Raw genomic sequence first — 72,089 nt, forward strand, 5'->3', positions numbered from 1 at the left:
GTTTTTCTAAATGCCAAGGTCAGTTACTTCCATCAAAATCAAAAGCTTCTGGGCATCCCCTACCTCTCTATTCAAATGCTTTTAACTCTCCTAAGCAGCTCCCCAGCACTGCTGCCAAGTTTGTGATGCCTCCACTCTCAGTGCTCGGGGTACAATGGGTAGATCGTCCAACTGAGCTGATTGTTAGATGCTTATATTTATTTATTTGCACTAAGTAATTGGCACAGTTACCTGTGGAGCAGAATACAGCTGTGACGCTACAGCAGCCTAGCACATGACACTTAAATTAGCTACCTACCGTGCTCATCCCCTTTTGCTGTGACTACCTCCCTGCCACACTCACAACTAATCAAATTAACGGTTACGTCCATCTGTTCTGAACCAAAATCCATGGCACGGCGTTAGGGTGGAATCAAGCCCGAGACCTGCCTCTTGCTCAGGCCTGGCATCTGCCTGTGATGTACCATGCTGACCTCCCCTCAGCCTTCTATTACGGTGACATCATGTGAGAGAGGCTGGTGAGATGAACTTTAATTGAGAAATTAATATACAGCAGGGGCGCAAGAAAGAGAAAAGAAAATATGTGAAAGTGGGAGTCATACAGCTGTTTGTCATACAGAGATGTGAAATTGGTAGTCATTATGCCCTCCTGCGTCTGGACAAATAGTTGCTAAATTAAACAGTCCTTAAAGAGACAAAGAGAGGCAGAAAAGGAGCTATCCTCCTCTTCCCCCAGCCTCTGGCAGCCTGCTCCTAAAGAACACTTTTCATTTTTTCTACAAAAACAAATGCAAAAGTATAGGGAACTATACGACAGAACTAGGTGACTGTTATCAATATCTCCAGTGATGTACCATTGTAAATAGAAAATTAAACAGCTCACTACTGTAAAAAATTACAGGGCTGTAAATCCACCAGGGGATTGTGGTGATATCATAAACTATAAGAGCAAAGCTCAAGTGGCCTTATACAGTCACCACAATCCAGCAATGGAATTATAGCCCTATAACTCAAAATTTACTTAGTTCTTACACTTCACAGAGCAAGGAACTGAGCTTTGGATTGATGCCCTGCACAGACTGTCCAGGTTTGCTCTTCTCCTTCTGCTCTTTCTGTTTCTCACTCTCTTCCTTCACAGGCACAGCACACAGCTCTCATTGCTCCTAGCACTTCCCTTACAATGCAGCAACTGCCACCAGAGCTCCTTTGCTACCGGGACTAAAACTCCCTGATTTTGTCTCTAAGAAAATCTGTGCAAGGTTCAGGGAACTGAGTAGCAAACACACTGACTTGGCATCTGATAAGGGTTTTGAGAAACAGTGTCATATTAAAACTTCCTCCAGTACATGTTTATCTGATGTCCAAGCCTATACATCAAGAATTAAAATGTGACTCTTCCAGGCCATTGCCAGCCTATCCCAGAAATGTTGGGCACTACTGGTAACTCCTAGCAGGATCAATAAATATTCTTTACTCATAAATTAGGGACACACTGTGCAACATTTTTGAAATGTTCTCTTTCAAAACAAAGTGAGGTTGCACACAGCTGTTTCAGTATAAATGGGCCCCAAATCAGCACAGCAATTAAACTTGAGTAATCCTGTTTTCTTCCTCTAGATCCTTTCAGTTGAAAAAGGCATGTCCCGTCCTGGGTTCAGGTGACAGATTTGTTCTCTCAGTGCTTTTTTTTTTTTTATTTCTTCATGGGCTTTTCCCATTCAACTGCCCTGACATATCACAGAGGAGCTGCAGAACAGCCGTGCATGGGCTTCAGTACTCACTTGCACCTTACCATTCCCATTAGAAACCTTCTTATCTCATGGTCACACCATAGGGATCAGATCTTCACAAGAATCTGTCCTCTATATTTCAGATGAACAGGGATGCACAGACAATTTAAAAAAACATAATAAAATTGAGAGGGAGGGAAAGTAGTGGAGAAGAGTGACTCTTTTTTTTCACAAGACCATAAAAATTGCCATGCTAAAGCAGCCAAGCTGTCCAGCTAGCTTAGCATGCTATCTCAAGCAATATCCAGTACTATGTTTCAAAGAAAGCTGCACAAAATCTGCAGTAATTGGACAACTGTCCACATTGTTAATCTTGCCTGTTTTCAGTCAAGTTGGTACCTCTCTTCCCAAGCCCTACTTCAACCAGCTGAGAAGCCCTTGACCCTCTCCCTGGGAGATGGCCCTGGCAGGAGGCTTGCTCAGTGGCTTCCTGGCTCCTGCCAGGTCCTCATTTCTTTCCCAGGTGTGATGACGGCAGAGAAGTCTGTCAAGCCTTTTTCTGGCTCCAGCTTATTTGGTCAGCAGCAACGGGAGCTGGCGGGAGCTGGCGGGAGCTGGCAGGCCTCTGGAGCTGGCAAGGAGCGGCAGGCTGCCTCTTGGTGGCCTGGTTTGTCGGAGGTGAACGCAGCCCTGACCCTGACGCAGGGAGATGCATGCCTTAAAGGTGGCAGAAGTCCACCCCACCTCTCCCCATGCTCGTGGTGGTGCAATGGGGACCTTCTGAGCCAGGATTGTGAATTATTATTTCTATGCAAGCATCGAAAATAACTCCCGCTCATGGACCATGGCCCCAGGGTGGTGGCTGTGCTGCTTCACGTTCCCTGTCACTTTTCCACAAGGTAAAGAGATGTTACAGGCCTCGTGGCTAACACTCAGCTCAAGGTTAAGCGATGGCACCGTCAGTTCCTTCCCCACCACATGCAAAGTTCAGTACTTCCCAGTGAAATGCAACTTCCCATTCCAGGATACTGTCTAACGTCACTGTCGTAAAACAGCAAGGATGAAAGAACAGATTTTTATCTCCCTTTTTCCCTTTAAAAAGCTACATTAAGGAAAAAAAGGAGAGAGAGAGAGAGAAGCTTTATTTCAAATAAGCTGGACCTGCTTCTCCAGCTTTGTCAGTAAAATGCTTGCAGCCTCTTTCTCCCTCCAAGAAACGTAGGTGTTTTCCTTTAATTTTTTTCCTCTCCTAAATTGCTTCTTACATTTTTTCCTAAAGTGAAAATCAGACCCTGCAACTCACAATTCAGCTAATAAATAGTGTAATTTTCACGCTTCTCAGTGTTTATATACAACGCATAGGGGAACTATTAAACGAGCACAATATTTCTAGAAAAAAATCATTCTGAAAAAGGGGAGAACAAGGAATGAAGGCATCTGTATCTATAACTAACACAGGTTCCAAACTGAAAAAGGGAAGGGGGATCATGGAATAATGAATCTATTAAGAGTCCCTTGGTTAATAGTTAACTTGAAAAAAAGCTGCTAATGATTTTTTAAAGTCCTGAAGGAGTTTTAAAGACATAATTTAATGTTGTATTTTTTTTCTCATGCACTTTCCATTGCTGCCTGTGGACCCTAGATTTAATCAGATTTCTCGTTCTTCTAAGACTTTATGAAGTCTTTCTTGATTTGCAGCCAACCAAAGCACTTTTAATAATGTATGGTAAAAGAGTTTAATTTTTAATAGACAAGAATAGGCTAGAGCTGCTACACACTGTAGTAGATTGGTAAGTACAGTATTACACTCTGCAGAGTAGTTAGTAAAAAAGAAGAATGTATTTATATCCCAAATGTTATTGAAAACATGTTTATTTTATTACTAACACGAATGTATAATTGAAGAACCTGTCTAATCTGGAATTATTGTTCACACCTTATTTACCAAGAAGATAAAGTCATTTTCAGCTTGTTACCATAATAACTCAACCCTCTCATTGCTTTCTGTCTCTCGTGCTGTTCTGCTGCTCCAAAAGCTCAAGAAAAAAATTAAAAAAAACTATTAAAATGTGAAGTTACACATTCATATCCTGGATTTAGCTAATCAAGGGGGAAAATATCTTTTAACACTGGAGACCGATTGATAGGGGTTAACCTTAAAATAAGATTATTTGTACCTTGATATTTGCATGCATTTGTCCTTTGTTTACTACTACCCAGCTAACAGGAAAGCTCAGAGATACATGTAGATGAAAATCTGCTTTAAAACTGAAGGTCTGATTCTGCAAATCAGAGAGGGCTGTTTCATAAAGGTTGTATTTCCTTACCAAGCTATAGTACGCAAAGAAGGGGGCTTTCATAGTAAATTCCCCTATTCTTCTGCAAAATCCCAAAAGCTGAGCTAATGCCTCATTAATAAAGATAGAAATTATCACTGTGCCCACAGTAACTGTACAGATGTTGAGGCTTTATACCTGTGGTGCTTCAGCAGAGTCATTCCTGATTTAGTATTGGTTTCCTAATGAAATGAGACAAATCTGTTTCTCTGTGCATAAGTGTGTGCCTGTCAGTCACCCTTGATAACTTTCAAGTCTAGAAGCCAAGTTCAGTTGAATTTGGCAGGGAGAAGTCACGCTGAAATTCCACTTCATGATAACAAGCATGGCAAGAGAGGATAGGCACGCTGCTCATGCAGGGATCCTACAGTAAGGTTAATCCTTACTGGACCTCAGAGAATATACACTGTCATTTACTCTTCAATCACAAAGTCATGGGAAACCAAGCTTCACTGGTTCCCCTGATCACTGAAATATGTATTGTCAGTACGAGAGGGACACCAGGCCTTCATCCATATACAATGTCAGGATACTGAGTGCAGTGAAGGTATGACTATGTGCTTAGAGCCGTATATATTCCGGGCAAATACACCTTGGATTGTGCACCATAACTGAAGCACAACACAGCGAAGCCAGCACAACCCACTGCATGCCATAGGAATGGGTGAAAAATTAACAGAATTGCTTGCCAATGAAAAAAATTATACATTTTTAAATCTTCTTACTTCAAAATGAGCCATAGAATAGGTCATATAATACATAATGGCAAAATGAATATAGTATGAATGATTTATCATTATGGAAATGCGCAGATGCTTATTGGTGGCATGAGTCATATAACATGCAATTTTCACACAATATGTTGTTAATAATGGATAAGGATTTATCAGTATATTCTTATATAAAGAAAGAGCAATATTAAAACTTGTTCTTTCACTGGAATCAAATAACTTACTGTGCATTGAGTTGCTTATGAAATTGAGCTACTCTTGCCATTACTACTAATTACATTTTAATGTCAAATTTTTGAAGTAGATATACATCAAGTCACTGCAGTAACTCACCACAGATCAGATCCACCTTACTGTTGTACCACTAAGCCAAAATAAATGCTCTTTCCTGTGCCTACCTATGTTAAATGAAGAGAAAAAAAGAAGCAAGCACTACCTTGTCCTAGTTTGTAGCATGCACCTGTAGGAAAACTTTCAAAATTGGCCCTGCCTGTGAGGCTTGTTTCACAGGTAGATGGGAGGGCTCACTCCTATTTAACTCGGGAATTTTCAACACAGAAGTTCAGTCATGGTCAAGTCCTCTGAATAGCTTGGCTGATGAGTGATTGTAAGATAGAAAGACAAAACAAGTGTGGGACAAGAGCCTAGGAACTCAAAAGTTGTTTTCAACAATACTCAGAGCCTGCTCCCCTCCATATGCCTGAATCAGACCCTTTGTGGATCAAGCTGGAGCAATTCAAGAATAGACAGCCTTCTTATCCAACACTGTTTGTTGCCACCAACAAATGTGTCTTCCCTCCACAAATAAATAATTTAATAGATCATGCCAGGATGCCTCAGCTGCCTCAGTTTGAAGTCAGCTGGGCCAGCTTATGCTGCTACTGAAGATGGTCTAAACACAGCAGAATTTGCAGTCACATTGAGGAAGAGTACTCACATTATCCATTCTGGTACTTGAGCACTAGGGTCTGACACGTCCTTCCACAGGAAAGATAATGAACAATCATCGTAACTGCTTGACTTGAAATTTCCAAAGAGTTCCTGCTGCAGAGCCGTCAAAGGCAAATTAATCCATAAGAAAGTACAGGGACATGCAACTCTGACTGCCTGGCATGCAAAACACCTGAAAACTTCACTTTATGTTGATTAGGAATCAACATACATAGGAGACAAACTGAATGTCAAGAAAGTCTGATGCGGCTTAGACAACAGCAATACATTTTCCTATTCTGTCTAGGGAAAACAGAACTTGTATTTGTGCCAAACAATGCAGGAGAGTTTTTGGATCTTGCCAATTCCATTTAATTTAGAAAGCAAATATCTTCACACAGTTAATTGAAAGACCATTGATCAAGAGACGTTCATACACCAACAGCTAGATAAAAGGAAAGCCCAATGGTAAATGACCACTTTAGATAGATATTAGCACAACTTGCATTCATTATTGTCTTTATTGTTATCATAAAGAAAAGGAACTTGGAAAATCCATCTGTTCCCACAGATGGAAGCCTGACATGAGGCTCCAGAGAGTCAGGAACCCACACTCAGCCCTCAGTGAAAAGAGACAATTGCTGCCCCTGACCTGCCAGAGCACTAAGAGGACATGGCTCCTTTTAGAGGTCTTCTCCATTGACATCTTCCTTTTATTCCCTCTGTTTTCCAAAGAATTTGGCCCACATTTGCAAATACCAAAATTTGGTATCCCCAAAACTCCATTTCCCTGCCAAGTATATTTATTATTTTCAAAAAAAAAGAGAAGTCACCTACTCTGAGAGGACGGCTAATACCAAGGCACTCTGAGGACAGATGATGCTTTCTTACTTCCTATATACATTTGTTTATGTATGCACATACAACCACTCTTCATGAATCATTACTGGTCCAGTATCTTTTCCCTCCCCATCTACCACATCTCACTCTAAAACAACATCTTGTAGAACAGTCTCAGAGAATGCAAAGGGTAAGCATTGCCCCTTGGGACTATGCAGAACTGTGCTTATTCCTATCATATGTCACTTTTTCCAGCCCCTTTCCAAAGGAAGAGCCAGATCTTTGAACCCAACCTTTTCTGCTGTCAGCCAAGGCCAGAAGGATTACACACAGCAAAGAAACAAAGAGGAAATGAATGTAAATAGTGTATACAACAACAAGGGAAAGCGGCACACAAAAGCCAGTGACTGATTAAAATGAATTTTCTCACAGGGGCTCCTAATTAGCTTACTAATACCATTCTCATCTATTTTAAAAATTTAATGGTCTCCTGTCTCATAAAAAACGAGCAGAATCTTTCACACCCTCTCCACCTGGGGAAGTTCACCTGAGAGAAACTGTTCCCTTCTCACTTCCAGCCCTGTCAATGGGATTTCCCTCTCCCCTGGGAAGGGAGGCGCTTCCCCACACAAACTGTGCCAGGCAGGTTCACCTCAGGTACCAGCAGCAAGCCATCTGGGTAGACAACACCACCACCCCCGCCCAGCTCTCCCCACATAGCTGTGCTTCCAGATGTTACCTCTACATCTGGCTGCCAGGTCAGCACTCTCATCTGGTTGACCCCTTAGTCTGAGCCCCACCGGAGGATAGGCTAGCATGGCAAACCAATCCTTTGGTGTCCAAAAGTGTAGTGGTCCTTATCTCGGGGAAGGGATTACTCCTGATCCCTGAACTCATCACCCATGGTTCAGAGAGCTCATGGAAGAGCACCTCTCTGATGCAGGTACACCATTTATGTGGAACAAACATGGGGAATGATGGCAGGTGGGCTGGCACTGAAGTTGGGCTAAAAGAGCGGTATTTCACAGGAATTACCAGGCAAGATCATACACACCGCCTGTCTAGTCCACTGTTTGCCACTCTCTCACAGCAACATGCCAGAAGGTTCACTAGAAAGTATGAGAGTCTGGTAGTAGGTATTGTGCAACATCTCCCCAGCCCCCTCATGTCATCCTCTCCCCAAGAAGGTTCAAATTCCCTCTAAAATTGCTTACCTTTGTCACCTTCAAGGAGACACCCCCAACACACTGTCCTCCTATCCTAGATGATCCCCAGTAATTGTAGGAGTTGGGGGAGACAGGAACCATGTATCTATAGGGAATGGGGACAAGATGGTCCAAGCTTGGAGAACAGGGGCTTGCTGCTCCTCCTGCTATTGGATAACTATTAAAGTGTGGGAGAGGGAAGAAGGAGAAGTTGTTATTTCTCCTAAGGAGATAATTCATTGGAATTTATTTTTCTTCTTTTTTCACTTTAAGTGGCTCTAGTAAACTATTTAGGTGATAGGTTTAGTGTTTCCTGTTATCCTGGTCAAGTTAGAGTAGCAGTCATGTCAGAGCAGTTTCCAACACACAACCTGTGATTCTCACGAGTCCGAAAGGAGGTTTGAGTATCTTGTTAGCTCTAATACAAAGCTGCTTAAGGCCTTCAGGATCTCAGTTCTGGAGAATGTAAGCAGAAATGACTCCATGCATGCCACATAGCTTTATACCCATAAAAACAGCCAACTTAATTCTAAAATGAGGTTACTTGAAAATCCTTCAGCTTCACAGTAACATACTGTCAACAGATAAACAGTCCGCACTATCAATGCTGCCCACAGCATAAAACATGTTCTCTCAGGACAACTTTGCCAGTGCTGTGATGGAACAGACATTTTACTACCCTGGTGCTGAACTGCAAAATAACTTGTCTAGAGTCCATTTTTCCAGTGTGAGTATTTACCATGATCAATCAGATTTTCTCCTTATGTGGCTGAGTTTAAGTATTAACGTATGAGATTTAGGCAATCATTTCAAGAATTTAAGAATAACAAATGGAAGAACACCACAATATGCTTTTTTTATGGCAGCCTGGCTCACCAGTCTGTCTAGCAACCAATTCAATGTGCACTTTAAGGGCACATTAAGTGTGCAGCCTGAATCCCCTTCTGGGACAGAACACACACGGGTAGTCCAGTGCTTTTACCACGTGCAGCAAAGTGGCAGATGCCTTTTTAAAAACTGCTGTTGGAAATCTGGCCTTAAGCATACAGATGTAACATAACCTTTGAAATTTCTAAAAACTTAACTGATGGGCAGGGTTTTAAAAGCATGCTCCTAATTCAGTCTGAATGCAAATTAACATGTTCAATTTAGAGCATAGACACTATGTACGTCAATAGATCTCATTGATGCATAACATCTCTTATGACCTGATCAACAACTTCAACAGACAGCACTTGATTTCAATGGGCCAAGTGTCCCTAGTTGTACATAACTATAAACAAGCATTATATGGTCCAAAAGGATCATTTAAGCAGAAGAATACCTACATGGAGAAAGCTTCCTTTCACAGTCCTTCTGAGAACACTGATACAAAAGAAAGAAACAAGGTGGTTTTGTCTACTGGTGATGGAACATTGTGGCTGATGTAAGTCCCTACTGTTATGGCTCTCAAATTTAGCTAATTAAGACATATTTCACCAGAAGAAAATATTTTTAAAGTCAGCGTGTCCCTAACAAGAAGCTATGTTGGTTAAAAAGGTTCACAAAAGAAATTCCCAACATTCTTCAAATATATCCAAATTACTTCCCTAATTAATATTAAGAATTGAAGCTTTTGAGACTGATGTCATAGAGAACAAAATCTTTTTGTTTTCTGATCATATAAAATGATGGCAGTTTTCTTTTCTGTACAGATTCTGAGCTCTCTAAGTAAGCTTAATTTGAGAAAAATGAAAGTAATTTCAATCAAGAAGTTTATTCTATTTGCTTTAGCTACAGTGGTCCTTCTAACATCAAATAGTATGTGCCTAGATGAACAGATGAAGTCCAGTCTGCAGAGCAGAGAAGATGATGATGATAACTATTATGAGGTAAGATCTGTATTACTATGACATTATTTGGGGGAACCGTGGGTCAGATTCTGAGCACTTTGAATTTTTTGGCGAAGGCTCTCCTAACCTCATTGCACAGTATTCAGCATTATAGCACTAGCAGTATGAAAAAAGCTTGTTGAAAGAATTTTCAGGAAATTAATTTGCTCGGACACACATACTGTGTAAATCAATTCATGTTTCAATTTTCTTGCAATGCAGCCTTGCGATTAGGTGGAGACTTTTTCTGAACTGTTTCTTACTTACACAGTGGGGCCTCAACATTCCTGTCAGGCATTTTATGCACATAATATAACAGATACATTATTAATCCAAAATTAATAAAGGCATGCTTGTAATACTCAAGGAATAATGATAAACATACAACATTTTAAATCTAATATAGTTAATGGTCTTAAAATTCTACTCTGGAAATTGACTATAAAAATATCTTTGCAGGGTTGCACATTTATTATGTCTCAATAGATGCCAAATGAAATTTGCACAGTTCATCTGTATTATTTTTCTTGTCTGCCCTGCAAATACTCCCTGGGAAATGAGAGCCAACCTCTGGTTTTGACTCATCATCATTGGTGTAATAAAGATCCTTCAAACCAAAATACAACTTTAATTATGCTAGTGAAATCCTCTGGTCTTCAGCTCACTGTCTTTTATATACTTCAGAAGGGGTGTGCAGGTGCAATCAGAGGGACAGTTTATTTAATGTTTTAATCATAGAGTATGAACTAGAATGGTTCTTTCCCCTTCTCTCTCAGTGGCTGGAGAAGCTCCTGGGGAAGTCACCAAACAGGGACAAGGAACTGAAATTAGGATTAGTAGCATTTGTGTCCTTAACCGAAATTAAAAAACATATTTGTACATATTTACTGTTAAGGCTTGGAAACTTATTTTTGTCACAGAAATAAGTGATTTTCAACACACTCAGGAAAGGAACACTGCTATATAAGAAAGGGTCATGTTGATATAGCTACTTTTCAGGCTACAGCTGCCCTTTATATCATGAGACAGGTAATATACTAGGCTCAGTTCTTCATTGTATGCCAGCATAGACACAGAAAGTAGATTTTGTGCTGGTTGCACAAAAATTAGGAGCCCAGGAGCTCCTAATGCATCTTGTGTATTAGTGGAGGACTAAAACAACTTAAAGCTCAGGGCAATCTCTATGCTGCAAGGCCAGAACAGGCATGATGTGGACTTGACCCAAACACTTTCCGTTCATTTCCCTGCCTGTTAGCCCAGCAGGATACTGGGTCAAAAGCATCCACCCAATGCTTAGGAAGAAATGAGCCACCCCTTCAGGTAGCTTGGCCCATCCTCCTGTTCATCCAGACCAGATGAGTAAGACGCTGGGTCTGTGTCAAGTCACTAAATATAGTCAGCATCTTCTCCTCCAGACAATTTCAGTTGGTGATATTAGCAAATGTGGACTTGACAATGACTCCTGTCCACACTTAACTGATGGCACATGTACTGACACCTATGCCCAGAAATATTTCTGACTGGCACCATTTGAACAGTTGTGGATACTGATACGGAGATGTGCTCTTGTGGTCAGTGTACTGAAAAGGTAAGCAGGACAATGTCTGCATATGAAGTAATCCATATGAAGTAGCTCACATTACAATGGAGTTTAGCAAATACAGCTAAAAAGCATTAGATATTCAAAAAAGAGTGTTACCCAGCAGCTTTCTAAGGAGATATGAAAATGAATTCTTCATGTGATTGGTAGCTGAAGTAATGCCCTATAAAATGATAGTATCCTTTTTTTAATTATTTTTCTTTAGATTAAAGATGATATCTTGGAAGAAAAGCAGAGGAGTCTCAATTTTGAAGAAATGAAGGACTGGGGATCAAAAAATATCATTAAAATGAACCCTCCTACAGTAAACAAGATGCCAAATTCAGTTGCTAATTTACCTCTTAGGTTTGGAAGAAATTATCCAGAAGAAAGAAGCATTAAACCAATTGCTAATTTGCCTCTGAGATTTGGGAGGGCTTTTGGAGAGAACATACCTAGGCATGCTCCAAAGGTATCACACAGGCTTGGGAGATCTCCACGTGTTAAAAGTTCCAGTCAATCACTTCTAAATTTGCCACAGAGATTTGGGAAGTCACTGTCTGTCAATCTGTCTCAAGACATTCAGGAATCTGAACCAGGTAATACTACACAAGTGTTCAAGCCATATATTAAAATGCATATTAAATCATAGGTTAGCAATAAACAAATACAACCAGACTTCCTCAAGGGATATTCCCTAAGCATTTCAATATGATTCCAATTTGCCAACAGAAAGATTTAGAGTTTAAAAAAAAAGACAAAATTCCAAGCTGAATTGCAGCATTTTGAAAATGCTGGGTTTTTTTCATCCAAATCTATTTTTTTTTTTTCAGATTGTCTTACTGAGACAATGTTTGAGATTTTGGTTTTTCATTCCAAGTTAAGATGAAAAATTTTTTTTGACATCTCAATAATTTTTTCAGGATAGGAAAAATATTTCCTGCCCATTACTAAGAATAATTTAAACCAGCTCTTCAATAACAGTCCTTCTTATCATATCTGCTGCTTTATCTGAACTGTCCATTTGTCTTGGAACGAAGTTTCAGTTGGCTACCCCTGACTTGCATCTGACACATGCGTAAAGTAGAAGTTCAGGCCAGGAAAGATAACTGATATATCAGAAGCCAAGATTCTTTCTTATTTAATTTGATTCCTTTCATTCCTTTCTCACTGTCTCACCTGATTATAACAGATTTTGTTTTATTTGTCTGATATTTTTAGGGATATGAATTCTAACAGTTACGTTAATACTGGAATGAAATCATGAAGACAGAATCTGAAAGATTTGGAAAAGCTGCAATTTGTTTTCAAATAAGGGTCATGAAAAGGAAACATATGAGAACTGAAACGCAAACCTGTCTTCATGTTATGAATAATGTATTTATTCTGTACAAACCCTTGATGTATAAAGCAATGATAATTGTAGTGACTGTTGTAGTAGCGTACTTCAGTGGCAGTGTAGTGTAAATTCTATTTACTTCTGTGTGACTTTTACATCCTATTGGTTGTAAAACCTAATTTCAGAACAATGGCTGTATAATTGAAAGCATTTTAAGCAAAATTAAAAGAAGCATAGTATGAATAAAGACGCATGGCACAAATAAAAAGAAGCCTATGATGCGAATAACAAACAGAAGCAGGATCAAAACCACCGGTACCCTTGGTGTCATATGCAGCTAAAGAAAATCAAGTAAAATGTAGAGAAAGTACTTTTCCTGTTGTTTATGAGTCAAGTTAGATATAAATCTGAAAGGTGACTTGTCAAGAATTTGCCACAAATAAAACCTAGCTTCTTGGACCCCCACAGAGGAATAACATCTAAGCAAAGTCATATTGTAATGCAATTATCTTGGGTTTTATGTCTCAGACAATGCCCTCCCTAATGTCCTACAAGATCTGCCCTGTGGGTGTCCCGATTCTTCTGTTAATGTGAATGACATTACAGCTACCAAATACGCATGCAGAAGGGGCTACTCCATTATAAGCCCATATCTCCATTTCATATTTCTTAGGAAAACCATTCCCTTCTAAGTGGAATATTGTGTGTTTAGGCTTCCTCCAAAACTGAGTTTTCAGTAAGCTTTGAAGAGAAGCTGAATTTGCACCTGTTACAGGGAAGCCAAATCTGGTGGACTACGGGATCTAAGGGATTCTTTCTTCTGGCCCTCAGATGCTGCATTACCTTGACACCACGTCTGGCCAATGGTGGGGCTAGGCATCCCCAAAAAACCACACCACACGTACATACACACACTATACAGCCACAGCTGACTACCAACAGACAAGAGAGCAGCACCTTTACAGTCTCCACATACACACCAACAAGACTGACATAAACATACAAATGGGCTGATCCTTTTCTCACTCACAGCCTAATCAAACTGAAAGCTTGCCAGCAGATCTCCCACCCAACCACATGCAAACAGGTCCCTCCAGTAGCTGTTCCAGACCTGCGGTCTCTCCAGCAGCTGGCTCTCAGACCCTTGGTCTCTCCTCTGTCCCAATCTATGGTCTCTCTGGTAGCTGGCTCCCACACCTCTTCTCCTGCTCACCAGCTAGTCCAGCTTTAAATTCATATTAGAATCACACACACAAATGGGTCCCTTCATTGGCAGCCGTTAGATGCTCAGTCTGTTCAATAGTTGGTATCCAAACAATCCGTCTCTCCAGTTGCTAGCACTCAGACCTGCAGGTCCCTTCGACCCTCGGTCTCTATCTCCAGTTGCTGGCACTCAGACCACTCACTCTACTCACCAGCTAGCCAGGCTTGAAATTTGCTAGCAGATCACACACACACATGCCCACAGAATAGAGAGCACACTCACATAGGAAAACATTCAATTATTGAGTTTAAGAAGAAGATACGATACACTGTGATGATCAGGCACAGGGCATAGCCTGACAAAAAATACTGACAGCAGCTTGACTGCATGCAGCTGACTGCTTTTATCCTCCCTCTTCTCCATTTTCCCATGCTTATTCTTCCCCTATCTATCTTGACCCCTCCTTTTGACTGTCTTTGGCTCTCCCCTAAACATCCCAAAATAAGTTTAGCACTTTCCCACATCCCTTAAAACATCCCATAATAAGTTTTATGTGATCCTACAAGCCCTCTCAAATATCCCATTGTAAGTTTGCTCTTTCCCATGAGATCCATGATAACCAGTTACAGAACTCAGGCTGAACCTCCTCAAGGCGTTGAGTGGTTCCTTTAAGGTCCCATCAATCAGTGATCTAAGCATTCTGCTCTTACTGTCTTGTTATCTCCTCTTCCTCGGGGTTTGGGTATCTGAGAGTTTAATTTATTACTTCTCCTGTCTCTTGTCTTAGTCTTTTACGCTGAATAACCAGTAACCAGATATCCTTACATTCCGCATATCTTTAGACAGGAAAAAACCCTAATCAAATTGATCCTTTTTGTCAGATAAATTCATAGTTGGGACAGAGCCTGAGTTGCTGTTCCTCTACAAAGTTAATGAGGCTACTTGAAACACAACACTATTCCACCTGTGGCTGGTGAATCTAATTCAATCCAAAGTAGTGAGACCACAGCCCTGAGAATATCTAGTCTCTCTACTCACTCAGACTTGAAATATCAAAGAGATAGAGACATCTAAACAGATTATAAACAATGAGATTGTACCTTTTGAAAGTAAGAGTCCCAAACCAATCTTTGGGCATCTCTCTGAGTCTCAGAAAACACTTTACCTAACAAGTGCTGGCGAAAGATCAGTTTTGCAGCATAACACTTGGATACTGCAGCCAAGTTCATGCTGAAGGACATTGGTCAACAAATTGAATGGGGACAAGTCCAAGACCCAGCCTATGAAGTAGATGTCTTGTCATTGCCTGCCACCAGAACAGGATGTCATTCTTTCTTTAGTCAGGAAAACTGGGATCTTTAAGTGATTTACAGTCAAATGAACAGCAGAAGGAAATGCCCTGGACTTTGAGTTGTGTTCTGGTCCTGCAAACCTCACTGCACATCATGTGAACCACGAGCAAATAAGATTTGTGAGAATCCCTGAGCAGCAATAGGAGCTGCTTTTTTAAGGCACACATCACCTAGCAACAGGGAAAGGGTACACATCAATTGGCATTAATGATGGGTGCTATGGGAGGAAAGCAGAAGCCCAAACATTGGCCCAGCAGCAAGTACAATTAGGTTGCCCACTTATTGCAAGCTCCACAGCATGGATACAGGAGATGGCTGTTGATTTATTTTCCCTCAGCAGAGGAAGAGCTAGGTGAAAAGTACATAAAGGAGGAATTATGCTATGCTGTGCAAAATTTCTGTTTGGCTTGAGAGCATGTGAGCCAAGAAAACAATCACTGGGTAGTGCAATGGGAGGAAAAGGGGCACAACAGGCAACATACATTGCTATAGCTATTACTCACCAGATTATTTATTATCCATATACAGATATTATTCATGAATTGGGAAAAAGCAAGGAAAGGACTCAAGTAAATCAAGTGACAGACTATTGAGGCTTACCAGCATGAATTCTAGTTGGGTTCAGGAGCTCCCAGCCTTCCTTGCCGTACATGTAATATTTATGTCTGTTATTAAAGACTCCATGCAAAAACAACACCAGGCTTATTTTAGATTCTGACTTAAGCTTATACAGAGGACAGCTGACAATCTACTGATTAATTTATAAGTTCGAGGGCTCATCATGTTGTTGATTTCAATATATCATTTGGACAGATTTAGTGGAATGTAAAGAGACACTCTTGTTTTACCCTCAGAAGGAGCCAAAGACTTGGGCATCTGTCATTTGAAATCTGTCAGTCTTAGATTCACTTCAGCTGCTTTTGCAACTGCCTTTGCATTTTCTTGATGACAACTGGGCTAGCCTTGGTCATCACAGATGACTAAAAATTTCCAAACCCTAAACAAGACATTTTAAAAATTGTCCCCTTGTTGTGGTTTAACCCCAGCCAGCAACTAAGCACCACGCAGCCGCTTGCTTACTCCTCTCCCCTCCCAGTGGGATGGGAGGAGAATAAAAAAAAAAAAGTAAAACTCATGGATTGAGATAAGAACAGTTTAATAACTAAAGTAAAATAAAATATAATATTATCAATAATAATAATTATAAAATGTTATAATAATAATAGTAATGAAAAGGAATATAACAAAAAAAAAGAAAAAAAAGGAAAAAAAGAAATAAAACCCAAGAAAAGACAAGTGATGCACAATGCAATTGCTCACCACCCACTGACCGATACCAGAGCAGCGATCCGCCCCTCCCGGCCAACTCCCCCCTGTTTATATACTGAGCATGACGTTCTATAGTATGGAATACCCCTTTGGCTAGTTCGGGCCACCTGTCCTGGCTCTGCTCCCTCCCAGCTTCTTGTACATCTGCTTGCTGGCAGAGCATGAGAAACTGAAAAATCCTTGACTCAAGATAAGCGCTGCTTAGCAACAACTAAACATCAGCGTGTTATCATTATTCTCACACTAAATCCAAAATACAGCACTGTACACAGCTACTAAGAAGAAAAATAACTCTATCCCAGCTGACACCAGGACACCCCTCTTGAAGAGTACCCACTAGCAGAAATTGGATATGTTTTCATTAGTGACACCCACTAAAGTACATCTAGCATAGATGCATGGACACCCATAGATATCCAATTCGCACTTGTGCTGCTCTCCTGATGACATAAGATGTAGAAGGGCCTCAGCTAGTGCCACTCAGATCTTTTGTAGCACAGAATATGGATAAGAAAAATCTGTGCTATTAGGAAGGGAAAAAGAGGCTTAAGGTATCCTTACGTGTATTTTATCTCAAAGAATGATGGATAGTGTAAAATACATTTTTTCTTCTTTTCATACCTATGTATGTGGATCCTATGAAGTGATTAGCCAGAAGTTCGGTCCTATGGCCTTACCTGGAACCATATCCAATTAAAATTTTGGTGAAAACCAGAAAAAAATGGGTTTCTCTTACAGATGTCATCCCAATCATCCACTTAGAGCCCTAGAGTTAACTGGTGGAAGAAATATTCTAGATAGATAGGCTTTCAGAAAACTCAGATGTATTTGTAGGCTACCATTGTACTTGTATTATAAGAAAAGTACATGGTTATAATAGTTTTCTAAAAACAGAAGGTATTAAATGCTATTCAAGTTCATTCCATCCCTTTATGACCATCCTCCAACCTGCTGATAGTGCATAAAGTAAAAGGAAAACCAGAAGGTTGTTTCTATTGTTTGCAAGTCTTAAAAAAGGAGTCAGGTGATTAAGGCAGACATAGATCAGAAAACCCTTGCACAGGAAATTTCATTTTGCTACATCCCAGATTTTCAGAGGCACTCAAGTACTGCTTTGTCTCACACAGCAGCACCTCAGCAGATAATTATTTCTTTTAAGGCCCTGCTTTCAATAGGAGGTTGGACCAGATGATCTCCAGAGGACCCTTCCAACCCAGACTTTTTTGTGATTCTACGATTCTTCAAGCTTGGGAGATGCGAAGCTAAGACAAAACTGTTACTTCACAAGGGAATCTTTATTTCTGTTTCCTTATATACCTTTACAACTTTGACCCCAAGTCCCTCACCACGTGTAGGTCACTTGCCACAGTAGAAAGTTTCCTAGTCAATAGCAGTAATGGTACTGGTAGGTAGGAGCCTTTAACTGTTCCCATCTTCTGGAACTTGCTGACCACTTAGCTCTTTCCCCCTATTTTGTCATATTTAGGACACCTGTTCTGGTTCTGAAGCTTTTGCACTTAATATATTTATCTCGTCTCTGATGCTCATAACAATTGACTTCTACCACACTTATCAATTACCATGTTCTTCATCCTTAGTATGACGTTCAGCTACTTTGTCTCTTGCAACAACTTGAAAACTATAGGCACAAGCCAGAAAACAAATAGAAGTCAGTTTATGGTTCAACAAACAGAGTTGAAAGCAAAGCATGTATCAGAAACTTCCCTCTTTCACTTCTTTCAGGATTCCTGAAATTCAGATGGACCCAGAGGGATGATCCTACATATATAGCTAGAGGCAGCCAATAACCAAATAAGGAATATTTTCAATCCTTTCATTTACAGCTTCACATTCTACCTATTGCAAAATATTTATTCTCCTTTCTCCTGACAGATATTTGATACCTCAGCCATAATGAAAGAAATGGTTAAATATTAGAAACAGGAGCTAAACTTCACATGCTGCATACTGTAGCACAGATGCACAGACATGCACAATGCAATACATACATTGTAGGGCACATTAAGTCATCGTATCTGTCTTTGCAAATACAACATTTGTGCATATACTGGTAACAAGTGATAGATGAGCAGTGGTTCAAAAACAGAGGCAACTATTAGGCATATCATAACTCAAAACTCTACTTGGGTTTTGACCCTTAGTTCCTAAAGCCACCCTGCCTCACATCAAAGAAAACATATTAAGTTACTTTGCATCACCAAGATTCAAAGTATACAATAGGTCATCTTATACCTCTGAGGAGCTTTATACTAAATTTTTCAGTTGAAAACAAATAGATTTACAATTTGGGGAGATGCCTGTGGTGGGTTGACCCTGGCTGGATGCCACGTGCCACCAAAGCTGCTCTATCACTCCCCCTCCTCAGCTGGACACGGGAGAGAAAATATAACGAAAGGCTCGTGGGTCGAGATAAGGACAGGGAGATCACTCAGCAATTACCATCACGAGCAAAACAGACTCGACTTGGGAAAAATTAATTTAATTTATTACCAATCAAATCAGAGCAGGATAATGAGAATTAAAACCAAATCTTAAAAACACCTTCCCCCCACCCCTCCCTTCTTCCCGGGCTCAACTTCACTCCCGAATTCACTACCTCCTCCCCGAAGCAGCGCAGGGGATGGGGAATGGGGGTTGCAGTCAGTTCATCACTCATTGTCTCTGCCGCTCCTTCCTCCTCAGGGGGAGGACTCCTCACATTCTTCGCCTGCTCCACCGTGGGGTCCCTCCCATGGGAGACAGTCCTCCATAAACTTCTCCAACGTGAGTCCTTCCCACACGCTACAGTTCTTCATGAACTGCTCCAGTGTGGGTCCCTTCCACGGGGTGCAGTCCTTCAGGAACAGACTGCTCCAGCGTGGGTCCCCCGTGGGGTCACAAGTCCTGCCAGCAAACCTGCTCCAGCGTGGGCTCCTCTCTCTCCACGGGTCCACAGGTCCTGCCAGGAGACTGCTCCAGCATGGGCTTCCCACAGGGTCACAGCCTCCTTCGGACATCCACCTGCTCTGGCATGGGGTCCTCCATGGGCTGCAGGTGGATATCTGCTCCACAGTTAACCTCTATGGGCTGCAGGGGGACAGCCTGCCTCACCATGGTCTTCACCACAGGCTGGAGGGGAATCTCTGCTGCGGCGCCTGCAGCACCTCCTCCCCCTCCTTCTTCACTGACCTTGGTGTCTGCAGAGTTCTTTCTCTCACATATTCTCACTCCTCTCTCCGGCTGCAATTGCGCATGCTTTTTCCCCCCCCTTCTTAAATATGTTATCCCAGAGGCGCTACCACCGTCGCTGATGGGCTCGGCCTTGGCCAGCAGCGGGTCTGTCTTGGAGCCGGCTGGCATTGGCTTTATCGGACATAGGGGAAGCTTCTAGCAGCTTCTCACAGAAGCCACCCCTGTAGCCCCCCTGCTACCAAAACCTTGCCACACAAACCCAATACAATGCTGAACAGAGCCAGTAAGGTCTGATAAGCCCCATGTGCTGTTCATTCCCTGCAGGGCTTAGCCGGCCCGTTTGCATGAATTAGTGAAGGAGAACAGACAGGAACTTTTTAAAATCAGCTGCTTCTCTTAGCTGCTCAACTCCGTGGGTACAGAAAATACATCTGCATCTTGGGGTAATAAAAGTGTTTAGAATTAACTATATTATACGTGAAATATGGAGAATTTTATTTGTAAAAGAATGGAAACAAACTTTCTTTGAACCCTGCTGTTGAAGAAAGAGGCTCAAGGAAAAAATAAAAGCCTATGTTGGGTGCTGAGCTTGTCTTTGAGTGTGGTTACCTTTTTGACTAAGTACCTACTTGCCTTTAGAGACCATCATCAATTCTGAGAGCTGCAAGTTTGCCTCTCCCTCAAGAGGCATTTCAAATGAAATGGTACAGCCTAATTCAGCAGCTGATTTCTTTTGGCAGCTATGAAAGACAAGTCAGAAGTTTAATTTAGAGGCCTGTGAAGAAATTAAATACCAGTGAAGGTACACCAGGGTACCTATAGTGTAGTTATACCGGGATCACATATGGCTTATGGAATCTTGAAAGAAGTGTGAACGCAGATGATTCTCAATTGCTCTTGAACTAGAAGTGTCAGTCTTGTGTGGAAAGAGCAGGGGAGGGGAAAAGAGCAGACCGTCTCCAGAAGGTACTTCCTGTGACGGCTCAGCCACCACCGTATGCTTCTCAAAGTTCCATATTTCAAGACATTTCCTAACAAATGTATTCTTGCACATATTTGTATCACATATGAGTTTATGAGTCCCCAGGGGTGGCCTGGAGGATTGCAGAGCCCACCCACATCTCAAATGTATAACTAGTGATTAGTTATTATCAGTTAATTCTTTCTGGGTCTTATTTCCCTCTCGTGCTAAGTGCAGATGGTGCACAGTTTGGCACTGGCACAACAGCGGCGCAGGCTGTGCCTGTGCAGTCGTGATTTTCCTAGTTACCCCAGAAACCACACAGATGAGGGTATGGTAACTTGGGCAGACTGTGAAAAGGGGCACATAGGAGAAAGTTTGCAGGTAATATATAAAGTAATGGCTTTTTTCCCCCGTTTTCCAACATATAACAGCAAAATATTCTCATTCATTAGTATTATCTTGACAGTGAATAATCTATTCTTGTTTTATATAATACTGTTCCCTTCAATCACTATTGCATTATATGCTCTCACACATCTGCTACAAAATTTCTTGTTCAGATCCTCACCAGCTAACAAGCACTAGAGACGTCACTGTGCCTGCATGTATACCTATTCTGTCTCTGTATACTTGATTGTCAGAAAATGTGAGGAGCAGCAGCCTTAACTGAAACAATACAACCCTCTATAAGCCTGTATTCGATAGCATTATCCATACAAGGGATACATGGTAACCCTTAAACTGTATAGGATCTTTGTAAAATATAAATTGGCATTGTGGCCTGATCCTGCCCTCAGTCTGGGATAAATCTAAAGTAACTTCACTGGAATCAATGTATTTATTGATTGATTGACATGACATGGAAACTCAGTGCAATTTAACTTGTAAATAAGTTAAAGAATCACTGAAGGCGTGAAGAAGCTGTCACATGCAATTATGCAACATTTTTCATGTGAATCAGCCAAAAGTGAGGCACAGACCCTTGAACTAAAATTACCTTAGTGGCTAGAAAAGAAATGATCCTTACTTGTTTCTTCTGACATGCAAGTCACATCTTCATATTCTGGGTTATGAGGTAAAACTAAGAAAATTGTATGTAATTAATTTCACAATCTAAATAGTCAACTGCTGTACTCAAATGAAAGATATACATAAATATATTGTATATAGAAAAACTGGCTCGGAGATACAAAATTTTATGTTTGTTCTCGAAAGTAAAAGCAAGACATTTGGGATTATCAAAACTCAATGCAAGTCTTTGAAATTCCCGTCGTTGCAAAACTGCAAAACTGGCCTGTGGCCACGAGAGGGCAGAAAGAACATTTTTGTAAAGCTTGATTTGGGGGAGAATCAGGTATTCCCTTACAGAACCTGGGCTACAAATTGCCATAAGAGGCTGCTGGAGGAGTTAGGAAAATGCAAACTACGCAGATAGCTGTACAAAAGCTATCTCATGAACTTTCAACGTTAACAAAGTCTGGTCATACTCAACTTCCCATCTTTAAATAACTATTCCCAGAACAAGTAAATTAAAAAAAAAATATATATCACAATGGCATTTGACATAAAGCCTGAAAAGAGCATTTCTTGAAGTGTGTATTAAGCTGTCTATCAACGCTTTCTAACTTTTGCCTTTTAGCACTGGCTTAAGGATAAGTATATGTGTCATTTCTCACTTCAAGAAACAGCTTGCTTTGGCTCTTTTTGGATCCGAACGCATCACAGCATCATGGTTATGAAAATCAGTAAGAAGTCCAGAGAATGCCATCTCAGTCCTCTTCACTGAAATGCTCACATCCCTCTATTCCCTCCACCACAATTAGGGGGAAAATATGAATTAGAGAAATTACTTTTCTCCCTATTTAGCTGAGCTGGCCTCACTTTTTCTCAGCCCGTCACCATGTAGGTAACAGAAACACAGCTTTAATCAGTTAGAAATGATCTTTCTATTTTCTGTTTCCACTGGCTATGTCACATTACACCACCTGAAGCATATTCAGTTTCAGCATGGAGGGGGTACAGGTTTAATAACTGCCTCTGCAAATCTGCATCTTTTCTGCATTAGTCAACGGAAAGATTAAAAGAGCTCTGACCTGAGACCATACATCTACCAGAGTCAAACATAAATAACTATTTTATCTGTCTGTCAGAGCCATCAAGTGACTTTATTCCCTGGGAGCTGAATATTTTGCTTAAGGCGGCAGATTATGCTTCCAATTCAAGAGGTGGCTTGTTGCAAGGCTCCTTCCTCTCTTTGCCCCAGCAAAAAGGATAGTTTTCTTTATCCCACTTTCCACATAACTGCCACAGCATGGGGACACCATCAACAGCCCTTGATTGTGGGATTGTAGGAGCAAGCAGTCAATAGGGCCCACCAAAGCCGCTCTATCACTCCGCTCCTAAGTTGGACAGGGGAGAGAAAATATAACGAAAGGCTCTGGGAGATAAGGACAGGGAGATCACTCAGCAATTACCATCACGAGCAAAACAGACTTGACTTGGGGGAAAAAAAAAAATTAATTTATTACGAGTCAAATCAGAGTACGATAATGAGAATTAAAACCAAATCTTAAAAACACCTTCCCCCCACCCCTCCCTTCTTCCCGGGCTCAACTTCACTCCTGATTTGCTCTACCTCCTCCCCCTGAGCAGCGCAGGGGGACAGGGAATGGGGGTTGCAGTCAGCTCATCACACATTGCCTCTGCCACTCCTTCCTCCTCAGGGGGAGGACCCCTCACACTCTTCGCCTGCTCCACCGTGGGGTCCCTCCCATGGGAGACAGTCCTCCACAAACTTCTCCAACGTGAGTCCTTCCCACACGCTACAGTTCTTCATGAACTGCTCCAGTGTGGGTCCCTTCCATGGGGTGCAGTCCTTCAGGAACAGACTGCTCCAGCGTGGGTCCCCTGCGGGGTCACAAGTCCTGCCAGCAAACCTGCTCCAGCGTGGGCTCCTCTCTCTCCACGGGTCCACAGGTCCTGCCAGGAGTCTGCTCCAGCATGGGCTTCCCATGGGGTCACAGCCTCCTTTGGACATCCACCTGCTCTGGCATGGGGTCCTCCATGGGCTGCAGGTGGATATCTGCTCCACCATTAACCACCACGGGCTGGAGGGGAATCTCTGCTCCAGCGCCTGGAGCACCTCCTCCCCCTCCTTCTTCATTGCCCTTAGTGTCTGCGGAGTTCTTTCTCTCACATATTCTCACTCCTCTCTCCGGCTGCAACTGCACTTGCCCAGTTTTTTTCCCCCCCTTCTTAAATATGTTATCCCAGAGGCGCTACCACCATCACTGATGGGCTCAGCCTTGGCCAGCAGCGGGTCTGTCTTGGAGCCGGCTGGCATTGGCTTTATCAGACATAGGAGAAGCTTCTAGCAACTTCTCACAGAAGCCACCCCTGTAGCCCCCCTGCTACCAAAACCTAGCCACAAACCCAATACAGACCTCCAGAGGTCCCTTCCAACGTCAACCATTCTGTGATTCCGTGATTTTGTGATACCCATCTTTCCCTGACCCCTTTGTCAAATCAGCACAGAACAGCCACTATAGCCTGGTAAGGGAGCTATACAGAGAGGTATCAGGGACCCTAGTCCTCCCAATTAGTTGTTTCCCAAAGAAACTCACTAACCTGGAGATACAGGTGGCAGAGATACATCCAACTTAGGTACTGATAGATTTACATGCACGGTGACCTCTTCTGTGTGAAGATTTAGAGGGTAGAAGTGATGTCCTAAGCCTTTTTCCTCCAGTCAGCACACTCTCAATAATAACAACTAAGGCAGGTCATTCCCATAGTATCTTAAAACCACAGCTCTAAATCTTCCATAGTATTTTTTTGGAAGGAAGTAACAGAGTTTTTCAACAGCTGAGTAATTAATGAAATGAAGGAAAAGATTCTGCTGAGCCTTTCCATACATTCAGCTCTAGATTAAGATGAAGCATGAAAAAGAAACACTGAAAATATTTTTTTTCAGAATGTATTAAACTTGTGAACTCTGGGAAGCTATATCACTTGTACATGGAACAAACACTAAAGTGTAGTTCACTTTAATGTGATGGCCAAGCCATCCATGTTAAAAACAAACCAGTGGTCCAGAATCATAATAAACCAATTACCGGCTCTACTGGATAATAATAACACGACAGTGCATTTAATAGGTATTCAGAAAAGCTATTTATGTATTATCACTTGCCAAAAGACTTGCTTCCAGCTTTATTCACACTGCTTTTCCAAGAAAAGCAGGACCTCCAGCTAATTTTGCCCTGTCTGGTGAAAGAAACAACAGAACAAAAACACTCTTTTCAAACGCATCCATTTATTTTGATGCCAATTCAACTCAAACAAAAACCACATTGAGAGAAAAGTAAAACAGATCAAAATCTATCACCATGTCTGCCAAACACAGGAAGGCAGAAACATCCAGCAAGCCAACTAACCAGAATCCAAACTACACCAGTGGACAGGTCCAACTGTTTTGAAGGATGGTGTGAAAATCCCACACAAGACCTAGGCAAAGAATATTAATATCTACAAGAATGGGAATAAGAAGTGGCAATTCACAGAAGTCCTGCTGCTGTGCTGCCTGCCTTATTTGAAATGTTCTAGGCTCAGCCAATTTGTCAAGGATTGAACTAACACCCACATGACTTCACTCAATTCTTCGTAATCAAATTTTCTGTAACGAACTGGCTTTTGGCTTGGCTTGTGGCTAGAGTTACTACTTTATTCAGGAGAGGTAAGACAGCACATCACCTACTTGTGTCTTGGATCCCAGCTCCCAAGTGTGCTCTAACATCCTCCCCCCTCACGCACTAGGTAACCATCTGCTGACATCACCAGCTGCCTCATTCTGTGTATCACCCCAAAAGATCCCCAGCACCCTCTCTCTGTGATGTCAAGTACTACCAGAACACAGGCCAAAGCATAATCACAGTGCACTGCACTGAACAAGAAGGTAGGCCTCATTCATAGTTCTGCCCTATAGTTTCCTATTAACCTTTTCTTCTAAAGACGGAGCCAGTAGTACTTGAATCTGAGTCATCAGTAGAAGATTCCCATAGTGCTCATGTAGATACCACAGCAGACCACCCAACACTTTAGAAACTGCCAGCATGACAGAATTCATTTGAATTTTTTCGCTTGAACATGCTACATCAGCTTCTTTTCTTACAATACATATGGCCCAAACCCCCAAACGTCCTAGAAGAATAACATATTTCAAATATTTTCAAATTAGTTTCCTATTTTAATAAGGCAAAGCAAAATCTTTTGCATTTCACTGACACATGCCTGAGAAGAAGAGGGCTTGATCAGAATATCCTTTTTGTCAAAGCTTTGCCAAAGTCAGGATAGCAAACATATACCAGTGAGATGAATATATATTGCTCCTTTCTCCTTGAGACTCTCCTCAGACTCCTCTTGCCATTGTAAGATCCATAGCCAAAAGCTAGCAGACCATTAAGTGCACAGCAATGCAGAAGTGGCTTAAAGGTACAACTCAAAATATAATAAGGTAAAAAAAAGGCCTCTCAGCCTTCTCCATGTGATGAGCCATTGGTTTTTAGTCAAAGGGAGCCTTGTCACAGCTTGTGGAGAGCAGAGTGAATTCAGTGCTTCCCTTTGTACCTGGGAACTTCTACTAAACGTTATTACACACTCCTACTGGGCTTGTCATGGAGCAAACAGGCTCCTGAGCGCTTCCTCAGGAAAAATGAGGATTCTCCCAGAAGCAGGAGGGCACAGATACAAGGGAATGCTCTGCTGGCTCCTGCTGGACGGGGGAGGAAGCAGTAGTGATTCTTCATATACTTCATCTAAGAAGTTGCTCGTATTTTTTGAGAGAAGACTCTCAATGCTGTGAACCAGAGCTTCACTGGGTAGAAAGTACAAGTCCTGGTGCTTTTCTCTGGCACAACAGAGCAGCTTGGAACAAAGGCAACTTGTTCAGATATAAATGCCTGCATGGCGTTCTAGAGAGCAGAGGGGTTTATATTGACCTAACATAGCACCTCCCCTCACAAAGAGTTAATCAACCAGTGTTGACACACAACTTCACTCAAGTGAAAGGAGGACTAAAGCATTTCCCCTCAGCACAGAGGTAGAAAGACAAAAATCATGGCAATTAAGGAAAAAATTATTTTCTATGAAAAGTATCATGGGTTTAATATCATCCTTTTCAGAGTGGGACTGGAACTTTACAGTGAATCAAAATTCACCAAGTGAGACTTTCACAAGTGAGGCTCTCTGAGTCCAAGTCCAAACTTTCTCCTCCCATTACTTGAAAGTTTATTTCTAGCTTCTGTTCATCAGTAACACAAAGCAACAGTATCACACCTCTTCAATCATCTGCCTCTTTTTTTTGTTTTATTTTGTAACCTGGTACAAATAACCAGTAGCAGTAGTAAAACCAACCATTATTTCCTGTCAACACTTGCCAGAATTAGGCAGAACTCATCTATCTTTCCTCCTTAGCATCCTGATGCACTAACAAAACCTTTGATATTTGGTATTTTATCCCTGTATCTTCCCCTAGAAGCTCAAATACAAAACATGCTGCTGCTGCATGACCTGCCCCACTACTATAGAGAAATCGAGGGAACTGAAATCCTATCATCAAGAACCTTTGAGTCCAGTGAGGTACTAACACCACTTCAAATTCCTTCTCGTCCAACTGTCTCACAAGACACGTAAGAACAGAACTTGTAAAGGTAAATGATTCCGTTAAAAGTATTTGATATCCATTTACTGTTACCAAAAGTATTTTCTAATGGTTATGTTTTTCTGGCAAGACACATTTTTTTCTTTTTGTTTTAATGAAACAAAATGTTTTCTAATTTGTGCAATAGTCTGTCAGTTCCCTGGGAAGTATGTTGATTACAGCTGAAAAGAGGACTGCTAAAATACGTTATACTGTGGCTTTAGGGCTTAAAATCTCCTGAAATAATGTTCATTAAGAATAAAAACAACATGTATATTGTATTTCTAATTTGGAAAAAATGAGCATATTTCACAAACCAATCACCAACATTTATCATGTTATTCTTTGACCTACTCCTGTTTTGAACCTTTTTTTTTTTTTTCTAGATTACAGGTTGACCTAGAATTACTGAGATAAACTTTTAAAATTAAAATTTAAAATTACAGGAAGCCTGCATTTTGCTTTTGTAGTCATCAGTGTGTAATCAGGAAGTTTCAGGAATCAATGCATTTTTACTGTATTTTACAGGCCCAATTATACTGTTAGCTAGGGGGCAGGATATGGCAGAATTCCTGCAGTTTTTAAAGTTCTGGAAAGCTGACCCTCCATGCTGCTTAGTACTCATGACAAATTTTTTTTAATCTAAATTTCTATTTTTTACATACATAACAGAATATGTATGTATGTATTTTTACATACATCCAGAGTTAGCCTCAAGTCCTCCAGTGTTCTTTCACATGAGATTTTATCTCTTTTGTTAGCAAAATAAATTCTTAGTTTCCATCTTAATGACAGCCTTCTGGTTTACTACTACTGCTAACTTCTTCCGTTATTTGTAATGTCTCATATCCAACATCTGAATTCCAGTCAGAGTATTTTGATATTATTGGATTATCACATTTGTCAAACTGTGTCTTGATGCCTCCCACTTACATATCTTCCCTGAGGCAAGTTTTTGTTGTATTCCTTGCATTACAGGAATTTGGGTGAATTTCCATCTGAACTGTTTTAACTATTGACAGACTTGAAAGTTTACTGAATTATAGGCGTGATCTAAATTTTAGTGAATGTACAGGAAAGATTCACGTTGGCTACACAGGATACCCAGCAAAAGGAAAAATTAAGCTCAGAATGGGCTGTGATGTCAGGATCTGAACGCACCAGCAAAGCATCTTTCAGATGACAACTATGTTAGACCCAACTCTGAAACACAAACAAGAAATAAGCATGGCCAGGTCATAACATTTCTTTTCTCTGTGAATAGGAAAATCTGTATTGTAGCACAGGCAGTAAGCTACATTTTTCTACTAATGTAAACACACACTCACATGAACTCACCAATTTATACCTGAAAAGAAGGTGGCTGCATGTTTTACAATATCATACACATTTTTAAAATGGTACATTTTTTTCTAGTCACATAATTACAAGCAAATAAATAAATAGAACACAGTTGTTCTCAGCTTTTAAAAATAATGCATCCATGAATTTTATTACATTATCATCTTAGACTAAAGTATTTGTTACCAATATTTGCATTGATAAACAGCCCCCTGAATAACCAGAGGCATGTATGTGTATTTGTATAATGCTATGTTATATATATACATAAAGAAGGTACCCTAAGGATTTTACCCTATGATCAGATAGTCAGATTCAGCGTTGATATACTAAGATGATGTATATAGTTATTTATATGTTTATTGGGCAAGAGTTAATTAAAAAAAAGTTCAGTCATTCCCACCCCCCAAAAAAATTCACTGAATTCCCAATCAGTACGTTGCTCAGTGACTATGTCTACGTTGGCAAGTATTGTGGACTACAGGAGAAGATGTGTAGAGTGAAACAGTTGGTGCTGAGGATCTGAGGTCCAGAAAAAATGCATTTCAGGTGCTCTTTACTTTGGATTACCTCTAGTGTGATTCCAGGGACTGAGGGTCCATTTGTGGCTGTGGTGCCCTCCTGGTGCATTCCTGGAGCACATCTTCCAGTTAATTTCATCCAGAAGGAACCCAGTTCATGTACTCCAAGACGAAGGCACTGCAAAATAGAGACCACTGGGAGATTCATGTCAGAAGTGCACTCCTGATCCAAATTAAAATGCCAGTGTGAATGCACCCTATGTGAACTCATACAGAGGCAGGTCCTAATCCTATCCCTTTAAGAACTCTCTTTCCACAGACCTTCTGGAAGCTGTTGGCAACACACCCTCTCAGATGTGTTGGCTTCATGCACTGATCAAATCGGTTACTGGAGCCCTTCACAAGCTCACAATCTAAGACACTGTATTCATACACTCTGGTTTGAGCTCCCCACAACAAAACAAATTCGAAGGGAAAAATGTAACCTTTTAAAAATAAAGGAGGCGCTAGCGAACTGATGTTCTAATCCCAGAATGTTAGCTTTTTTTTTTTTTGTCAGAACAAAACAGCCAGAAAGCTGGAAGTTGGCTGTCAGAATTCAGAATAAATCTACAATTGTGGAAGTTAGAAATGGTAATAGTCTCTATTAAAGCATTGACTCTATTGCTGAGACTCTTAAGGATTGTTCATGATACACTCTTTAAAACTTTGTTCGCCCTAGCCCTCTTTTTATATTCTTTGGGCAGAGACTTTTCTTTTTCTGTCCTTGAGATCTTCAATATCACTGGATCAATATCAGCTATAAATGTTTCTTTGTGAGAAGGAGACTTGGAAACATTTTAAGCTTAACAAAGTCCTGTTTGGGGTGAATGGATCATCAGACCTTTCTGTGCAATGCTTCTCTTTTCTGTCTAAGATACAGTGGTGGTTCTGCAACTTAGTAACCTACAGATAGCAGTCAACAGGAATGATTTATGAATGTTTCCAGTCAGAGCTGGCTTAATGAATACAAACACCACAGCCATGCAGGTGACTTGGCATCCGCCTGCCTACTTTCAGAAAGGGGAAACAAGCCTGTAGACAGAACTTAAGAAATGGATGCTTCATTTCCTTCAGAAACTTAAAAACAGAAAAGCTTTCTGATAATCTGCAGCACATCAGATTCTTATTTTGGTTTATCGTACAATACAAACATATTACCCTTTGCACCCTGGCATAATGGATAAAGGAACAGCATCAGGCAGCAGCAGAGTGGTGCTGAACCACATGGAAGGAACTACATGATAGGAGGGCACTGTGCTACCAAGAGACCAGAGAGAACAAAACAACACAGCAGCACTGTCTGTGTCTTGTAGATCATGATCTCTCCCATAGATTTCCCTGAGATCTGTTTAGATATCTAGGACTCTGCCACAGTTTGAGTCTAAATGTGATCTGAGAAGAAGTTTTTGTAGCCATTATTTTTTCTTCCTTAAAAGCCTATACTCATAACGAAGGTCAGGATTGTAATGCTTATTGAAATGCTCATAGTCACATAATAACAAGACTATTTCCCCTCACATTTTAGGAGATGTGGGCTCAGGGATGTTATTCTACCTTTGAATCAATGTAAGATGAAGTCAGAATTAGGGGAACCTTACACCTGAAAAACACCATAAGCCTGAATCCAGATAGTACCTGCAGAGTGGCACTTTTTCCCAGTATAGCTTAATAAAAACCACCCTCTCCCTCCATCTCCAAAGTAATGATCAACACTAGCAAAGATTAATAACATCTCTGCTTAAACAAGGATTTCTTTAGCTGATGATACACCTCGCTCAATCAGGAATCACACATTCAGAAACCTAGAGTAACACCATACTTTGGAGCACAGGGCAGAGAAACCCAAGGTAACTGGGAGCGAGTTGGAATATCTGCATGATTCACCACAGCCTAAGCTGTGATAGCAGTGCAGTGGCTACACCACAGTCAACAAAGGCACTCCTACTGGTCTGCAGCCATGTCCAGCTGCTTCACTCATCAGTAAAGAAACACCCAACATCAGAAAAAGACGGTAGTACAGATGAGGTCTAGCTAAGGCAAGAATCGGGGCCACTCAGTGATGGAAGGGCTGACAACAAACACAGACATGGCTGCTGGTTCCCAACCCATTCACCTAAACATCACTCTCCCTGGTTTCATATGAACGAAGACAGCACACCAGTAAAACAACCCAAGGGTGAACATCCCCATCATACCACAACAGTTCATTACTTCCTTGATAAGGTTTTCAGAAAATCCTGGACAACTAAGTCAAATTTAAATCACTCACTTCGGCTCTTATAGAATCATAGAATATCTCAGGTCGGAAGGGACCCATAAAGATCATTGAGTCCAACTCCCTGCTCGTCTGTGCTGGTTTTGGCTGGGATAGAGTTAATTTTCTTCATAGCAACTAGTATGGGGCTATGTTTTGGATTTGTGCTGAAAACAGTGTTGATAACACAGGGATGTTTTTGTTACTGCTGACACAGAGTCAAGGCCTTTTCTGCTTCTCACACCACCCCACCAGCGAGTAGGCTGGGGGTGCACAAGAAGCTGGGAGGGGACACAGCTGGGACAGCTGACCCAAACAAGCCAAAGGGGTATTCCATACCATATGACATCATGCTCAGCATATAAAGCTGGGGGAAACAGAAGGAAGGGGGGGACATTTGGAGTGATGGCGTTTGTCTTCCCAAGTAAGCGTTATGCATGATGGAGCCCTGCTTTCCTGGAGATGGCTGAACACCTGCCTGCTGATGGGAAGTGGTGAATGAATTCCTTGTTTTGCTTTGCTTGCGTGCGCCGCTTTTGCTTTACCTATTAAACTGTCTTTATCTCAAGCGACGAGTTTTCTCACTTCTACTCTTCTGATTCTCTCCCCCATCCCATGGAGGGGGAGTGAGCAAGCGGCTGCGTGGTGCTTAGTTGCTGGCTGGGGTTAAACCACAACATCCTCACAGGACTTATATCTCCTTAATAAGGAGATGGTTGGTTGTGCATGTCTTCTCCTGACCAGAAAACTGCTGCCACCCAAAAGAACAGGAAGCTTTAAATTTTCTGTGAGCTTGGTGTCCATCTTTACAACACTGTAAACCAAAACTATGCGAGGTGAACATGCATCTAAACACATTGAACTCTTGATTTCAAATGACACAGATGTACAGAAATGTACTGAATATCCTCAGCCACTAGCACATCCATGTGAAGTGCCTGACACAGCTTGCATTCAGTGTGAAATACAGCTACTAAACAGTAACATTTCTCACCCCTCTCTAGAGATGGAGAGGGGAGATTTTCAAAGGCAAAAATAACAAATTCTGAAATCAGTGTGAATTACATGCTAAAGTTTCCATCTGTGCCATTGCATATATTCGCTGTCCATATGCCACTTACGTAGTGCTGAAGGGACAGTGCAGGTATCTACGTCCTGGCAGTTGAGACTGTTACACTGTCAGATGTGCATGCTGCATATATCTGTCACGTTCTTTCTTCCTCTCACTGATCAAAACATGATAGACTTGATTCAACCTTCATTAAACAATTGCCTATCACCATTGTACTTACTTCTCCTAGTGACAGTTCACCATAATAGCATTACCCAGAATAAGGCCGAGTAACTCAGAGCCAAGAAAATAAAGCCAAGTTGTCACTGTTTAAAAGATTTCAAGTGACCATCACTGTTGCTGCCATTAAAGGACATTTTGGGTTTTTTTTTTCTTTCAGATATGAAGAGTTCAGGGAATCCCTTCACTGCTGCAAGCTTCCCTGGGGAGCAGAAAGGGAGAAGGGAGGAGTTGCACTACCTGTACTGCCAGAAGACAACAGGGTAAAGGATAAGTCTCCATGTACATTTGTTAAAGGACATCAACCTTATGGTAGTGGTGCAGACCCTTGGCCAAGGTAGGCTAGACATATACTTCCCACAGTCAAAATGTTTAAGTAAGTGAAGTGTTTTTAACAAGAATAGCAACAGACAGCTAACAGGTTAGACAGCAATGTAGACTGAGATGTGCAAATATCTGCATTCCAAAAATGGGCAATTTAAGCTTCTACTCTTTTCACAATGCCCTAAATATTAATGTGGGAATATATTAGTACCCACAAATCTCCACACAGTGCTTTGCTGAAACACTTAAAGTTCCAAATTTCCATATTTATTTTTTGCCCATCATTTGATAATTACTTACTGTTGGCTGTTGTCCCAAACACTCTTCCTGACCTTAAAAACGTCAGTACTGGCCTAATTTACAGCATCCACAAATCCCATAGGCATAAACATGAAAAGTCGGTGCTCAGCTTTTTCAGAAAGCTGTTGTAAAAGAAGAGATCTGTCTAGCCAACATCTGAGGGGAAGAGCTCTGGGGTATGCTTTCTGAGTCAGGGCTCCTTCTCCTATCCTCTTACCACAACCAATTTCTTCTTCAGATTATATTGGGGTTGTGCCACTTCCACTGAAACCAGTTCCAAAACTTCTTGTTCATCATGATAGCATTAGTCAAAAAAAAAAGAAAAGGCTGACTAGCTGATACATAGATAGGCAAATGATGATGCCAAATCCCTGTTCAGACACTCAGGTAAGTTTCAAATCACCATTACTGACTTACAGGAAAGCTTTGGAGGCAGAACATGCTGCGGCTTAGGGCTAACTTGGAGAAGGTCAAGGATAGCCTTCAGCCCTGCAGGCTTCCCTGGAGAACAGGAATGGAAGATGCAGACTAGGCATCTGCATGGCTGTCCAAGGGTTAAAACACAACTCAAAGACTGGAAACATGCCTTCCTGTCCTTGCTGTCCTCTGCATTGTCATGAACTAGCCTCTCTGTAAAATGATCATAGAATCATAGAATATCTCAAGTTGGAAGGGACCCATAAGGATCATCGAGTCCAACTCCCTGCTCCTTGCAGGACTACCTAAAACTAAACCATATGACTAAAAGTGTTGTCCAGACGCTCCTTGAACTCTGACAGGCTTGGTGCCATGATCACTTCCTGGGGGAGCCTGTTCCAGTGACTGACCACCCTCTCAGTGAAGAACCTTTTCCTAATCTCCAAGCTGAACTTCCCCTGATGCAGCTTCATTCCATTTCCATGTGTCCTATCGCTGGTCACCAGAGAGAGGAGATCAGCACCTCCCCCTCCGCTGCCCCCCTTGAGGAAGTTGTAGACTGCAATGAGGCCACCCCTCAGCCTTCTCTTCTCCAACCTGAACAAACCAAGTGACCTCAGCCGCTCCTCGTAAGTCTTGCCCTCAAGACCTTTCACCATCTTGGTCACCCTCCTCTGGACACACTCTAATAGTTTGATGTCCTTCTCATATTGAGGCACCCAAAACTGCACACAGTACTCGAGGTGGGGCCACACCAGTGCAGTGTAGAGTGGGACAATCCCGTCCCTTGACTGGCTACCTATGCTGTGCTGGATGCACCCCAGGACACAGCTGGCCCTTTTGGCTGCCAGGGCACACTGTCGACTCATGTTCAACTTGCCATCAACCCAAACCCCAGATCTCTTTCTGCGGGGCTGCTCTCCAGCCTCTCGTCCCCCAATTTGTACATATAACCAGGATTACCCCATCCCAGGTGAGGAATCCAGCACTTGCTCTTGTTATATGATGCTGATGGGACTTCCATCCCAGGAGCATGGCAAGGTGCTGTGATCCCACAGTGACAGGATCAGTGCAAGAATGTATAATGAGCTTGAGACAAGAATTTTCATTGCTCTTGTGTTTTTCTTTTCTGAATATGCAATCCCTTGGATTATTTGTTGTTCAGGCACACTAGTGTAGAGCCCCTGATCCATCCAAGTGAATCCCACTCTGAAGAGAAAAAGAGGTCCAGAAACAAGCCTTCCCTTTTCCACAAGGTGGAAAATGCCTAGGTGGCATATAGTCTGTGTAGCTGCCTCTACATTCCTACGCTCACATTGCAAGCAAGCAAAAGTTTTGGCCAGCTCAGCTAGGTAGATGAGTCACAGTAACTACATGCCCATCTCAGAAAAACAAATTAGCAGTGAGAAAGGGAGAAGAGGTTTACAAGCTACGTCATAAACCCATGTTCATGACATCCGTTTGTTGTTTGTCTTGGGCAACTGTCGTGGTTTAACCCTAGCCGGCAACTAAGCACCACACAGCCGCTCACTCACTCCTCCCCAGTGGGATGGGGGAGAGAATCAGAAGAGTAGAAGTGAGAAAACTCGTGGGTTGAGATAAAGACAGTTTAATAGGTAAAGCAAAAGCTGCGCACACAAGCAAAGCAAAACAAGGAATTCATTCACCACTTCCCATCAGCAGGCAGGTGTTCAGCCATCTCCAGGAAAGCCGGGCTCCATCACGCGTCACGGTGACTTGGGAAGACAAACACCATCACTCTAAACGTCCCCCCTTCCTCCTTCTTCCCCCAGCTTTATATGCTGAGCATGATGTCATACGGTATGGAATATCCCTTTGGTCAGTTGGGGTCAGCTGTCCTGGCTGTGTCCCCTCCCAGCTTCTTGTGCACCCCCAGCCTACTCGCTGGTGGGGTGGTGTGAGAAGCAGAAAAGGTCTTGACTCTGTGTAAGCACTGCTCAGCAGTAACAAAAACATCCCTGTGTTATCAACACTGTTTTCAGCACAAATCCAAAACATAGCCCCATACTAGTTGCTATGAAGAAAATTAACTCTATTCCAGCCAAAACCAGCATAGCAACTCTCACAGTAAAGTGATACTGCAGAAGAGTTGTTCAGAGCATACCCAGGTACCCACAATCTTGATAGTGCTATTGTAGGGGCAAAACAGAGTAGCCTTTCCTCCACACTAAGTTTCTGTATTACACAGATTAGCTTCCAGGTAAGTAGCAGAGCTACAGTATCCCCAACAGCACCACCTTCACTGATCTCAATGTGACCTACCAGAGATACAGGCTAGAAATTAAGTAGAAACCTATTCTAGTGCAAACAATTATAGAGGAGAAAGCTGAAGTGGGCAAGATGCAACTGAAGTATTTTTGTGGCTGTGCCCCTGATAGCACTGGCACCAATTTCAGCAGGGGAAGTATGAGAAGCCTAAATAAATATGTTTATAATGCAGCTTGTAAATAAAACTTCAGGAAATATCCACAGTGAGAATTACTTGATTTTTATGGAGCAAGTACTGCTTTTTCATAAGAACCATACAAAAATACTTAAATAAAATCCCACAGTTAGGGTTGGTTTAAATACAACTTTCTAGTAAATAAGACATCATTAGATTATGCTGATATTGGTATTTTCTATATATGTGCAGGACTTTGGGCTGTGAAAGTATAGTACACAGGGCAAGCACCAGAGTCACAGACTCTGTGGTTCTAAAGCTAGTGGTAAGAGGGGTGTGTTTGCTTGTGTTTCATTTTCTAAATCATTCTGTCTGTGAAATTTTATGAGAAAAAAGTGAAGAATGTATTTTCCAGTGCACCTCTACATAACTAATCTGTAGCTTTTACACATGCTGGCAAATTTCCTATGTATAAAGCTACAGAACCCAAAGGAATTTTTGTTACATGAGAAACAAGGGGCAGGCAAAGCTGCCTTTAAGAGGAAAATGAAATTAAGTGATGCCCAGTGCTACCCAGCAGATGCCAGGGTGCAGGGAGAACAGCTCATGACAGCTGCTTCTTCCGAGCAATGAAGTCACAGCCACGTTCAGGTTGGAAGGGATCTCTGGAGATCACCTGGTCCTAACCCCCACCCACAGCCAGGCCCCCCTCCAAGTTACAACCAAACTACTACAACTACACACGCTCTTCTGAGTGGGAGAGGCAGTTTCTAATGCAAAAGTCATCCACCTCTTGATTCAAAGTAAGTCCAAGGAACATAAAGATGTCCTTCTACAGATACAACTATTGCCACTTTGCAGAGGCACTGCTCTAAAAGACTTCAAATGCAATGTATTACTTATTGAGCCATGCCACCCACATGCATCAAACACAGAAGTAGTGAAAAGTGCATCTTGACAAGCACAGTAGTTGAACTAGGCAAAAGCTAAGCATTTCCAGGTTAGCAGGTTTTCATTTTAATGCTGGAAAGAGAATTTGTGTCATGGCAATCCTACACAAGCATTGATCATCCCAAATCAGCATTCAGACCTCTTAAATCACTGAATTTGGCTCTAAAGTGAGGGTTGCTGCTCCATAGTAGCACCCTCCTGTGGCACAGTCTCTCATAAGGGATCACCCTCAGCATCGGCTGTCCTGTCAGAAGGGTGCATGGGACCTGGCCTCTGTGATGGAGATCAGGTACTACTGTGGTGTGACGGGGCTGAGAGGGGAGGAGGGGAGTCTCAGTGACTTTAGTTTAAGATGGAGGTGCTTAGCACTTCTGAACACACAGCCTTGCACAAGAGCTGGAAGGCTAAGTCTGACCATAGACACCCATGTTGCTCAACTGACAGCACCTGGGGCACAGAAGCACGCATTACACTGGACAGTGCTAATGTGGGAAAGTGCTTAAAAAGGAAAGAGAAGACAATAACCATTATGAACTTGTGGTTAGACCCAGAGTATTATGAGCAAATTCTTGTTGGACTGTGCTATAACCCTCAAGCCTTGGGAGCCCATTGAGCCAGCCATAAAAGTCAAACAAATCTCTTCTGATTCAGCATCATTTCTCTCCCTTTTTGCAGCCAACATCTCTTCTTCAGCCATGCAATTAAGGCCACCCATTCCTTTTAGCAACAGACACTTGATTAGATGCTTTGGGTGAAGCTCAGCTTTAGCAAGGCCATGTCAGAACTATAAGGCTATTTCTAATACCAGGAAAATATTACTGGTTATGGCTGATTTTTCTAACTGCATTTCCTTCATTTTGGCACTCCCGTTTGCTCTCTCTTCTGTTGTGTTTTGGTTCTTTTTTTACCTGATGTCCCATACTAACAACTGCTTTGTTTTCCGTTTTTTAAACTCAAAGACAGGTATGGTGCTGTCTTCTCTTCAGATTCTTTTCAGTGAAAAGCACCATGCAGTTTGGCTGGATTCTGGGAGCCCTTTGGCATCAGAAGGAGCTGAAAGTGATCCCCGTAATGTAGGAATAACTTAACTCCTTATAGGGTCAAAAGTTGGAACCTGGACCCATTCAAGGCATTCCCACAGCTCCTACTGAGTGTTAGGTGTGCACAGTGACGGGCTGTAAGGGCCAGGCTTTCAGAGGGGGAAATGCACAGCATTCTCAGGAACTTTGGATTCAAGCATGGGTGCTCAGCACCTCTCCAAATCCAGCCCTGCATGACTTAGATTTTTGAAACCCAGGATAGATTTCCACACTGGCAGCATTTATGAGTTTTGATATTAAGGGTTATCTGAGAAATCAAGACAAAAATATATCAATTTATTTGGATTTTTATAAGCAAATAGAGCATAAGCTTTATACATTTATGCTTTCTCTTTGCACAGAGGCCTTCCCACTGAGCAATACTATGATGTCACTCAGCTGAAAAAAAGTGATGTCTGTATGAATGATGAACTGTAAGTTTAAATTGTGCGTTAAACAGATTGTGAATTTAATGAATATAACAGCAAACTGAATATTCATTCCACTCTGGTGATCTTACGCACATATGATATGAAGTGCAGATATGATATGAAATCTGAAGGGCAATGCTCTGTAAAAAGGGATTAGCTAGTAACAAAGGAGAGCAAACACAGTTGGCAATGAAATTCAGAATACGGCATTGTGACACTTCAGTTCAGTATCTCTTCACAAGGGTCTCTGAGTTTGCTTTACAGATTGTCCATATTTATCAACTTGTAATACTAAAAAATATTACTGTTTCTAATAGTTAGAATCCAGATTAAACTGAAGTAACCATGACACCATGTGTATTTCAGTCCATTTTTCTGGTATATATATATATAGATGTATTTTTGGAGAAGGCTTGGCAAGGATTATTTTCCTCACTGCTGCTGTTCAAGAGATACCAGACTGAGTGAATTTGGATGCTGCTGGAGTTCTGCAATCCAACATTTTGCCACTTGATGGCACCAGCAAAACACTTAAATTTGATCACACTACCGAGATTTTAGATTAAGGTAATTTAAAGTGTAAATGTGAATTCTTCAAAAGCGGAAAATGAACAAGTTACACCTCTCATATTAGCATTGATAACTAGAGCATATTAGAAACCTGAGAATAATTCTGCGACGATTTCTCAGTTATCTTTATAGGGCTGTGAGGCGCATTGTTTGACCCCACCACTCTCCCTTTAACCTCCCTGCATGTAAGGTACTTGCTCCCCATTTTGTGTAAACTCAGACACTCTAGAAAAGCAGGAGAGCTAATTGTAGACAGGCCACAGAAGCTACACAAGGAAACCTGCAACCCTGCTCTTTGTAATCCACTGCTTTTTGCAGGCTTTTCTCTTTATTACCTCATTACAGCATGCAGAACAAGCATTAATAATAATTTTAAAATTAAAAACTGCCCTTTGCATGGGGTAGGAGGCCTGCTGTGTTTTCAGTAATTCCTAGGCTGGTCAACCTCAAATGCTTCCTCGTTAAGGATGCTCTGGGACCCATTCACTTCACAGCAAGAACGTTCCTTGTGCCAGCTCCTCACCAGAATGGATCATCCATGTACACAGGCTGAGGGAGAGATTGCGGCACCTTTCTGGGGATTTGCTTCCTTAAGAGGAAGCAACCAGGGACTGCTGGGACTCTATGCCCTTGTGCTAGCTGTATAAGGAGGAAGGAGGTTTTACACAAGAGTAGATCAAACTCTGCCCCTGTATGTACTGAAAAGTACATGACCTTGGACTCTGAATATTTGATCAACAGCACATTGATGTACTTTCTCCATTATTTTGCACTCACATTTCAACCTGAAACATGCAGGGTCTCTATGCTTCATCCTAGTTTGAGCATTTTCTTCTCCTATATGGTTGTATTTTCTCGGTCTTTGAAAGACTTTTAAACTGAAGGAAAGACTATATCCTTTAAAACAAAAAGTGAAACACACCAAAAAAAAAATCTTCCACATTCATAGTCCAAAGAGCAAATATTCCTCCTGCTGTCAGGGACTATTAAGTGGTGACAGCCACATGGAGCCTTTCCTGAAAAATACCCTCCGAGTGGTGCTCTGCAGGCCTACCTGGGAGCTATTAACACGCAGTTTATTTACCTTATAGCCTGTGAGGGCTCCTTTGAGCCATTACTGTCTTTTGTGGGAAATGAATTACCAGGCATTTGCAATAACTCTGTACACTTTCATGGGACAACTATGCCTTTGCCTTAAGTATGCACACTACGTATCCTCGTGCAGTTTTGCACTAGAATGAATCACTGCGCTTGTGCAGATGTGCTTTTGTAAGTAAGTGCATTAGCAGTGGGCCACACACATATGCCCTCCCAGTTAAATGTACTGGAGAAAAGTAGTTGCCTCCTCCCATCTAAAGGTGTAATGAGTTCACATCAAACAAGACTGCAAAATCCTGAAAGGCCTTGAAAAACACCCTTCAGCCATTGCCAAGAACCCTAGTTCTACACACACACACACTACATCAGGCTAGAGCATTTGCAGCTGTCCTTCCACAGACAAGTCACACCAATGAGGTTTTTGGTGGTTCAGTGACAGCACAGAATGAATGAAAACTGGCTTTTTTCCATGTGGGTTTTAATCTGCTTTCACTGTTTATCATGCCACACAGCACTGACATTCCTCTGGCTGTCCCCCAGCTCCTCGAACCCTGGTGGTTCGCTGACCTGCAGCTCCCTGACCAAGCAGGTTTTAAGGTTAGGCAAGGTAAGTGATTGCCTCCCTTTGCAAGAATAAAAGGCTGCAGAGAAAGCCAATTTACACATGTGAAACATTTTATTCTCTAGTCATAATTTCCTTCCTGTTAAAATTGGCAAGTGATACATCTTATTCTCTTAATAATTTACTGAGTACATGGGAAATTAATAAGAAAGAGCAGCAGAAAGTTCTCTGGCCTGATCTAGAAAAGAAGCTGAAGGTCTTGAGGCTCTCCACACTGCATCACTCTCAGGCCAACACCACACCTGAGGGAAGAAACAGCTCTTCAGAGGCTCCTACCATGTGTCAGAGAGTAGAAAAAATAGTGGGAAGTGGGAGTCCCTCATGAAGGTCACAGAGGTTCCAGTGTGTCTTTTATTATGATTACTGAACAAGTGCGTCTCTGCACTTAGTGCTCTGCACTACATCAGGAGGGAAGCTGCAGAACTACTGCAGGTGAAGCCAGTGTCTCCATAAGGATATGCTGTCTCACATGAAACTTGGTTTATGCCTATTTTATCAAAAAGTGTTTGAAGAGTGCCCACAGTGCACTCATTGCTAGGAAAATGGGATGGTGTCCATCTGGACCGCTCCCTGGATTTGTTCTGGGGCTTTCCAAACTGGGAGCATAAGCCCCTCCAGCTTGAGTTTGACTTCATTTCAAGAGACTGATAGACTCCATATCCTCTGTGGACTGAACATAAAGGGGCAGATAGCATAATACTGAGCAACTGTTTCTTGTGTGATACTGGCAGACTCCAGCAAAAGTCTACTAGAACTCCAGTGAAAGCATCTCAGTGCCCAGTTTGGAAAAGCTGCTATTCTTGTCTTTCTTTCCAGCCAGAGCTCTGTCTTTCTATACTGCCATCCATTCTGGGTGGCTTCAGGCTTGATTACACAGTTTGAGTTTTAAAAATATAAGGAACACTCTAAACAACTGTCGACCTTTGAAAATGCAAAGCTTTGCTGGCTGTTACAACCTGAGCTCACAAAGCTTCTCTAAAACATTGTAGAGTCAGGAAAATGCATGTTCATCCTTATTTTATTGCTGCCTTAAGTTTAGATGTTATAATGAAAAGTACTCTACAAAGGTACTTAAGTAGTTCTGCCATGCCAGAGCACAAAGCAGACTGACTCTCCTTATTTATGCATTGTATCAGGAATATGTCCAATGAATGAAATGAAGAATGTAACAATTCACATTGTAATACCATGTGAATGGAAATGGAAATTGAAAATACTTTAGTATTTCTTTTCAATTCACATGGTGTTGCAATTGTAATATCGTAACACCATGTGAATTGAAAAGAAACACTAAGAAGTATTCTCCCTCATGTCTACAGTACCAGTAGACATACAGCACCAGTTCTAACTGTAGAAATGGAAAATCAATTAGAAGTATCTGTGGAATAAACTTCTAAAGATTGCTATTCTGTAAGTATGGCTATTTCTGTAAAAGCTTTCCGTTTTCAAGACAGACACAAAGTCTGAATCAGAGTCCCAGCTCGTTATAAATGTAACAATATACAAATGGTTGTCAGAACCCAACACTTTAAGTCTTGTTATCTTTGTAGCATCACATATTAAAAGTAGATCTTTTGTTCGGCTCAGTTGAGGCATGAGTTATGCTGGCACAGTAATTTGTGAGATATCACACCTCATGTTGATTGCACTGAGTCCCATAGCATGACAGCACAGTCTTCACAATGAAATGCATGACTTCTGTATGTTGTATCAACGTGTGAACAAAATTGATCTGGCACTTGAAGTTTATCTTCAAAACACCCATGTCAGCATGGAAAGAAATAAGCACAGGACTGTATTTAAATGCTTTGAGCAAGGGGTCATATTTCCTCTTAGTAACTGTGCAAGACCTATTTTTATGGAGACTAATTCAATGATGGAGTGGCAAACTTGCAGCTCTTGAGTCACAGGTGACTTGAAGAGAGTTTGGGTGCAGCTCCCATGCCACAGCTATGTCATTAACCAGGCTACTGAGTAATCCCCAGCTGTGGGAGGAAGAGAGTTCCCACAGGAACTGCTAAGGCTGAAATGATGGAGTCCCCGTGGGGCCTATTAACATCCCACACGGCTCTGTCCTCAAACTGAGCAAGGGGAGGAGCCCGGAGAAGTTATCACCTCTCCTGCTTGGGAATGAATCTGGGACATCCCTCTCCTCACTGAGAAAAACAAGGGGTTTTAGCAATATGAAGATTTTGGTATATGGCTCGTAGAATCAAGAAACTTTGTGTGATCACTGTACAAATAATAAAGCTTTAACAAAGACTCATCAGACAACCTCTCCTACCCATATACAGTAAAGATCCTTTCGAGCAAGACCTGGTGTCATGGTTTAACCCCAGCCAGCAACTAAGCACCACGCAGCTGCTCACCCCTCCCCCCTCCCAGTGGGATGGGGAGGAGGAGAGGAAAAAAAGTAAAACTTGTGGGTTGAGATAAGAACAGTTTAATAACTAAAGTAAAATAAAATATAATACTAACAATAATAATAAAATAAAAATATAATAATAATTGTAATGAAAAGGAATATAACAAAAAAAAAAGAGGAAAAAACCCAAGAAAAGACAAGTGATGCACAATGCAATTGCTCACCACCCACTGACCAATGCCTGAGCAGCGATCCTGGCCAACTGCCCCTCGTTTATATACTGGGCATGACATTCTGTGGTATGGAATACCCCTTTGGCTAGTTTGGCTCAGCTGTCCTGGCTGTGCTCCCTCCCAGCTTCTTGTACACCTGCTTGCTGGCAGAGCATGGGAAACTGAAAAGTCCTCAACTTAGGATAAGCGCTACTTAGCAACAACTAAAACATCAGAGTGTTATCAACAGTATTCTCACACTAAATCCAAAACACAGCACTGTACCAGCTGCTAAGAAGAGAATTAACTCTATCCCAGCCAAAACCAGGACAGCTGGTCAGTATGCCTTTCTCATGAAATACATGAGATTTTGGAGCTCCAGGTGAACCACTTAGATTAGTCCAGTAATACTTAATTTGAGGCATTTTTTAATTTTTTTTCATTATACCACAAAGAACCACTAAGCAAATTAATTATTTTTTTAACCTTACATATTTTTCTGACTTGGCAAAATTGCCAAGAGACTCTTAGCTAGACTCAGTGACGAAATTCTTGCCCTTTAAAGTTAGTGTTTTCTTTTGATTGCTTTTTTTTTAATTTATTTGAAGCACCAAATAAGTCTCCATGGTAAAATATAAATAATTTATCAGCATGGAATGAATAAGTATTTTCTCTGCAAGTATAAACAGGACATGTTTTTTGTTTTGCATTAGTGATAAAAGGATTTATTTTTACTAATAGCACATGCCATTGTTAATTAATATAGAGCTTATTACACAAAAGTGAAAAGAGACTAGATTTTTTTCCTCACTCCTTTTAAAAAGACATTCTGCACATCACTTGTTCCCGGTGTCTTTTCAGTCTTTGGCACCTGGCAACACAAAACATTCCTCATGTAATAAGTGGTATCAGTAAGAATATTGTCTGCACTGCTTACAAATTGATTTGTCCCTAATGTATATTGATTGTACTGATTCAGATAAAGTGTGGGAGGTGCAAATGAACGTGGGCCACTTCAGGTAACTTATTTATTACTTTTCTTCTCTAATATAGGCTTCGTAAACCACCAGACAGTTCGACTAAGTACATTTCACCTATATTATATCTTATCTTTCCTTAATGAAATAAAGAGGCAAGTTGTTCCTCTTACAGCCATAACTGCACATTGCAGGTTCCTTGGCAGTAAGCAGCAGCAACGCTACTAGGCAAAAAACCTCTCTCTCGAACGAAGCATGTAATGATAAGTTTAGCAGGTTAGCAGTGTTTGCCTAGCACACCCACTCTCCTAACAAATACTGATCTTGCTGACTTGCCTGTGGGCTAACTGGGTTTTCCTGGCTGTGTTGTTCATGGCCTTTTTACCTAATGTGAATTAAAGTGTTTGGGAGCATCTACCAAGCACAGCTAAGGGATCTAGAGTATGTATAAAGCAGACTTATGAGAGAGAAGCCTCAGAAAAGCCCAGCTTGGTAAGACATCGCATTATGTCATGATGCGCAGTGTCAGGAATGGAATGAATTTGGCTCCTGTATAAGGCTGTGACTTTGCTTTATACAGCAACTGGGGAAAGGTGTTTGCTCTCAGTAAGCTGCTGTATGCAGTTGTGGTAAAGTTTAGAAAAATCCAAAGAGGGTGTCTCTCTTACCGCAATAAACCGCTGCTTTCATTTTCCTCAGAAGATTTCAGGATTCCCCTGATTTTGATAAGTTTTTAAATTATTCTATCATGAAAAACTGAAAGCTGAAAACAACAGCACTCCATGAAATCCCAGTTCTCAGTATCCCATAAAACTCTCCAGTTTAGCTTTATCCTCCTTCCTCCCAGAAATAAATGTCTTCTTAGAGGCAAATTTTGATTTCACAAGCACAAACTCAGTTACTATTAATTGGAGCTGTGCAAGAATCGGAAGTCAACATTTTCCTTCCCTTAAACCACATAAAAGTAAATGTGAATTGGTGTGACTGATTATGTACAAAAGCTGCAAGGGAATCATCATTGTGAATTCTTTGCAGGGTGCAAGCAAGAGGGGATTAAAGAACTAAGATACTGCCTTTCTGATTCTCACATCTCTCCCAGTTCTTGCAAAGTGTTACATTTAATGCTAAAACTCTGTGAAATGCAAAATAAGGAAATTTTGTTTCTTTCTGTCCTTCTTCCTGAGAACTCAAACCAACCACTGTGCCTGCCATTTCCCACCTCTCATCCCTACGAGACATACATCTCTAGGTACACCATGTTCCCAAACTTCAGATCACCTGAGGATCAAGACAGCGGGACCGATGCAAGCAGTCATCAGCCTTTCCATCCCAATAGCCCTACCAAGGCTTTTGATGTGGTTGTTCTGAGGAAGACAGCACTCTGTTGGTTTACCATTTATTCTCAAAACTTAGAAACACTACTGAAGTCATGACTTTTCTACTGAAGCTTAACAGAGCCAGAATCTGAATATATCAGTGGTCAAGCTAAGCATCTTGGCTTAAATTAGAGCTTTATGTGCTGATAGTTGCAGTCTCCATGGAGGATACCTCAGCACTGAGAATGATGAATAAACCCGACTCGTGAACACCTTGTAGCCTCAGAAGCCAACAGAGCTATTAACATAGCTGCTAATCCCCACAAAAGCAAGACGGATCATTTTTTAGTGTATCTGAGATCTTCTGTCAGACAAATAATACTTCACAGTCCAAAACAGTGGAAAGGAAAGGAAAAAAATGCATCAGTGGGATCAAAAACTAGCAATTTTGGGGCCAAAGTCATGCCTGCCATACCTTTGCTAAGGACAACAGAGGTACCCCTGAAATGAGAGCTGAATGATTTAAAAGATTTTATCATTACACAGATGGTAGAACAAGGTCCAGGGAGAAAAAGCAACTCTTCTTATCCCTTATGAAGACTGAGATGAAGCCCTAGACATTCATTATTTACAGAACACCATGTAAGCCATCCTGAGGTGTTTGTTTGTTTTTAATCCCAGCAGCATTTTGCCCTGAGAGTGTTTTCCATAATATACTGGAGGAAAAGGGCATGAAATTTTTGTTCTTATTCTGCTTTTCCCTGGAGGCATTCTACTACATTGGGATTTTGACAGGTACTTCATTTTGGAAGACTTTAAAGATCACGAACTGATGAGGAGTCCTTGGCAGCTGCTGACCACACCGGGTTATGGGGAATTTGGGACAGGAGAAAGCCAGCACCTCTGTGGGCCATGGCAGTGCTTGCCAGGAAGGGTTTGGCAATAACTGTGTGAAACAGAAAAAGCGTACACTGGCATGGATAAGAAGCTTTTCAGCAGAGTAAAAGCTGATAATGTTAAGTAGGAGGTCAATTTGCATTAATTAGCTGCCATTCCCAGTCATTGGCACAGTGCTGTAAAGTTATGTATATAATTGGGTACACGAGCCATTTTTAGTGGAGTATTTGTCCATCCAAACCCAAAATCCTTCCACAGAATGTGTAATGCTAGGAGCAGTTATTTTTAGTCAGTTTTCATTGATCATTGGTCAATTTAAGAAACACTAACCATGCGTGGAGGTGGGCTTACAAAGCCTATTTTTGCACAACAGGAGGATCATTGGAGGCCAAGACCTATTTCCAGCAAAGCTTAGCAGGTTCAGAATTACTAGCTAAGGGGCCAGCTACCACTGGCACTTAGAAAATACTTTAACTTCATTTGCTGTTCCCTCCATACACCTTGACTTCCTCTAAGATCAGATCATTTCTCAGTGACTGAAGGAGAAATCTCTGGTTAAGTACCGATAACCCAGACCACACTCAGGTGACTTTTACCACTGGAAGGTTGTATTTAAAAGCTTTGTGCCTTTTCTACATCTCACCTTTACAAAACTCAGAGTAGCTATTATGTAGTTAATGCTGACAGCATCATTGTGAGGTGAATAGGGAAACTGAGGCAGAAAGACTGGAAAGAAAAAGCAGTGATAGAACCAAGGTTGGAAATTAAGCTCTTTAAAGCATGCACTGCAGTTTCATTTTTGTAAGACATCTAGTAGCACTCAGTTATTCCTCTGATGGTGACATTATGAGTACAGAGCCAGCTTCACAATTCATGAAGCTTTATTGTTTGTTGTTGCTGTTTGTAAAAATCATGCATAGAAAATGCAGTGAGAATCTTCCCTTCTGGTATGTGAATCCATCCAGAGCTCCTGCAATTGGCCATGGGCAGACAGCCTTCTGCAGAGGCAGCTTTATCTGGTGTAAGATCCAGCCCTCAGCTGCTTGTCACCACCCCTCTGCCTGAGACAACTAGCCTTGCAGATCTGGTGGTGCAGATAATCACATTGAGCACTTCCAAAAAGACAGCTGGGTTAACTTATGCTGATTAAATGGGTGATCTGATCTAACCTTGCCGATTTTGTACCAAAAGAGTGAAGATGAGTTCTGTCTGCAGATCCATGAGGTCAGTCTCCCATGGTAGAAGAAACATTAGCAGCAGCTCACAGAACCTCTTCCACCAGCACAGCTGTCTGTACAGTGAGCATATGTCTACAGCTTAAAATGCAGATCCATCTGTCATTCTGATCAGTGGTGTTCCATTAGAACATGTTAAATATTTCCCCTGTAGGTAATCCGTATAGGCATGAAGTTGTCAGTATTCCCTCTGACTCCCAGAAGAAGGCTGTGCATACAGAAAAGAGCAAAATGCTTTTTTTTTTCTTTTTTTTTAATCAAACTTCTCTGCATCTCTTTCATGGGAGACATTTCTAGACTGAGAGCTCCTGTACTGTTCCAAACACTTGCAGGCCATGAATTAAGCATCACGCATACAAACAGTGAAAAGGTTTAGAGACAGTTTTCAACACCTCAGCAATGTATAAACAAGATCAGAAGCTAGCAGGCTGTCCTAAAGTCCTTTAAGTACTAACTAGCTCTCGTAGGACCTAGCCAAGTAGCTCTGGAGATAAGAACAAGAAGAAGCAATAATAGCTGCTGACCATACATCTGGGGGAGGGCAGGGGTGGGAGGGCTTGATTCAGAAGCCCAGATTACGCTCTGCAGCCCTTCAAAGAAATGGGTTTGGGCAGCAGTAGATCTTTGCTCCTCCTTACCTCTCCACAAGTCCTGCCAACATACTGACAGGCTGGTGTCACTATTTCCATGTCTTCAAGAAAACAGACGTCCACTTTGTGGATGGTCTTTGCCTTCCCCAGTGTAATGATGAAGACTGGGCTGGTCCATAAAACTGAAGAGTGAATTTATTCATGAATGATCACATTTCTACTATTCTTCAGCTTGGATAAACACTAGTTCTCTTCCCAGAGGGATGTAGCCTGAAGTTTGATGACAGATACAGGTCGTGAATAGTGTAGGAAAAAATAGCAGTGAACAAAGAAAGATACAGCCTTTGTAGACACGTAGTCTTACAGAGGTGGCAAGGGAAACAATAAGCGGCAGTCCATTTTAAGGCAGTCTATGATTGTGACTACAAAAGAAAGCTTATATAGCATGTAATGTTCTGTCTAGGTGTGGCTACCGTGGAGAACTTGATTCCAAGTTATTTGAATTTAGTTCAGCTGAATTATCTACCTGTTGAAGCTTCCACTTCAGTAATAATACTGTACTGAATACATTTTTCCACCGCATTTTTACTTTTGTTAGCATTTACTAAACAGATAATTGGAGGAGGGGAGGGTGACGCGACACATGTTATTTCAAACCTTTAAAATAGTCTTTTCCATCCAGCACACATATTTGGTTTATACCTTACCTATTTCTTCTTATCCTTCAGCTTCCTAATTGCTGAAGAAAAGGGTCAAATATACGATCCAAATCCATCAAAGATAGTGGCCCCCAACTCCACTTTTGAAGAGCTAGAACATAACCTCTCTCCAAGAACAACCAATATGTTACGAAACACTGAAAGAGCTCTGGGGATCACAACATACCGTCAGGACTTCGCAGGTAAGCATTTTTTGTTAAATTAATTTACTTGGGATAGCAACGAAAGACCATAAAGTGTTAGCTCCCACATTTCTCAAATTCATTTTTTGTCATTTAGTAACAAAGGCCACACAAACTGTAAATTATCTGAGGTTTTTCAGGGGGACTGTGCATTAATTTTTATTTTCCTAACCAATAAAAATGTGTGACAATAAAATATGTCTCCTTATCCTAGATAACTATTACATGAAAGCAGTTGGCACATTAACTGGAGAACTAGGTGAAGACGTGGAACTAGCAAGTACTGCATTTACTAAGAATCTTGTGCTTCCACCACAAGTAATACTGGCAAGAGTATTACCAGATTCAGCTAGCAGAATTAAGCCTTCCCTTTGATAATACTCAAGCGCAGGGCAAGGCTTACTCTAAAACAGAGGCAAAAGTTCAGTATACTAAATCAGTCCTGACACAGCTGGTTGACAGAACTTCTGTAATGGATTAATGACTTGTTCAGGGTTTGCAGGGAGGAAAGTTATTGTGCTTATCTGCTTATTTTTTATCTTATCATTTAAAGTTGCCACCAACACGACAGCAATTCAAATGACCTTTTGCCTTGAGAAGTATGAGTAACAATCTCCATAAAATGAGTTGACAGCTCTCGCGAATGGTACAGCACTGCAGAGACTGAAACATATTGGCTAGATGTTCAGCTGGTGTTAATCAGGACAACCCCACTGAACTCATCAACTTACTGTCTTTATTGCACATTGTGTATTTGCTAAGTGACCTATTACCATTGCAGACTATTGCCTCCTTATTAACTACACCAGTTTAAGTTTGGCAGAATTTCTATGATTCATCCTCGTCCATTTACGTGAGTGATTTGCCTTTCTTCCTTAAGGGTGCATCAGTAACATTATCAGATTCTATTTTAATGCAAAGATTTACTCTAAAGAATGTATAAAACTATATTGGAAAACTCCATGTTTATTGTTTTCAACAATTTTTATATTCTTTGTGGCCTGTATAAAAGTGAAAAGATACTATTTGTATTAAATGCTACTCATGCAAATGAAGCATAACATGGTATATAAGCATAACAAATCAAGTTGAGCTGCATTTTGCTAATGCATCATTACTTGTAATGGCTTAAGCCGTTCAGTGATACCTACACATTGTCATACAGAGTACATACACAGGTCTAATTGATTGTAACTGACTAAGCAATTCTGCAGGTAAAACAGAAGGAATGGATTCCTGCTCTGCTGGCTTTACAGCACTTCCGAGTTCAAACTGCACAGACACACAAGAAGCAGGGCAACTAAGTAAGATGCTGTCATTTTCTTAGTTGTAGTCCAAAAATGGCCCTGGATAAAAAGTCCCCAAATTGTCCTGCTTTTTTTCTATTGGATTAAAAAAAAAAAAAAAATCCGAGTAAGGAAATCCCTTGTGAAATGGCATTTACAAGTTTCTGATAATTGAATCCCTGTATCTGAAATGGAAAAGCTATCTAGCTTTTTCTCCAGTGTGATGAAGAAACAAATGTTTCACTTTATGATGATGAACACTTTAAAGAACACTTTCAACAGCTTGTCTCTGGAAATGAAAATCCAAACTAGCAGCTTATATTAATTCAAAACTGAGCAGTTTTATTGCCCTCTGGCTTCCAAAGTGTGATAGGCAGAGGCCTTACCCTGGGCTGTGCTGATTTATCTGAACAACATTATTCCACTTAAAGCATACATACATTAAATATCAAACACTCAGATTGTTCACCACACTAACTGCTGAAGTCCATTCTTTGGCTACAGGACTCAAATGTACTTTATGTTTGAACAGTTCCTATACAATGCGGCTTTGACTCTGCACCAGTATCTGAAGCCTCAACAGTACAAATGATTAATACACGGTAATAGTATTCAAGCAGTGGATCAAACTGCAGTTGAGAAAGCTAAAAAGCCACATGCCAGTGAGCATCCTCAGTCCCATTTGCAACAGTTCCTTAAAGAAGTTAAAAACACACTAATGCAAGTCACCATTTATACTATCATATTGCTTATGAGACCACAAATGGAAGACAGATGCTTATAGAAGAAAGAAGAAAGCACAAGACATCTATACCCATTTATATCTTATGCATGTGGGTGGAGCAGAATATTTTCTTTTCCGAAGCATAAAGACTATCTCTAAGCTCCCTATGTGGCAGGGCAGTAACGAATGTCTGGGCTGCTTCCCTTTGCCTGGGAGACCCCTAACTGAGCCATTTTACTAGTCTCAGGCAATGGTCTGCTAAAATAAGCAGTCCCTGCTAAAATAAGATACTTAGTTGACAGTGTAAATCCTGCTACTTCCTCCGCACAGGAAGAAACATTTCTGCCTAGTCTCTCACAAGTGAGACCTCTTGAAGGGCGCACTGCTTGTTTACTTCAAGGCCAATGACCCCATGAATCAATTCTGCAAGAATAGTACTCCTCCAGTGTTCAGATGCCTCCGCCTTTATGCATGGTTCCTACTGTCGTAGCCGGCTACTCAGGCACAATGCTGAGTAAAATAAAAACAGTGGCCAGTCTAGGTCAGCACCGTAAAGTGACAGAAAGCACAGATCAGAAATGGGATGTGAGCCAAGAGCAGGCCACTCTGTCTCAGACATGCTACCAGACAGTTCATTATCTGGGTACAAGGCTGCCAATAAACGAACTTCACTGACACATTGAAAACAGAAGCATTGTACAGGGGGCAACCTTCAGGAAGGCCTGAACTTGAATCCCTTCCAAAATCTGCATGTTCCCTTTCTTACAAAGACTTCAAGCCCAGACATTTGGATCAACATACAGTATGGGAAAACCCAGTTAGTCTAAGTAAGCCAGGCTTACCACTGGATGTAAAGAGTGAGGAAAGTAGAATTTTGTTGCACAAGCTTTGGCATCAAGAAGCATGTCAGCCTGCATGGAGACCAGAGGATGGGCCACGAGAGACAGCAGTGCCTGAATAGATCCCTAGCTGTGAGGTTCCTCAGCACCAGACAACACTGCTGGAGCTGCAGCATTCCTTCTCTAAGACAGCAGCACAAAAACATTTTCATGATTCAATAAAAGGAGAGACAAAAGACCTCAGAGATAAAATTACTGAGGGAAAGAGACACAAATTCTATGGTTTCAATGCTTTTTATTTCTTTAACTGACACCTACCTTGGTCCTTTAAAAATAGGGTAACAAATAAAAATTACCTCAATACAAACTGTCCTTTCCTAGAGAACCACAATAAATTCAAACAGTAAAGAGAAGAGCAGCTAGGGTAGCCCAGGACATATGCAGCCTATTTGAGAAGACTAGAAGAGCTTGTCTTGGTCTAGAGGCTGTGAAAACATGACTTTTGTTGAGAAACACATTAGTGGGATAAACACTCGTTATGGAAAGAGCTGGTTCATTAAAGGCCAAATGGATTCCCAAATGAGTGTTACAGTCTGACTGGGAATAAACTTAGGCTGGGAATCACAAGGTGATTTTTAATGATCACAGCAGGGATGTTCACAAACAGCTCTTCAATAGATGAGGAGAGGACCAGAAAACAGGCTGGTTCAGAATGCACCTGACCAGTTCATGAAAGAAGCTATGACACGGTTGCCAGCAACAGCTGGGGATCATAGTTACTGACCCAATAAGGCCCTTTGCAGGCCCTCACAAGCACCAAGCTTCTAGGTCAAAAGGACCCTCTGCTACTCTGCAGGGAGTCAAACGCCAATAATGTCAGCATTACTGCACACACACAGGGACAAACACGATGCTCATGAGCTGTGGAGTCTTTTCGTCTGTGCACAGCACATTCCCAAAGCCTCCATGCTCTAAGGTTGACCGTGGCCTCTCCAAGCCTACATTCCTGTGTCAGACCTATTGCGGCTTGTATTTCAGACTCTTCTCTTTCCTTTTTTACTCATAGTCTAAGACAGGAATGTTTAACAGAACTGGAAAGGCCATAGAGACTGTATTTAAACTGCAGTGAAGACTGGTAGAGGGAGAATGGGATTCAGCAATCCCTGCAGGGCTTTGAAGGAGCTTTAGAATGAAGCAGGTAAGCTACAGAAAACATGTAATCTGTTACTAGGAGTTAGCCCTAGATGGCTGCAAGCAGTCAATACTGTAGCTAAGGATTAATAGCGGGCATTAACTTGGTGGTTATAAAAATAGTTACGAGCAAGAAAGAGGGACAGAACAGCTCTGCTGCCATGTTGTGCTTACTGAGCTGTTTAGGATTCCTGAAAAGTGTGAACAAAAACCAACCAAACAAAAAAGTCCCCAAATGCAATATATTTAAACATCTTAAATCTTTTTTGTAAAGCCTTTTGAAAGTAAGAAAGCAGCAAAGGAAACTTTAGTGGAAAGCTATCTATCTCATGGATTAGCAACTGGCTTTGCAAAAAGAACGCAAAGAATAAGCTTAAATTGCTATTTTCTGTGTGCTGACAGATTCAGAATTCAGGAGCATAGCTAATATTGGTTCAATAAATATCTTAAGGAGATGCAGCCAAGTGGGGATTAGAGAAGCAGAAACAGCACATGGGCATTCATTGGGTTTTTTTAACTGGTTAATTAAATGAAGGATTATTCAGTTGTTTCCCAGAGAGGACCTGAAGAGGGAGCAAAATGCCATTGTATTTTTCATTGAGAGTTTTTTCATTACAGTCTTCTAAGCTGTCCCATTAAGAGATCAGATATATTCCCCTCTCCCTTCAAGCAAATCGCCAGAGTTCAGGAGACTACCAGGATCATACACTGAATATACGGCTCAAACAGCACCATGCTTCCAGCTAGTCATTATCCACTGGACTTTCCTTTACAGAAAGAGATACTAGCAAAGAATCATGGCAGAAACGTAAATCCCTAATTACTTTATTCATGTGTGAGATCTTCAGGAGGCCAGTCAGGATACAGTGCCCCAGCAGTGCACTATTTTCTGTGCAAGTATTCAGAGTACAAAGGGCTCAGTGGCTACCAAGAGGATATAAGGAAAATGATACGACAGGAGTCAGAGAGCTTACTTTCCATTAGGAAAGGATACTCATTTTCTTTCCCACCTTTACACATCTCAGAAACAATCAGACTTTTAGTTCTTATAACAGAGATGATTAATGCATTTATTAGGACACAAGAAAAGTACAGGAGAGTATATAGAGGATTTAGTACAAAAGTAACTGAGCAGCATAATAACAGATGAAATTTAAAAGTGAAGTATGAAGAAACATACTGCACAGAACTGTTGAACACAACTCAGCCACAAATGGGTTTTAAAACAGTTGTTACCTCCTGGAGGAACAATTTCAAAATAAGTGCAGACTCCTGCCTTTTGCTCTGCCTCTAGCATCATTCAGGAGAGATTAATGTTAAGCTGCAGAGAAGACAGAATATTCTGTTATTTCATAATCCTTGTGTATCTGGCATTTAGTTTTGTTCAGCACATTTCATAAGTAAGAAAAAGCAAAAAAGTTTGGAAAAAAGCAATTATTAAAAACAGGAGATTAGTTACGCCCCAAGAAAGATATGTGAAAACTAAACTTGTTCTTTCTGGGGAAAAAAACCAACCAAACAAAATGAAACAAACAAAAAAAACCCCACCACACAAACAAACGAGCAGACAACAAAAAACCCTCAAAAAACTATAAGCTACAACTTAGCAATAAGTACATAACACATGTACTACAGAAAAGTTTAATCAGTCATTTGTATCATGTACCTGTAAGCCCCTGAATGAAAAAGCTCTGGGAGTTTTTGTTTAGTCAAATTCATCAGACGAAAGAAGAAACTTAGAAAGTACACTCTAATTTACTTGTTTAGTTTTCTGCTTGGAATATTGTGCTGGTTTTGGCTGGGATAGAGTTAATTTTCTTCACAGTAGCTAGCATGGGGCTATGTTTTGGATTTGTGCTGAAAACAGTGTTGATAACACAGGGATGTTTTAGTTATTGCTGAGCAGTGCTTACAAGAGTCAAGGCTGCCTCTGCTTCTCACACCACCCCACCAGCGAGTAGGCTGGGGGTGCACAAGAAGCTGGGAGGGGACACAGCTGGGACAGCTGACCCCAACCCACCAAAGGGGTATTCCACACCATATGACGTCATGCTCAGCACATAAAGCTGGGGGAAGAAGAAGGAGGGGGGGATGTTTGGAGTGACAGTGTTTGTCTTCCCAAGTAGCTGTTACGCGTGATGGAGCCCTGCTTTCTTGGAGATGGCTGAACACCTGCCTGCTGATGGGAAGTAGTGAATGAATTCCTTCGTTTTCTTTGCTTGTGTGCGCGGCTTTTGCTTTACCTATTAAACTGTCTTTATCTCAACTCACGAGTTTTCTCACTTCTACTCTTCTGATTCTCTCCCCCATCCCACAGGGGGGGAGCGAGCGAGCGAGCGGCTGCGTGGTGCTTAGTTGCTGGCTGGGGTTAAACCGCAACAAATATGATGAAGGCAAAAAGCTTAATATCATTTGAAGAAAAGGCTTAGAGACATATCCTAGGAGCATAAGAAAAACATCTGCAATGCTAGTAGTTTGGATTAAGTGTTCTCAGTGCTCTGAGACTTCATGCTTCAGGATAATAAGCTCATCCTGGGCAGTTTTCAGTGTTTGCAAAGCATCCAGCATTGATCATTGTCAGAAACCACTAATCTGCTCTGATATAACACTTGACACATTCCTGAAGTCATATGTAAAAAAAAGCAGACAATGAAGCTGGCATATTAAAACCTGATTCTAAAACTACCAGCCAGGCAATTACTTGGTTACAAAAGTCTTGAAAACTTGACACAACAGGCAGCAAAACTAGCATAAGATCTCTGCAGGGAGGAATCCCACCTCTCCACTGACAGAAACATTCCATTGGTGCTACCACCTGCAGCAGTGATTTCTTCTCAATGAAGAAGACGGCCTGTACATCTATGAATCATGAACATGTTGTCTCATGACTTGGTCAGACTTCACATTCAACAGCTCCTCCTGCTGCTATACACAGAGCCCCCACAGCTCTGCAGAGAACTGGGTACACATTTAAAAGCATTAAGCCTGCCATAGCACACTAGTTTTATTTCTATGGGAGAACCGAGCTAAATTTGCCAGTTTGTGGCCTTATTTCTACTTATGTTATAAATGGTTTCTCCTTTGAAAATCCTAAAGTAAGCAAAGCTTTTATTTTTTAAGACTCTCATCTGAATCGTGGGGCCCTGCTAGCGCTCTTATTTCAGGTCCTCCTGTCTGGCCTACAGCTTAAATACAAGAACTATGTAGGCTTTAGTAGATTACATTAGATTAGCACATCATCGTTACATAAAGAGACCCAACCATACAAATCTCCTTACAAAAGGAGTCTTAATTTGGAGCTTTTCTCAAGGCTAAGTTGATGCTTTAGAGACTAATTTGACAAAATCTTTATTTAAACTGCTGCAGAACTACTTCTTACTCTATAGCTTGGATTATTCAGAAGATAATGTCCCAACTGATCATGTCAATGAGAGGACAGTAATCTTTGGCTCCCACAGATAACACAAAGCAGATGTATTAACAATGCAGGCAATTGTCATCCCCTCCGAACAGGATATGGCTGAAATTCTTCCAACTGTTTGATTATTAGAAAGAAAAATTATTTTTTAAAAAATTGAAAATGTGGTGGTTTTGACCAATTACTTGCCACCTAAAAATAGAAATTGAGGCCAGTAGAAATTACTGTTCTTGTAGCATGTTTTTTTGTCAGATGTAATCAGACTCTCAGACAATGCTCAAGGACATTTATTATACCTCTATTATTTTAAGCTTTCCAGTAAACTGTGGCAGACTCCACAACAGCATGAGACTAGCTTTAAAGTTAAAAACATAATGGACTTAATAAAAGGATACCCTTTTACTTGTCTTTCAATTCTTGAGCCCTTAAAGTTAATTTTAAAGTTCTTTTCCACAAGCAACAAAATTATGTTTTTAAGAAAAGCTGAACTTCTGACAAATTGCTAGGTCCTGAATCTTTCAAATGTTAATGTCCTTGTGACTCAACTTAATTAACTTTGGCCTTGAGTCCAAAAATGTTCTTTTTTTAAATTACTATCTTGAATCACCTATCTTTTTAGCCTACTTTCACTATGGGAACTGGTTTATAAGGACTCAGAATGAGTTTTCTCATAGTAAAACAGAAGTTGATGCAGTCCTATCCTAGGACGACTCTTGCCTTTGGAAGTCCTTTCTTGCTATTCCATGCTTCATTGCAAATTACCTGACTTTATGCATTTATGTTTTGTACTCGCTCCTCCTCTATACTCATCCAAACAAGACACCGCTATTGTGTTACTTGCCTCAAACCATGAACTGATTACCGAGAAGTTGTATCCCACGCTTCTGTCTATCTTATACTGAGGTCCAAGGCCTCATTATACTCTTCTGTGAGTCTACAGATAACTAGACATCCATCAGTCTACAAGTAGCTACTAGAACAAATGTTTGAGCAGGGCAGTCCAGTATTTCAACATAGAAAAGACAGGCATTGAGTCAATGTTCTCATCTGGAGGTCTGTGTCTGTTTTAAGTTGATGAAGAGTGACTCTGAACCCTGGATCTTCTTAATCTACCCAGCTCCCCACAGGCCCGATGCTGGGAATGACAAAGACCTCTACCTACACCAGTCTTGGGAACACTTCATCATAAAATAAATAGCTCCCAAATAAATCTCCATGCCTGTGACATAAATCCACAGCATCAAAGAACAGACAAAGTACTTCGGTATTTTCACACCTGTTAAACTCATCAGTAAATTTATCACTAAGTTGCGGCATTATAATGGGTGTGTGATCGATTCAGCTATGAAATATTTTGGCAATCTTCCAGCTGCCTGCTCTGCTTCGCACTCTGGCTGGATTGGCTGGTGTCTCTCTACCTGTGTTACCTGTTATTTTTTTGATAGCTTACTGCAATGGTGAGCACCATTGCCTCACCCTGTGCCTAACTGGAGTCTACAACAACATCCTGGCCAGGCAATTCTCAGGCCCTCTGTTCACCTGAAACCTCTCATAGTAGAATATCCCTTATCTCCCCTAATGCCAAGTAGTTGCATCCACAGCCCTACAAAACTCACTCTCCAAACCACAGGAACAGCAGATATGGAAAGAACTCTAAGTTCTGCCTTCACCTGCTAAGATCAAATCCTTCAACTGCCACTCTGCACCCTGGGGTGCAGAAAGTATTTCTATGTCCCACTCCCAAATATTTTATCTTTATAACATAGGCACGTGACAATACAGCAGCAGTTCTTTTTAATTTGAGAATAGCTTTTACCTTTCCAATAACGGAAAACATGCATTGAATGCAATCCAGATATTCAAGTCAATATAACACTTGTCATTTAAAAAAAAAAAAAATCACAATTATGTCTGAGACAACTGCACAAAGCATAAATACGCTGCCACAAGAAATTACTATAAATGGAGCTTAAAATAAAACCAAGACTTGTTTGACAAAAATGTTACACAAAAGCAGATGCTATGCACAAATTTAGCTTCGTCTTAAGGAGGAGCCTAATATGTAGTGACCCTTAGCAACTGCAGCATCTCAGAGACACTGCCTTTCCAGCTGTTCCAAGCACATTTGCCCTCTCTCTGTCTTAAACTGTATAAAACACAGCAAGCAGCAAAGATTAGAGGCACACCATTCATGAGGCATTTTTATTCACTCTTCAGTCTAGAATGTTTTCCATTTTTGTTCCTCACCTGTTTAGGTGAACAGGTTCCTGTCTTCCATCCAAATGCCTTGTAAAAGACATAATAAACATAAAGCCATCAGTATATTCCAAATGACAGGACTTGTACCATAAGTGTTGAAAAGTAACCCTGTATTGGGTTTGTGTGGCAAGGTTTTGGTAGCAGGGGGGCTACAGGAGTGGCTTCTGTGAGAAGCTACTAGAAGCTTCCCCTATGTCCAACAGAGCCAATGCCAGCCGGCTCCAAGACGGACACGCCGCTGGCCAAGGCCAAGCTAATCAGCGACAGTGGTAGAACCTCTGGGATAACATATTTAAGAAGGGGGAAAAGTTACTGCATGGCAGCAATTGCAGCCAGAGAGAGGAGTGAGAATATGTGAGAGAAAGAACTCTGCAGACACCAAGGTCAGTGAAGAAGGAGGGGGAGGAGGTGCTCCAGGCGCCGCAGCAGAGATTCCCCTCCAGCCCGTGGTGAAGACCATGGTGAGGCAGGCTGTCCCCCTGCAGCCCATGGAGGTTAACTGTGGAGCAGATATCCACCTGCAGCCCATGGAGGACCCCATGCCAGAGCAGGTGGATGTCCGAAGGAGGCTGTGACCCTGTGGGAAGCCCACACTGGAGCAGTCTCCTGGCAGGACCTGTGGACCCGTGGAGAGAGAGGAGCCCATGCTGGAGCAGGTTTGCTGGCAGGACTTGTGACCCCGCGGGGGACCCACGCTGGAGCAGTCTGTTCCTGAAGGACTGCACCCCGTGGAAGGGACCCACGCTGGAGCAATTCATGAAGAACTGTAGCGTGTGGGAAGGACTCACGCTGGAGAAGTTCGTGGAGAACTGTCTCCCATGGGAGGGACCCCACGCTGAAGCAGGGGAAGAGTGTGAGGAGTCCTCCCCCTGAGGAGGAAGGAGCAGCAGAAATAACATGTGATGAACTGACTGCAACCCCCATTCCCCGTACCCCTGCTCTGCTCAGGGGGAGAAGGTAGAGAAAATTGGGAGTGAAGTTGAGCCCGGGAAGAAGGGAGGGGTGGGGGGAAGGTGTTTTTAAGATTTGGTTTTAATTCTCATTATCCTGCTCTGATTTGACTGGTAATAAATTAAATTAATTTTTTTCCCCCAAGTCGAGTCTGTTTTGCCCGTGACGGTAACTGCTGAGTGATCTCCCTGTCCTTATCTCAACTCATGAGCCTTTTGTTCTATTTTCTCTCCCCTGTCCAGCTGAGGAGGGGAAGTAATAGACCAGCTTTGGTGGGCACCTGGCGTCCAGCCAGGGTCAACCCACCACAAACCCTCAAAGCATATATGTTAGCCCCTCCAGAATATTTTTGAAGGATCCTAGCATTAAGAATTTTTCAAGCCCAGTCCAGAATCGTTCTTTCATGTTGATAAACCAGGCTTTGAAAAAACTATGCAGAGATATACCTTTCTCCTGAACAATTTCAAAGGCAAAGATAAAAACAAGAAAAAGCAGGTCTTCTGAACAGCTTCAGTACAATTCAGAAATCATAATGGTGCAAATTAGTCAGTACTGCTTTGCGATGAGGTAAGATTTATGACTCAGGTCATAACTCAAGTTCTTTCTTAAAACGAGCTCACACCACCGTGACTGCAGCACACATCACGGACTCACCAACACTAGCACAGTTAGCTGGTATCTAGCAGCAGCTCAGGCTTGGCTCACTTCCACATGGTAAGAGGATGAAGAGAGGCCAAGGTACTCAAGCACCTAATCTCTTAGGATTTCAACACAAGAAATGGGTTCTAAGGTATTTGTCAAAGACCAAACAAGAAGTTTATCACAGAACTGAGAAAAAAACCTCATGTTCTCCTGAGTTCCAGTCTAGGCCCATAAGGCCATCTGTCTTCTTTTATCTGCAATGTACCTCTTGAAGAGAACTGGGTGGCTCTTTTGCCATGTTTCCTTTAGTATTGGACTTCACACATTTGGTTTATTTTTCCTTCCTTCGGGACAGAATTACATAGCAATAATTCTGATTGCAAAATACCTATTGTTCCAGTGTGTAATGGTCTGAGGTAGTAAAAAGACAAAGGTATTTCAGCTGTAACCACAATGAATAACTGAAAGACTAAAATACGAAACTTCTAGGCAAACCACATCAAGGCAAACAGTCTAATGAATGTTAATACACGTAGGAAAATAATAGTGCATTGAAAATGCGCTCTAAGTCATTTTAGTTTACTCCAGCAATTCAAACCCAGAAAGCTAGAAAAGCCATGACTTTGTCTTCAGCATTGCCTCTGGAAGTCCCACAACATATCCTGTCCTACAGAGGAAGTCATACGACGTGCAGGATTCACACGTAACATACACTACAGATGCTATATGCAGCAGAGAAGGGTAAAATTTCACTATTAGTCTGTCCTACTGCAGAATGTTTCAAAAAGTAAAACACTGGGCACCTCGAACAACCTCCCCTCCTGCATCTTCTACTTTACTTACAGACCAGTTCTTACCACTGTGTTGCTCCAGATTCACACTTAGTAATGCCCAAAAGGGCTTAAACAAGTAAGTCAAGTCCTCTCCATTCGAGAGACATCTTCTTACTGGTGAAAACACATCATCTAAACTAGTATATTTCCATATTAGGCAGAAACTCTGCTTCCACTAACAATAAAGTATGCAAACCCACAAATACTCCATTTGTATAATTTACACCTTCATGAAAGGGTATTACATCATGACTACTGGCAGTCACTCACACAGCAGACATCTGCATGGTCAGGTGTAAGGCAGAGAAGACAACAGTTCATTTTACAGACTGCTTTTTACTATACTAATCTTTAGCGCTGAAAACCTCACAGGTTCAGTATTTTCCCTGAGAGCATTATTTCCTTATTTCAAAAGTTTAACAAAAACCAATTCAACTGTCTTGAATTAAGACACAGTTTTCAAAAAAAGCTTCCTGGAGAAAAATTAAAATAACATTGCTACAATGTCCCTCCACGTGCATCAGAAGGGTTAACCATGAAGCTGAACATGCAATGCTCAGTATGGAGCGTACATATTTAGAAGGCAACATCCAACAGAAATTACAGATGCTTGAAGTCTGCATTCTGTGAAGAAAGGGAGAACCTTTGAATGGATGTCAGTGGGCAGCAGTCCACATCAAGTGCTTAGAAGCTTAAGAATTTACACTGTAATTTCTTAAAGCAGCTTAAAAGGTACTTTCAGCTCCTTCCTCTTTCAAAGATAAGAGAGACCAGGGCTCTTATCACGAGTCTTGTGATATTAAGTTACATACATCTGGCTCCTGGAATCATATAAGACACAAAAGCCTTACTAAATAAAATTACAGTCCTTACAATCATGGTAAAAAGTCTAAAAACATGAAGTGCACCATGAAGGTTCAAAACCAAACAGCAAATAAAAGAAACAGAGAATTCCTTTAGTTTTTAAACTAGTATCTTTCCAGTCAACCTCATAATTCTGCAAGTCGAACATGATTTGACATTTGAGTTGGGCAACAACAGAAGTCAAGATGCCAATTTAAAGTGGTTCCATTGCACGTATATTACCTCACTCCCCATGAAGTATATGAATTTAGCTGTATATCATAAGCAAATTAGTTTTATTGTGGTAAGTGTACTGTCAAGAAGATTACAGTGTTAAATATTAAAGTTTAGGAGCATATTAACATTTTGTATATACCTTGTGATGAAATGTAGAAACTGCACAAACGTATGTGTCATGCTCTAGACACCATGAGCACTGGAAAACAATGCGTTCTCTCCAAACTAGGAAGTGATAATTTGCTGAATATTCTTATGAATTATCTGCAAAATTCTGCCATCAGAGGAACCTTTGATGTATTTTTACCCTGTCTTCATTCCCTCTTGCTTCATGTTAGCAGTTCAGATAAGCACTGCTCCACAGGGCGATTACAGAAGCACATTTACACCAGTTCCAGCGTAGCATAAAAGCACACACAGGAAAAGAAGTTTTTCCAATGCCAGACAGTGGGAAATTCTCACAGTTTTAATCTCCATAGTTAAGGCAAACAGTTCACCTCTTGTGATCACTGCCTTTTGATCACTGGACATTATTACACTAGGCTTTTTTAACAGCTCTTCTTCCTCCTTGCCAAGGAGAGTGAGATGGCGGTCATGCCTGAAATTCATTATTTAGATTCTGTTTAGAAGTCCACGACGTATGGATACTGACACATCCTCTTCAAGCACCACAACGCTGCTCAGCCTGGTGGGAAGACATCTGGGGCATCTTCTTTCCTGGTAGCGGTTCCTTCCATCATACTCTCATCTTCTTCACAATGGTATGATTTTCAGCATCCCACATGAGGTGTAGGATCCAACGGCGCACCCGCTCCCCCTCCAGCTCCATGTGGCGGCACACCGGCTTAGCGCTCCTGGCTGGCCCTTCTCAAGCCTGGAGGGTTTTAGCCTCACTTTTGCTACCTGCGACACTTCCACCTCTTTTATTCCCCAGGCTCCCCTGGAGAAGTTTTTAAAACTCAACGGCACGTACGGGGGGGGTGGAGGGGTGGGGCGGGGCAGCACCTTCCTCAGCTTCACCTCACGAGAAGCTCCGGCCGCCTCACGGCTCCGTTCCTCGCCTCTGGAAGGTGCCAGAAAGCCCCGGCGCCACGAGCCGCCACAGCGCCGGAGGGGTGGGGGAGGGGGAGGTGGCGGTGGCTCCCGGCTGCGTCACGGCCCAGGCCCCGCCCACCGCGCCGCCACGCGGCCGCCCGAACCGCCCGCTGAGGTCGCAGCCCGCTCAGGGCGCCGCGCGACCCTTGCTTCGCCTTCCGCCGTGCGCATGCGCTCGGAACCCACCGCCCCCCGCTCCCGCGCGCCCCGTCCTTCTTTACGTACCAGAGTTACGTCTGACGCCCTTCCGCAGGGAGAGGGAGGGGGAGGAAGCCCGGGGCCCGCCTGTCGCAACCTACCCCGCTAGCCTCCAGCGCCGTGACGTTCACCTTGGCGGACAGACGCCGTAACCAATCAGAGGTCTACGGACCGGCACTTGATTGGTTGTCACGTCGGGAAGGGTGGGCCGAGTGCCGGCGTAGCTTGGTTGCGGCAACACCGGCTTACATAGGGCGGAGTACGGCGTGTCCTTGGGCTCAGACGCCGGACGGTGCGGGAGTTACCGGGGTTGTGGTCACCGCCGTGGGCGCAGCGTCAGCGGGGCGGCCGGCCAGGCAGGTGCGGGCAGCAGCCGGCGGGGCAGCCGCGCGCGCGGTCTGGCCCTGCGCCCGACTCGGGCTGGGCCTGGCGCCGTGGCCCGGCGGGACCGTTAGTCCACAGGGGGGGTCGGTGAGGCAGCCGGGCGGGAGGGGGTGAGGGACGGGGCGGTGAGGTCGGCCGGGAGGCGCTGCCGGTAGTCCTGAGAACGTGTTTCCCGTCTCCGCGGGCCGGGGCCGGGGAGCCCGGGGCCGCGGCCTAAGGAGGTAGCCGGGGTGCGGCGAAGGTCACCGCGGGGCCTAGCGGCGCCACCTCCGGCGGCTGGGGGGCGGAGGGGGGCCCGGGCTCTGGCGGTGGCCGCTGGAGGTCGGGTGTGGCGCGGCCTGGCCCGCGCGCCCTTGCGGGGTGAGAGCGCCAGCCGCCGCTCTGCGGTCGTGCCACGGTCGCGCCGCTTGCCTGGAGGGTCCCCCCGCGCCGGGAGCCTGCTCCCCGCCTCAAGGTCAGCCTCCGCGGAGGGAGAGCTGGAGCCGCGAGGTGCGGTTGCCCTTGGGTGCTCTCGGCACACCGCGTGCAAATAGCGTTGCTGCGGGCGGGTGCTCGGGAGGCATCCCGGCTCGTGGCAAGAGGGGAGCGGGCCAGCTTGGTGCCTGCCGCCCTGGGCTCCTTCCAAGGTGGTGGTTGGTAGTGCTGGTGCGCTTTTCCAGCTGAAAAGGAAAAACATGCAAACCGTCCTGTCCGTTTATACAAGATGATTGATGACTAGGAAGCTTTCCTATTATAGATATACAAGCTATATATGCCAGTTGCGTTCAATTTACTCTTCAAAAATTATCTCCATACTGTTTAAAAGCGGTGGGGCAATTACTTTGGCTGAGGGGAGGTTTTTCCTGCTCGTGTTTATCACTTCGATACCTTTTATGTGGTCTAATGACTCTATGCTAGTCTTCAAACCCAGGAGCTGTAGCTTGTGGATAGAAAGTGTGTTGGAGAATTACTAGACGGATGGGCCATATATATGGTTTTGTAAACCGACAGGATGCTTTTAAAGTTTCTGTTGAATAGGTGACCTTGAAATTGCGACACTGACCTCTGTGTGTGTTCTTGGTCTAGTACTGAAAATGGGAGATATTGAAAAGGGCAAGAAGATCTTTGTCCAGAAATGTTCCCAGTGCCATACAGTTGAAAAGGGAGGCAAGCACAAGACCGGACCCAACCTGAATGGCCTATTTGGACGCAAGACTGGACAAGCTGAGGGCTTCTCTTACACGGATGCTAATAAGAATAAAGGTGAACTTAAAGCTGCTCTTCTGAGTTACTAGGGACAAAAATATTCAGTTCTCAGTGATAGTTCTAGAACTACTGAAGTCTGGCCAAAAGTAAGATAATATGGAGGACCAGAATGTAAATGTGTTTGTTATTTTAAAGTCACTAACTATCCTTTTTTTCTTCTATTTAGGTATCATCTGGGGTGAGGATACTCTGATGGAGTATTTGGAAAATCCAAAGAAGTATATCCCAGGAACAAAGATGATTTTTGCGGGTATTAAGAAGAAGTCTGAGAGAGCAGACTTAATAGCATACCTCAAAGATGCCACATCAAAGTAAAAGTTATCTGCTGCCTTATTTATTTCACAAAGGAGATGGCAATGGAAATGTCTGTGATGAGATTGGTTTTTAAACTTTCTATTTTTACATGTACTGTGTCTAACCTTAAAATCAGTTTCACCCATCAGATAACGTTGCTCATGGTGGGTCACCCAAGTACACGCTTGTTTGGCAGCCATTAACTTAATGGAAACTATGTAATAGGGTTGATTTAAATGGCTATAATGTTCAGTCATTCTTGATCATAGAATTAAAAAAAATTAAATAAACATTTCCTGCCTCTTCATTGTTTTAAAAAAAAGCCCTATAAATCAAATGAGTAATTGTCAACAGCATAATAGCTTTGACAGCCCAATTCTTCCGGATTAAAAAGCAGGGTGGTTTTTGGCATCTTCTGCAATACATCTTCTGTTACATTACTTTAAAGATTTTTTAAAAAAAACCCCAAAGCAACAAAGGCTAAAAAAAAAAAAAACCCAAGATAATATTTTTCTAAATTTAATCAGTGCTAGGTGTTGTGGTATATATTAATCTGTCTAAAGCTTGCAATAAGGATGCATTTCATCTGACTTAAGTACGATTTGTGAAATGGCAGTTGTGCCAAGCCACTTTTCTTTTATCTAGGGGAAGCATGTTACCTAATTTATCCAGACTTTGACAGCTGCATGCACCAGTAGAGTATAACTCCCCTTCAGAAACATCTTCAGTTTTTTAAATGTTATTGAAATCCTCTGTTCAGTAAATCTTCCGAAAACAGCCATTCTTAGTGTAATGAAGAGAACAGAACAACATCGTGTTCTGGAAATACAAGTGCTAAAGACCAAGCTGAGAGTTATTAAATCTTCTTAATTCAGTAGAAGCATTCACCTAAAATCTACTGTTACAGGCAATTTCAGATGAAGGGGTACAGGAATGAATGTGCTGGTAGACTAAAAGGAAACAGTCTTCCTCTGTGCCTGGGTGCAGCTGATGTCATTACTTCTGAAGGTTCTGTTTCGCACGGTGTAAAGTGGTATTTTTAATGTTTTAACTGCATTTTTTCATACTAAGTGAATTGTTCAGATGAATGTATTTACTGTGTACCAACAGTAAGGCATAATTCAGAGCAATCAATACTGTAAATTAAAAAAATTAAAAGTCTTGTTTGCTGTATGTGTCTGAAATTAAGTGAAAAACAGTGGGAATGTAGAGAAGTTGGGCGTCCAGCTTTACATCATTAGGAAACAAGGAAAAGCTCAGCATGAAAAAAAGTAAATGTTAATGGAGTTGATCTGAGAAGTACTTACAAGTGTGGCAAAGTGAGAAAGTATTTTGGACTAGAACTAGCAAAGCTAAGCTCTTCCGCCAGTGTTCTCTTTAACAGCACTTTTGCTGCATTTCCTGAGTGAGACGGGAGAAAACTCAAAGTAGCTTGGAAGCTGTAGCTGTGCTGTAGGATTGGCTGAGTTTGAATTATGTCAAGTAGAATGGTGTGCTTAAAGACTGAGTTGCAAAGGCCTGTTACTCAGAATTAAAGAGTGAAAAGAATTAAGATTACTAAAAAGTTGTGTCAGTGGTTGCTGCTGTATGTTTTGTGACTTTTTCAAACTAAATGTGCAAGCAGCATTTCCTGTAAATGAAAAGGCAGATTTAACCAACAGCAGCTTCTTTACTAAAAGCTTGTTAAGAGATACCTTCAAGTTGTAGTAATGACTGTTCTGATTTTCAGAAGTGATGTTCATCATAGCACCTTTATGGCTATGCAGAACTTAGCTTTCACTGTGCTAAAACTCTGATAGAGTAGTCGTAAATACAGAATGTAACCTTACCCAGCTCTGCAGTCTTCTGAAATGATTACAGTGGATTGCATGGAGAGAGTTGTGACACTTTCTGTTCTGTCTGTGCCTTTACGAGATGACAAAAAACTTTGTCGTCTCCTAGCTGCTCTTCCTCCCTAGTTGAGCTGGAGAAGAAACAGACTGTAGAGAAGAGGGGTTTGCAGTGAAGTGGCATTTAATTCTGCACAGGCAACAATTCACAAAAAGTTACCCAGCATCAGAAAAACTCCTTCAGGAGAAAGCGGAGTGATCCTTTGTCCAAAGTAAGTAGGGGACACAATTTAGCTTGGCTTGTTCTATCCATGTACCTCAGAGACCTTGATACAAAGACAAGTGCACCTTATACCACTGAAGATGGAGGAAATTGAACTTTTTAATTCTAGACTGGGGATGCACCCTTGTTTACATTTTAGGGCAAAGACCCTTCTGACCTTTAAAATTTAATCTTTATATATGCAGCGTTAGACAGCAACAGCTTGTAAGATTTGTTGTAGTAGATAACTAGCAGCCATTTACCATTGGACAAATGCAGTACTGTAGTATTTCTACTAGTGGATCAGCAAAGTAAGAGTATTGAAATGGAAGAAGGTTAGATCATCACTTGCTGAGGTAAGTGTTAATGCAAGTGCCTGGGTGGGTTTTTTGGAGGGTGGGAGGGAGGTGTCTGGATTGGTTGAGGAATCAAGCTTTAGTTCTTTGATTTCTGTATAGAGTAGGAAGAGTGGGTTTGCCTTTGTTTTATGAAGTAGCAAGTTTAGTGTTTTTCTTTCTGATAGTGATATCAGTCTAGATGTGGTATTTCAGTAGTTCCTTTACAGTTCCAAATTAGGGAATCAAGGCACCATTGCCAAACATTGCACTGTCCCATAAAAATGGTTCTTGGCTATGAGTTTACAGATTTGATGGGGCATACCTTTAAAACTGATCTTGTAATATTTTCACATGTAGTTATGCAAATGCATGAAGATTGTCAATGTCAATAATGACTGGGAAAAAGGTAAAATTCAAAAGTACACTTTTTCACAGTATGACTTTTCAAAACCAAAATTAAACAGGTAGGATACTTTTAAAATTATAGAAGTTGTTATTTATGCATCCCAGTGAAATTTAGTGATACAGAATCTCTTTTTTATTTAGTCTTAACAATTCAAGTGTAATCACTCTACAAACAGCTAAATTTGGGAAAGTTCCACTTGTAGCCATCCATGCAATTGTAGATAATTGCTTCAGTTAAAGATCTGTTCATTTTAATAGATTTTTACTCTTACTCTTGTGGGGGATTATGTAATACCTTTTTTGGTTTAAAATACGGTATCAGTGATCCAAAACGTGATACATTGTACTTCTCTTACGGGGGAGAAGAGAAATTAAACAGCTAATAGTTAAGAACTATTAGATATTCTAGTCCCCATATATATCAAAGGCCATTAAAGTGCACACATTTACCTCAGTAGTAAGCCTCGTCATTTGTCTTTATCTAAAACACACCCTAAAAACTTGGAAAGGGTATGAAATCCTGTCCCTTTCCAGCACTGTAATGGCTGAGTCAGGACTCCAGGTAGTTGTTGCCATCTGCTCATGATTCAGAGCTTGCATGTAAGTGCTTGCATGTTTTTTTTTTCCAGGATCATTCTTTTGATCTGAAATACAGAAAATATGATGGTCACCTTTTGAATAATTAGTTTCTGGTTAGAGGTCTCACGGGAGGTAAGAGACGTGGATGACATGTTTGCTTCTGTGACAGGATACAGATTCACATCCCCAAATTTCCAGGAGGCTGCATTAACCACCAAACTGAATGTGTGTGCTGGGAAGAAGATGCTCTATACCTCTGTTGGAGCTGTCATTATGCAAAAGGAGAGCCAGAAGGAAAATGAGCAAAGGAGGAGCTAACTATAGCATAATGTTCAAAACACATACCTTGGAGCAGGGGAGAAGGTGTGTTCTTTCCAGGTTGTTTATGCATTTAATTTTAAACAGTCTTGGATAAAAATAAACCTGGCAGTGGAGATCAGAAGTCATTACTCTGCTGGTTTTACATCTCATTAACGCTGTTCACTGCAGCTTGCTCAGGCAATGTGAGCGCCTGCCTTGTTCCTTGCAGAATCACCCACTTTCCAGATGCATCTTCCCCTTCCTCATTCTCCATGTGTTTAAAGATATTTTTGAATGTACGACTGTGCTGTCCCCGTTTTACCGCACTGCCACTCTTTTGGTCATAAGCACTCAAAAGCTGTTGATGGAAACATTGAGTAGTGTTCTCATCCTTACCATAATCTGCAGAAATTCGCTGCTGATGTCCCCATTTAGTCATGACTGTCTGGTGACAATTTCTTTTTAAGATGTCTGATGGTTCTTAATCTATGCGACATAATTTTTAATAAAGCTAACTAAAGCAGGTAAGATTTTTACGTGGCTTTTACCTGCAATATATCTCAGGATTTTTTTACTGTGAGCTGCAGCATGATGATGTGGGCATTCCCTGATGTGTGGTGCTCCCAGACAAGTAGGAAAAATGCACCACATACACTGAATTTTAAAAATATCATTGGTGTCACCTACATGCACCCTCAAGAACCTGGTGCTCTCACCCAGGTTTCATTGCAGGAATGTACCTATGCTGACTGTAAGCAGCCTTTCCCTGAAAGCATTTGTAGCATTTCTCCTTCTACTGCTGATTCATTGTTCGGAGAACAGAGAGGAATGGAAAGCAGGTTTCTACATCTCTTACCATGTTTCTTATGGACCTTGTCATTTTATTTCCAATTATTCTGTCAGTTTACCTGCTATTCATATTAGATTTGGAGTTCTTCCCAGTGCTATTTCTAAAGGAAAGGTACCACATTTTCAACTCCACAGAATTTTGCTATAGTGACTGATTTTAATTCTGATTCTCATGTACAAATTGTCATTGGTTAGCTGACCCATCTCGTCTTTCTCTTCTTCATTTTACCTGTTACTGTTACAATTTATACTTCTTTTGTATTGGTTGAACTGCAGGCAGCTTCTTGCACTTCATTATTCAAATGTACTCTTTCATTTACACATCTCTTAACTCTGTAGTGGACTGTTTTTTTGAAGTTTCCAGGTAATGACTTTACTTGCAAGGCCTTTTTCATTGTCTTTTTCATTGTTTAAAATCTTTTTTTTTTTTTTTTAATTCACTGGAAAGGATTCTTTTTTTTTAACTATCCTTCACACAATGTCTTTGTATTATTTTGTATGCACCACTGTCTTGGACCCAGATATTCTTATGTATTGAACAAGGATTGTGTCCTTCACAGGGATACCTGAGAAATAGTCTTTTCTTGTAAGCCTCAAACACGTGCTTCCAAAAAGCAATCATGGTGAGTGCTGAGAAAACTTCTGTAACTGGCACCATTTGATCCGTTTATTGTTTACACCAAATGAACAGGAGGGGGAGCCAACGTACTAAAAAGCTGCAGAAGAAATCGTAACACGCACTTGAAGGTAATTTTGAACAAACCTCGGACAGTTTGAAAGATGAAGTTCATTTGTACAAAAAGCAGTTTTACTGCAAGTGCTCAGCAAAAAGCGCTGGAGGTGATTAGTGCAGCTGAATGCATTGATGTCTGCAATACGTTTAGGGTCTTCTGAATTCTTAAACTGATCCATATTTCATCAGGCTAGCTCAAGTTTGAAACAGCCTGTATTAAATTTCAACCTATTCAAATTGTAAAAGATTCAGTTAGAAAGCAAGATGTTTCTTTCTGACTACTCAAAGAATCTTAATCAAAAGTGGCAATCTCTAATGCATACTCTGGCTTTGTTCCTACTGTGGAGCTCACATTGATATCATCAGTTGAAGTATTATGCTTGAAATGGATATATAGATTGTAATGTAGTTTCTCCACTAGCAGTTAGGTAGGAACATGACGACCTTCGTTAGTAAAAATGCACTTTAATTCTGTTTTTAATACTGTTTTATGGATGGTATTTAATGATAGACTCAAATTACTCTGAAAACCATGATAAGTTTTGTAATGCAAGTATAACTAAATACTAGCATTGTTACTATTTAAGGTCCTAGGAAAACTAACACTTGTAACATTGAGTCAGAATTTTACTTAGCTGGGATATTTCTCATGGGGATATCAATGTTAATTTAACTATCAGTATAGATTTTCTGGCACATGCCCAAACATGAAGCCTTTGCAACGCTTCAAAAGACTATGTTGCCTTTCTTCATATCAGTCCATGGTCTATGTGTATGTTGGAAGTTAAGCTTGTTTTCAGTGCCTAACTCTATCAGCAGCAGTGTGATCAGACATTAAAAATTTAGCTCATATGAGTGTTTGTTGTCACTCTGAATTCTCAGAAAGATGACATCTCTCTCTACACCACCATGCAATGA

At 41.6% G+C, this 72,089-nt stretch overlaps 3 protein-coding genes and 1 long non-coding RNA gene across 4 annotated transcripts in view; all 4 read left to right on the plus strand.

Annotated features, from left to right (window-relative positions):
• The first annotated feature begins 9,502 nt into the window (after positions 1-9,502).
• NPVF (neuropeptide VF precursor) lies at positions 9,503-11,874 on the plus strand. Its single transcript, XM_050890919.1, has 2 exons — positions 9,503-9,643; positions 11,449-11,874. The coding sequence occupies exons 1-2, from the start codon at positions 9,503-9,505 to the stop codon at positions 11,872-11,874; spliced, it is 567 nt and encodes a 188-aa protein (XP_050746876.1).
• A 13,657-nt stretch (positions 11,875-25,531) lies between these two features.
• Positions 25,532-52,597, plus strand: C2H7orf31 (chromosome 2 C7orf31 homolog). The gene is given in 12 exon segments (XM_050890920.1): positions 25,532-25,556; positions 27,135-27,288; positions 32,909-33,085; positions 38,586-38,657; positions 44,575-44,603; positions 45,693-45,876; positions 48,099-48,158; positions 49,265-49,442; positions 49,627-49,713; positions 51,778-51,904; positions 52,161-52,199; positions 52,350-52,597. Coding segments are annotated over 11 exon segments (1,338 nt in total). The 5' UTR covers positions 25,532-25,556; positions 27,135-27,151.
• An 11,634-nt stretch (positions 52,598-64,231) lies between these two features.
• Positions 64,232-67,037, plus strand: LOC127012820 (cytochrome c). The gene is made up of 3 exons (XM_050891202.1): positions 64,232-64,313; positions 65,403-65,579; positions 65,749-67,037. The coding sequence occupies exons 2-3, from the start codon at positions 65,411-65,413 to the stop codon at positions 65,895-65,897; spliced, it is 318 nt and encodes a 105-aa protein (XP_050747159.1). The 5' UTR covers positions 64,232-64,313; positions 65,403-65,410; the 3' UTR covers positions 65,898-67,037.
• A 3,835-nt stretch (positions 67,038-70,872) lies between these two features.
• The window catches only part of LOC127013304 (uncharacterized), a 2,403-nt gene continuing 1,186 nt past the window's right edge, over positions 70,873-72,089 (plus strand). Inside the window, exons 1-2 of the long non-coding RNA XR_007766064.1 lie at positions 70,873-71,185; positions 72,054-72,089. The exon at positions 72,054-72,089 is cut by the window's right edge and continues 62 nt beyond it. This is a non-coding gene — a long non-coding RNA (uncharacterized LOC127013304). The remainder of the gene's footprint in view (positions 71,186-72,053) is intronic.

The sequence above is a fragment of the Gymnogyps californianus genome, chromosome 2 (genome assembly GCF_018139145.2).
Source record: "Gymnogyps californianus isolate 813 chromosome 2, ASM1813914v2, whole genome shotgun sequence".
Classification (NCBI taxonomy): Eukaryota; Metazoa; Chordata; class Aves; order Accipitriformes; family Cathartidae; genus Gymnogyps; species Gymnogyps californianus.

Bases quoted from the DNA above. Each gene is read 5' to 3' on its own strand.
- NPVF (XM_050890919.1), top strand. From the start codon at position 9,503: ATGAAAGTAATTTCAATCAAGAAGTTTATTCTATTTGCTTTAGCTACA. The intron at 9,644-11,448 runs GTAAGATCTGTA...ATTTTTCTTTAG, and splicing joins ATGATGATAACTATTATGAG to ATTAAAGATGATATCTTGGA.
- LOC127012820 (XM_050891202.1), top strand. From the start codon at position 65,411: ATGGGAGATATTGAAAAGGGCAAGAAGATCTTTGTCCAGAAATGTTCC. The intron at 65,580-65,748 runs GTGAACTTAAAG...TCTTCTATTTAG, and splicing joins GGATGCTAATAAGAATAAAG to GTATCATCTGGGGTGAGGAT.